Raw genomic sequence first — 68,724 nt, forward strand, 5'->3', positions numbered from 1 at the left:
TAAACCCGATTCTATTTTAATTGGTCTGTTCTGCTCTGTCGCTACAATCACACTGCAAGGTTGTTGTTTTTTTAAAGTAATTTTTTTTGCCTGTGTGTGTTATCTTACGCATGTTTGCTGCCTCCTGTGTGTGTGTTTAATTATATGTATTTTAATGTTGTAAACCACGTTGTACTCTGTACAGCACCATGTACATTGATGGCGCTATATAAATAAATAACAATGGAGGACTTTTGCCCTGAAAGGCGTCCTAGTGATACCTTAAATAAATAACCATAGAATATAATTTGTAATTATAGCCAAAACTCTCCGGGCGGTTCACAATATTTATTTTTTCCCAGCTGTTAAAAATTCATTAAATACAAACTGCAAATCTATTTACATACAAAAACATACAGCTCACACTCAGGCGACAAAAATCTGAAATAATTGATTATTTTTTTTAAAAAAAAAACCCACAAAACACCCAACCAATTGATTCAATTTATCAATTTCAATGATTAATTGAATTCAATGCTATTATTATGGGCTACAAAGCAAAGTGCAATGGGGGGGTGGAAACTGCCCCCCCCCCTTAAAAATTCCCAGCTGGAAACGTGGTTGCAACATGCACGCCCACTTCCGGGTTGATTAAAAAGGGGAGGGGGGGAAAAACACCCCTCGCGCAGGCGCAAACGTTGCCCAAACACCCTCCCCTCCCTTTCCCGCCTATAAACCATAGAGTCGCGCTGAGAAACAGAGAGAGAGAGAAGCTGGCCGGCTCGGACGCATGCGGCTGGAGTTCGCGGCGAAGCCCCGCCCCCTCCTCCCCCCCGCCCTCGCCGGCTCCGCCCTATAAAAGGCAGCCCGTTGACGTCAGCGTCCTCTTCCGCCCGCTCGGCCCCTGCCAACGAGACAGGGCTGCCGGAGCCGCCGCCATTGTTGCCGGCCTTTTTTCTTTAACCCCCCCTTGCCCCTGCGGAGAATCCGACGCCATCCGCCAACATGGTGAGCTCGCCGGGGTTCGGGTGGGCCCAGTGGGGAGCCGGGGGCCCGGAGCTACGCAAGGGGCTGGATATGGCCGGGGCTAGGCCGCGGGAGGGACGCCAGGCCGGGGTTGGAAGCCAGGCCTCGGTCGGAGCCCGCGAGAGGAGGGAGGGATGGCGGGTGGGTGGAAGAGCCCCTGGCAGGCAGAGACGGGGCCACCTGGCCTGCTTCTTCCCCAACCTGGCGCCCACCAGGTGCCTTGGTCTCTACTTCTGGCCAGCGTGGTCGGGGATGATGGAGGTTGTAGTCCAGGCCCTCTAGAAGGCGGCAGGTGGCCTTCTCCAGCCTCCCCCCCAATTCAGGAGATGATGGTGAAAGATGTGGCCAGCGTGGTGGGGGATGATGGAGGTTGTAGTCCAGGCCCTCTAGCAGGCATTATTATTATTATTATTATTATTATTATTATTTATTTATATAGCACCATCAATGTACATGGTGCCTTCTCCAGCCTCCCCCACAATTCGGGGGGTGATGGTCAAAGATGTGGCCAGCGTGGTGGGGGATGATGGAGGTTGTAGTCCAGGCTCTCTGGAGGGCGCCAGGCGGCCTTCTCCAGCCTCCCCCCCCCCAATTCAGGAGATGATGGCCAAAGGTGTGGCCAGAGTGGTGGGGGATGATAGAGGTTGTAGTCCAGGCCCTCTGGAAGGTAGCAGGTGGTCTTCTCCAGCCTCCACCCCCTCCCAATTCGGGGGGGGGTGATGGTCAAAACCTAGTCAGGTACGTGGGACTCCAGGTGTGGCCAGGATGATGGCGGTTGTAGTCCAAGACCCCATAGGGCCTGGACTCCTAAGGGCCTCTGTGCTGAACGTACACGGCCTTCTCCAACCGCAGGAAATGCGTTGTGTCTGGCGCAGTTTGGGCCTGAGTGGGGGGGGGGCTTGAAAGAGGGCAGGGGGTTGACGCAGAGCGGGTGCTGCCACCCCACCCGCCCTGGTTTTTGGACTCTGTTATTTAAATATAATAATAATATATTTAGGGGCGAGAGGCTGTGTTGTGGCTATTTCTCTCCTCTCCCTGATCAATTCCCCCACTTACGAAACAAATAAATAATGTAATTGCACAGCAAAGCGGAGAAATAACAAAGAAAGCTTGATCAGACCCTCTTCTGCCTCCCCTGAAATTATTTTACTGCCCTGCCTTGCAAAAGGGGGCAAGCAGAAGCCGGGGGGGGGGGCTTCCCTTTCTCCCACCTCCCTTATAAATATCTGCGTGAATTAATATAGGACTGCTACTTCCTGGTTGCTGGATTCTGTGATTTTCCTTTCCTTCCTTGCCCCCCCCCCTTGGTCAGTGAGTTTATGCATCCATGAAAGAAGTGACGGTTTGGGAGGGATGTGTGTGTGTGTGTGAGGGGGCAGATTCAGCCCCCGGTGGGTTTGGAAAAGCCTTGGCTATCCCGGCCGTGAATTCGGCTTCCCTCTGGATCTACACCTTAAGTTCTCTGTAGGGTCTCGGCCTGGAGCGCCCCAGGATTCCCCCCCCCCCAGTGTTGAAAGAGAAAATATCTTGCTGCGAAGGACGCTCAACATGTCTGCCCCGGGGAGAATGGGGTGTGAAATGATGTGGCAAAAGGGTTAGCGGTGGTGCGGAGGACGCCGGGACAACTCCAGGCTGTTCTCCCGGCCAAAGGGAGGTACTGCAACGTGCGGGAATCGTGGTTCCCCCCCCCCCCCGCGTTAAAAACGTTATGTAACCCTGCAGTTTTCAGGGAGGGGCGCCCAGGACCTCGGAAGCGGGCGCCTCCCCACCCCTGGCAAAACAGGGGATCCTGTATTCGGATGGACGGGTCAAAATGACAGCGCTTGTCTCAAGACGCTGTTTTTTGTTTTTAAAAAGGCTGTTCCAGAAGCCCACGGCTTCTTAAAATAAAGCTCTCCTGGCATCTTGGAGACGAGATCTCTCATTTTGTGATCTATTACGGACGCTTTCCGGTTTTCCCAGACTTTCAAGCGGTCCGTGGCGTTTCGAAACATGGTCTCGGGTCCTGCGGGGGCCATTTTAGAACTGCCTTAGGGCTTCCTTGTAATGGAAAAACACCTGGTTTGCAGTACTGGGAGATGAGGGAAGAAGGTTACCCTAATCCTCTGACTAATTTGGAAGTGCGGCGTTTTTAAAAAAAACCCCAAAGCCTCCAAAATGCGTCAGGAGTGGGCCGTTCGCCACTTGCCTGCCTGCCTTTTTTTTTTAAAAGCTGCGGAGACGTTTCCGTGGTTGACTCACGATGTCCACGTGCCCAGTTGCGTTGGCTTCGAGGTGTCAATGCCGGCGGCTAGAGGAATAATGCCCTTGACTGGCTGAGGGTAGAAATCGTGGACGCTGTTTTCTGCCACGTCCGGCTATTTGTCTCCTTGGCCTTGTACTGTGCTGTGAATGGCTTCCCCAAGACGTTTTTGGCAGAACGGGGGATCCCGTGCAAAACTCCGCAACTCTTCCTTAAAAAGATTTCTCTGTCCTCTTAAACTTTTGTATATACTTTAGGGTGTTTTTTTTTACTACAACCCCTGGACACCCCCTCCCCATGTGGAGTGAATTATCTCCTGCAGCTGTAGACAAAAAGTAGGTCTTCCAGACCTTTAAGGACTTCTGCTCCCAACATTCCTACTCCATCGGCCATAGAATCATAGAATAGCAGAGTTGGAAGGGGCCTACAAGGCCATCGAGTCCAACCCCCTGCTCAATGCAGGAATCCACCCTACAGCTTCCCTGACAGATGGCTGTCCAGCTGCCTCTTGAAGGCCTCTAGTGTGGGAGAGCCCACAACCTCCCTAGGGAACTGATTCCATTGTCATACTGCTCTAACAGTCAGGAAGTTTTTCCTGATGTCCAGCTGGAATCTGGCTTCCTTTAACTTGAGCCCGTTATTCCGTATCCTGCACTCTGGGAGGATCGAGAAGAGATCCTGGCCCTCCTCTGTGTGGCAACCTTTTAAGTATTTCATAGAATCATAGAATAGCAGAGTTGGAAGGGGCCTACAAGGCCATCAAGTCCAACCCTCTGCTCAATGCATGAATCCACCCTAAAGCATCCCTGACAGATGATTGTCCAGTGTGGGAGAGCCCACCACCTCCCTAGGTAACTGATTCATTGTCGTACTGCTCTAACAGTCAGGAAATTTTTCCTGATGTCCAGCTGGAATCTGGCTTCCTTTAACTTGAGCCCGTTAAATGCTGGCAGGGGCTACTGGGAGTCGTAGTCCAAAACATCTGGAGGTTTAACTTCTGCCCACCCCGTTCTACATCTCCCTACGGGCCATGGGATGTCACTATAGATCGTGGCGTCTTAACACAGAATTCCCAAAAGTGGTTTTGGATGTTTGTGTGAATTACGTGGAGCTCTTATTCTGTTAAGCGGGATTCCTAATAAATAAACCTGTCGTAGAGCTCTACAAAGGCCTGGTCAGTGGCAGCCAATAATACTCCCATTTTACAGGTGAGAAGAGCGCAGCGTTTTGGGTGTAGTCAGAAGCTGTCTGAGAGTATCTGTTCATAAGGGTGGATTAAGCCTTCTGGCTTCGAAGGCGGATCAGGCCCCAATAGTCATATGAACCAGCAGATGCAGTTCCAGTGTCGTGGAGGCAGCCATAACTTGGGGACCTGAAGTGTCTCCCCTCTCTCTTTAGGTTTATGCTTTCTCCTCCCTCCTGCTCTTTGAAAAACAGCTGGACACATTGATCAGGAATTGGAAATGCAGGGGTTTAAAATGGTTTTGGAGGCAAGCGAGGTTGAGCGATAACCTCCGTCTGCCCGCTTCACCATCAAACCTTGTTCTCCACCCCCTTAAGGAAACAGTACTGGAATTGAAAGAGTGTTTCAGCCCAAACCAACTGACTTTTCTTCTTCTGTCCCTGTCCAGGTGAACTTCACCGTAGACCAGATCCGGGCCATCATGGACAAGAAGGCCAACATCCGGAACATGTCCGTCATCGCCCACGTGGATCATGGGAAATCCACCCTGACGGACTCTCTGGTGTGCAAAGCTGGGATCATCGCCTCGGCCCGTGCCGGGGAGACCCGCTTCACAGACACGAGGAAAGACGAGCAGGAGAGATGCATCACCATCAAGTCCACGTAAGTCCTCCCCTTCTCTTCCGCTGAGGGAGGGGCCAGGCCGGGCACAACGGGGGCCGCGCAGGTGGGTATGTGAGTCACGCGGGCAATCGAGAGGCGCGAAGTCTCGGCTGGGTTGGGCCCCAAGGGCCTGCAGTCTGCTCACGAGTAGTACTAGGACGTTGACCCCTTAGTGCCGAAGGAGGGCTTCTGATGTGATGCTGGGCAGGGCGGTGTGTGTAGGATCTGTTTCTCCGCGCGCTTCTCCGCCCAGAGAACTTCGGCTATGGGGCGGTATATAAATGTAATACATGTACATTGATGGTGCTATATAAATAAATAAATAAATAAATATAATAATAATAATAATAATAATAATAATAATAATAATAATAATAATAAATCAAACCAATCAAGTCTGTCTGGGATCACAGACCTCTCTCCAGTGAGCCTTGTTCTTCCCTGCACTAGTCTGAAGCTCTTGAGACGACAGTGGGGAGTGCAGGGTGGCCGTCAAGGCAGAATTCAGCAATTCTAACCCCCCCCCAAAAAAACCAGTGGGGTTGGCTGATATGCACCCATTTGCTTACAGCTCCGCCGTCACCCCTTAAATGAGCACACGGCTGCAATACACCGTAGTGCAGGGTTAAGTAGTCCGGTACGCTCAAATGTTTTGGACTACAGTTCCCCCTCCCAGCCAGTAATTGGGGATGGTGGGAGTTTTTTTTTTTGCCCTTCTATCCTGCCCCTTAGCCAAAAAGGCTCTCAAGGCGGCTTCCAAAAATATTAAGACCGTCCCTTTGCCCACAGGGCTTACAAGCTGAAAAACACGACACAAAAGGAAAGCGGGTTGGGAGGGAGGAGGAAGAACAAATTCAGGCGCTAGATTCTTGGTTGCAGAGTTCAGCAGCTGCTTCCTCTCCCTCTCCCTTTTATAGCCTCATACAGATCAAGGTTCCTTTCCTTCTAATGGCCTCAGCTGCGACAGTTGGTAGCAGGAGGGAGGGGGCTCTCAGCTGGAGCCAGGCATGATGGGAGTTGTACTCCAGAACCTCTAGAGGGCATTCCTGCTGGGCTCAGTGGTTCTTGGTTGATCGTTTCTCTCAAGCACGGGCATGATTGTGGTTTAATCGTATTGTTTTTTAGAAGTCACCTGTAAGCTCCCGTTAATGTACCAAGCCAAATACGTGAATTGCAGAAACGTTGAGTGTAGCCTTAGCACCAGTGCAGGATGGTGGTGGTGGTAGAAAAATGTCTGCACTAAGACTTTGGGCTGCCCCGGGATTCTCCTTGGTGACAACGCCACACTGGGCCTCTTTGTCTCGAAGCAGCCCGGTCGTGTGTGTGTGTGTGGGGGGGGGGGGCTGAGTAGGCAAGCATCCGGGCTTTATGCCGCCTCCCTCCCTCATTCCAGGGCCATTTCTCTGTTCTACGAGCTTTCCGAGAATGATTTGGCGTTCATCAAGCAAAGCAAAGACGGTTGCGGCTTCCTGATCAACCTGATTGACTCCCCGGGCCACGTGGACTTCTCTTCGGAGGTCACGGCCGCCCTGCGTGTCACCGACGGTGCCTTGGTGGTCGTGGACTGCGTTTCTGGTGAGGCGCCCTCCTTGTCTTGGGATCCGTGTCCCGAGGGCGGGCTGGAGAGGGAAGCGCCGTGGCGTCCTTGGGCTCTCGCCGCGGCCCTGCCCGCCCCCTTCTTTCCTCCTTATCCCCGATGATTCCCACCCCACCGGTGCCAAGCTGAGCCCTGGTTCTCCTCTTGCTTCCTCAGGGGTCTGCGTCCAGACGGAGACCGTTCTGCGCCAGGCCATCGCTGAGAGGATCAAGCCCGTGCTGATGATGAACAAGATGGACCGGGCTCTGCTGGAGCTCCAGCTCCAGCCGGAGGAGCTGTACCAGACCTTCCAGCGCATCGTGGAGAACGTCAACGTCATCATCTCCACCTACGGGGAAGGCGAGGGCGGCCCCATGGGCAACATCATGGTAAGTGAGGCTGGGCTGCCGGCGGAATAGCAGGAATCGCTTCGAATCGATCAGCAAAACAAGATTTCCTATTTTTAAGAGAACAAAAGACACGACACACAAGGAAAAAAGATGGGGAGGGAAGAGGAAAAAATGAGCTAGGTTTTCAGCTGGGCTGGTGGAACGTCCCTGCTTCACCCTCCCATCATCTCCTGCAAGCTGTCTGTTCGGTGCAGCGGGATTGTTGCCTTTGCCTGCTCCTGTCTGTCTCTCCTCCTTTCCCACAGGGCAGTTGATGTCAGTCAGCCCTGTGAGGTGGGGGGGATTCAGTCTCCATTGAGGCAGGAGTCCATATAGGGAAAGCCGTCCTGCATGCTCAGGGAAGCCCGAGATACGTCTTGGCTTGTATCAAATCCCAGTGCTTCCTTTTTAGAAGCCCAGATCCTCTCTGGAACACGCTCTAAGCTGTTTCCTATATCAGAATATGGGTGTGAGCAGAGTATAAGGCTTTTGAGCATCCGTTCTGCAACCCCAAGACCCACCGACCGGAGCTGAAACTTAGAATCGTAGAGTTGGAAGGAGCCTCTGAGGTCATCAAGTCCAACCCCCCTGTTCAATGCAGGAATCCACCTTCAAGCACCCCTGACAGATGGCTGTCCAGCTGCCTCTAGTGTGGGAGAGCCCACCACCTTTCTAGGCCATTGGTTCCATTGTCGTACTGCTCTAACAGTCAAGAATGTCTTTGGAGCGTACTAGAACGGAGTAGCGCCCCAATCCTGTAACTTCCACATAGAACAAATGTTTCAGGGGTATTTTACGCCTGTGTGTACCGTGTTCCTTCATGGTTTCCCTCTTTGGGAAAGGTTGCGGAGAGGTGCCACGGCAAACCCTCCAGCCTGGCCGAAGCTCAGGAGTCCCGGATTCTCGCGCCCGGGGCCTTGACGCGTTGCCTTCTCCTTTTCCTTCCCAGATCGATCCAGTCCTGGGGACCGTGGGCTTTGGTTCCGGCCTGCACGGCTGGGCTTTCACCCTGAAGCAGTTTGCCGAGATGTACGTGGCCAAGTTCGCAGCGAAAGGCGAAGGGCAGCTGAACTCCGCCGAGCGCGCCAAGAAGGTGGAGGACATGATGAAGAAGCTGTGGGGAGACCGGTGAGTGGGTCGGGCAGGATCCGGCGCGCGCATCTTGAGGTCCGCGTCGGAGGGGGCTCTGGACGGGGAGAGAGAACAAAGTCTGAGCATTGACGTGTTTCCGAAGGCATTGAGTGGCGTCTTGTATGGAGGCATGGGACCCTATCTCGGACTTCTCCATCCTGCCCCTGTCCAGATTGTTTAAATGTCATCTCCCATCATCCCCAAGTGGCACGGCCGACTCTCGAGAGTCCTGGTAGCTGTAGTCCAAACTTTCTGGAGGGCAGCAGTTTGGAGACAGCCTCTCTCTCTCTCTCTGTGTCTTTCATATTTCCATGAACTGAAAATGTAAACGCAATGCGAGCAGGTTTCCCACATTGGGCACAAAATGACCGTAGGCCAGAAGTTTTGGGTATAGCTGACAATAAGCCCAGGCTCACTGCCTCCCCCCACGCCCACCCACCCCTTCGCTTTCGTCGGTGCGCTTTTCAATCCTTAGGGGTTGAGCAAGCAGGACAGGCAGCAAATTCTGCCGATGCTCTCTGGCCAGGCTGCCTGCCGAACTCCACCTTCGAGGCGTTGCGCTCTCGCGTGAAACGGTCCCGCCGTACCGATAAGGGGGGAGTGTTTGAGTTTGGGGTGGGGGAAGGGGGCACGGCGCTCTAGGGAAAGCCAGGAGGGCTGGATTGGGACCCCACCCTGGAGGGCTGTGAATGGCCCACTGAAGCTCCGTTTCTTTCAGGTGGGAGAGCGAGGCTACGTCTCCTCTGTGTGTGTGTGTGTGTGTGTTGGGAATTTGTTTCTTAAAACCGGCCCAGGCAGCGTGAGTGGGTCCCTAATCCTAACGCGCCTTCTCTTTCCTCAGATATTTCGACCCGGCGACCGGCAAATTCAGCAAGTCAGCCAACGGCCCCGAGGGGAAAAAGCTGCCGCGGACTTTCTGCCAGCTGATCCTGGACCCCATCTTCAAGGTGTGGGGCGCTTCGCCGTCTGCTTTTCCTCGAAAGAGCTTGCCCGGGGGTGGGTGGGTGGGTGGAGTGGGGGCTTTTTCCTCTTTTCCTGCTGCAATTGAACTGTGCGTGATGAAGGACCAAAATTTCTTCACTTTGACCTGACACTGCCATGCTTGAAGAGATTTTGAAAAATCTGACACACGGCATTAACCGATCGCACCAATGTGGGCCCCCTCCAGAGGGGTGGGAACCACAACTCCCATAATTCCCCTGGGGAATTATGGGAGTTGTGGTTCCCACCCCTCTGGAGGGGGCCCACATTGGGGAAGGCTGTAATAAAATGGTGCCAAACTTCTGGCCTTTTTTAACAGAAACCGCTGAAGGTCCACCTCTCAAAGCATTTATTTATTACATTATATACTGCCCCATAGCCAAAGCTCCCTGGGTGGGTTAAAGTTAAAAACAGTGAGCATTAAAAACAAATCTACAAAAATTTAAAACCACCAGAAACAACCATGTCCATTTAAAACAAAGTAACGCTGACGAGGGACTATTGCTGGCTGGCTGGTTATTACAGCTGATACTCCCTTGTGGCAATTGAACCATGCTCTCTTTTCGACACCCCCCCCCCCCCCAAGATGCGGCTCACGCCCTGCAGAACACGAAAAGGCCCCAATGGGCCGACGGAAGAGCCGTTTTCATTCTCCCCCCTCAACGCCCCGCTAGGAAAACAGACCAGGCTGCCTTCTGGAGCCTCCTTGCTGAACCTCTCTGGCGAAGGTTTAACCTGCTTCCGTTGCACGTTCTTGTTTTGTCTCTCTTCCCCCCCCCCCCCAAAAAAGGTGTTTGATGCAATCATGAATTTCAAGAAGGACGAAACCGCCAAACTGATCGAGAAACTGGACATCAAGCTGGACAACGAAGACAAAGACAAGGAAGGGAAACCTTTGCTGAAGGTGAGCCTGGAAGGGGCAGGAATTACTCAACCTAAAACAGTGGTTCCCAATTAGCGAAGTACTGTAGACCCCTTGTTTTTCAAATGCCAAGCCATGCTCCTTTTGAAAAAAATTGTTCTCTCTATGGTAGTTACCTGTACGAAGCAAATTTTTTTAGGAAATAAGGGGTAGCCCCTAATAAGCAAAAGATTTTAGGGATGCTAAAAAACAGACCGCGCAAAAAATGAGAATTTCACCCAGATGTCTTGAAATCTTCGGGTTATGTAAAACCGACATTTCTTTCGGGCGCATGTGAATTCCAGGAAGATGGGTGAAACGTTTTCGATTTTATGAATGTTGGAATGACAAAACCCCCCCCCCCCAATACTTTATCATGGTGGGATGTGTTTTTTTTCCGGTCGGGCCTTAACTAGAGAGGCTGCTACACAACTGTGGTTTTATCGTGGGATTTTCCCGTCTGAAAACCTGACTGCCTTTCGATCCCCCCCAACTTCCTCTAGGCTGTGATGAGACGCTGGCTCCCTGCCGGGGAAGCCCTGCTCCAGATGATAACCATCCACCTGCCGTCCCCCGTCACGGCTCAGAAATACCGCTGTGAGCTGCTGTACGAAGGCCCCCCTGACGACGAGGCCGCCATGGGTAGGTAGCCACTCCAGGGGAGGGGGATGCGAGCGCAGCGTCCTCGGTGCCCCAGTGTCCTGGGACCCCCCACCTAATCTCTCTTCTCCCCCCTGCCAATCCCAGGAATCAAGAACTGCGACCCGAAGGGCCCCCTGATGATGTACATCTCCAAGATGGTGCCCACCACCGACAAGGGCCGCTTCTACGCCTTCGGCCGGGTCTTCTCTGGCATCGTCTCCACCGGCTTGAAATGCAGGATCATGGGGCCGAACTACACGCCCGGCAAGAAAGAGGATCTCTACCTGAAGCCGATCCAGAGGTCCGTCTCCCGCAACGGCTGGGTTTCCATTTCCCCTTGCCCTTTTCTTCCCAACCTGTTGGGAAAGGCTCCTGCAGTGAAGCGTGGGAGCACAGCCATTTCCTTGCCCCAGAGCCCTTGTTTGAAACACAATGCTAAAAACATAACGCCGTTTACAAATGGCCTTAACGCACCCTTAACAACTCCAATCTTCCTGTGGACGCTTTGAGAGCCGTGCGAGCTCTGATATCCAGCATGGCTCTTGTTAGCTTCTAATTTCAATCCGTGCCTTTTGTACTTGATGTCCTGGTGGGAGATTCAGGACAGTTAAAAGGAAGGACTTCTTCACGCAGTGCATAGTTAAACTATGGAACTCTCTGCCACAGGATGTAGTGATGGCCTCCAACTTGGATGGCTTTAAAACGGGGGGTTGGATCAATTCCTGGAGGCGAAGGCTATCCGTGGCTACTAGCCCTGATGGTTGAGTGCTATCTCCAGTATCTGAGGCAGTAAACCTGTGTGCCCCAGTTGCTGGGGAACATGGGTGGGAGGGTGCTGTTGCACCACATCCTGCTTATGCGTCCTTGATCCAACAGCTCGTTGGTCACTGAACAGAATGCTGGACTAGATGGACCCTTGGTCTGATCCAGCGTGGCTCTCCTTTCGGTCTTCCGACGCTCAGGTTGCCTTACAAAAAAGCTCCTTTAAAAAATAAACGCACCAGCCACCGAGTCGTCAAACCAAAGTGTCGCAAATAAGACTCCTCGTCTTCGGAGAGCGCTCCGCCTAACGCTTGCAGCAGGCGTGCCCGAAGCCAAGATGCACACGGCTCTCCTGCAGCAGGGAGTTCCGCAGTTCTGCTGCGTTTCTGAGAGTGAGAGAGAGAGAGGCGAAGCTGGGAAGGGTGCTGGCAGAGTTCCCTCTGGGAACTGTGGGTGCCGAGGGAACATCCCCCCCTCCCCAGATCGGAGGGTGTGAGGAGGACGAAACCCTGGCTGGGGCTGGAAAACGGTGGGAGCAAACGAGCAGTCTAGAAGAGCCTTTTAGTTCATTTTGCCGGACGCTTTCGTTAGGAAGAGGCGTTGGCGGTAGTTCCTTCGTGGGTCTGCTGCGGTGGCCCGTGTCCAGAACAAACTTGCTAGTCATCTACGGTATCACAGGAGTGTCTGTGCTCAAGAAAATAGCTTTTTTTTAATCCTCACAGTCTCTTTTGTGGCTTGGGGGGGTCATGGGTTGAATGCTCTAAGGATGCCTGTCGTGCCCAGCCTCGCTCACGCCTCCCCTGTCCGCGATTCCCCTTTCCCCAGGACCATCCTCATGATGGGCCGGTACGTGGAGCCCATCGAGGACGTGCCTTGCGGCAACATCGTGGGGCTGGTGGGCGTGGACCAGTACCTAGTCAAGACCGGCACCATCACCACCTTCGAGCACGCCCACAACATGCGCGTCATGAAGTTCAGCGTCAGCCCCGTGGTGCGCGTGGCCGTGGAGGCCAAGAACCCGGCGGACCTGCCCAAGCTGGTGGAGGGGCTGAAGCGGCTGGCCAAGTCCGACCCCATGGTGCAGGTGAGCTGGCGCCCCCTGCGGGCTTGGAGGCCGAAGGGCGGAGGTGGGGGCCTGCATCTGAAACGCCAACGCTTCTTGCGGGCCGCCTTCCAACGGGTGCAGCGGGGCAGACGAGCCAGGGCCCAAGTTTTTGAGATCATAGAATCATAGAATAGCAGAGTTGGAAGGGGTCTACAAGGCCATCAAGCCCAACCCCCTGCTCAATGCAGGAATCCACCCTAAAGCATCCCTGACAGGTGGTTGTCCAGAATGCCTCTAGTGTGGGAGAGCCCACCACCTCCCTAGGTCACTGGTTCCTTTGTCGTACTGCTCTAACACTCAGGAAGTTTTTCCTGATGTCCAGCTGGAATCCGGCTTCCTTTAACTTGAGCCCGATGTCACCATGGAGGGCCTCCTGAGCTGGGGCAGGATGGGAGGCAATTTGGAGTCCCATTTTAAGGGGGGGTGGAAAGGGGGGGTCCCCAACTTTCTCAGGTTGGTGGGCACATTTGGGATTTGGCGAGGGGGTCTTCGGTCGCCCGTTCACGAGACGGCCTCCCAAGTTGGTCATCTGCAGAACAAGGAATTTGCCCCAGGGCAAGGCAGAGGTGGGGGTTCTGAGCTCTTAAAACAGAAAAGCCGCACTTTTGAGGGCGCTGGCTGGTGGAACTTTGCTTTGTGGTGCGTGCCAGCCTCCCCGCTTAACCCCCCCCCAATAAAAATCGTAAGGAATGAATAAAACGTTCGGAAAGGGCAGGGCTGGGGGGTAGGGTGTCTGCGGGCGCCACGTTGGCGACCCGAGCAGCCTTGACAGCCGTTTCCCCCTGCTCCGTTCCGACGCCTTCCCTTCTTTCAGTGCATCATCGAGGAGTCCGGGGAGCACATCATTGCAGGCGCCGGGGAGCTGCATCTGGAAATCTGCCTGAAAGATCTGGAAGAAGACCACGCCTGCATTCCCATTAAGGTAACGTCCTCCTCTGCTGCTCCTGGCTTCAGACCCCCCCCTTGCTGGTTTGGCCTTCTGCTTGAGCGCTGCCGTGGCCTTGAGGCTGGCGTCAAGATGGAAACGAAGCTGCTAGACCTCAGCGTGGCAGCTGGCCTGGAGTAACGCTCAGGAGCAGACTGAAAAGTCACGCCCAGCGGCAGGATTGAGCTGGGCTGCTCTCTGGGAAGCCGCTCTTCGCTGCTCAACATGGGCTTTGCTGTCCACGGCCAGGCGGCGCAAATTGGCCCGAGGGGCCTCCCTGCTCCGCGTCATCTGGCCTCCCATCAGCCCCTGCTGCTTCCTGGTTCTGCCCCTCTGGTCCGCAGGATGGTGGCGGCTGTCCTGGCTGCCGACACGATAGACTTCACCCTGTTCACTTTGCTCGCAGGACGCTGGAATTAGAAAACAGGGCGCTGGTGTGGATAAATAGGTTCAACCAAGCTCCCTGTGAGCCTGAAACATCTTCCCTCGGAGGGCGGGAGGCCCGGCTGCTTGATTTCTGCCCGGGGCCTTGTTCCGGCCTTCCTTGAAGATGACCTCTGTTGTGGGCAGGCGACGCTGCAGCGGAGCTGGCGCGTTTGCTTCCGTCGCGTGCAAAGCAGCAAAGAGCAATCCCCAGAATAAAACGAAGATTTCCCCAAGCTGTTGCTTTCGAGACGCGTTGGGACTGCCGCTCCCAGAATCCCGGGAGCGGCCGTCGAATGCTTCTGCAGGATGCAAGGTGGAGAAGGCTGGCATAGAATTCAGGACAGATCAAAGGGAGGCCTTCTTCACACAGGGCAGAGTTGAACTCTGGAACTCACTGCCGCAAGATGTAGTGATGGCCACCCGTTTGGACGGCTTTAAAAGGGGGTTGGAGAAATTCCTGGAGGAGGAGGAGGAGGAGGAGGCCATCAATGGCTACTAGCCCTGATGGTTGTGTGCTCCTTCCAGTATCCGAGACAGTAAGCCAGATGCTGGGGAACATGGGTGGGAGGGTGCTGTTGCACCATGTCCTACTCTAGTTGACGGCTGCTGGCCACTGTGTGAACAGAGTTCTGGGCTAGATGGAGCCTTGGTCTGATCCTGCATCAGGGCTCTTTGGATGTTCTTATAGAGCTTTTTGCGGGGGGACGGGGGACACACACGTTGTAGACGTATAGCTGGCCACACGGCATCCATTTGTGGTCGCTAATCCTCCGGCCATCTTCCCTCCCCGCTGGCAGAAATCCGACCCGGTGGTGTCCTACCGCGAGACGGTGAGCGAGGAGTCCGGGGTGCTGTGCCTTTCCAAGTCTCCCAACAAGCACAACCGCCTCTACATGAAGGCCCGGCCCTTCCCCGACGGGCTGGCCGAAGACATCGACAAAGGCGACGTCTCGTCCCGGCAAGAGCTGAAGACGAGGGCCCGCTACCTGGCCGAGAAGTACGAGTGGGACGTGGCCGAGGCCCGCAAGATCTGGTGCTTCGGCCCCGACGGCACCGGCCCCAACATCCTGACCGACATCACCAAGGGGGTGCAGTACCTCAACGAGATCAAGGACAGCGTGGTGGCCGGCTTCCAGTGGGCCACGAAGGAGGTGAGTCCGGCTCGAGAGAGGGCCTTCTCTGTGGTGGCTCCCCCGCCCGTGGGACGATCTCTACCTTTTCAGCGCCAGGTCAAGACTTCTCTCTTCTCCCAGGCATTTAGCGCTATGGGTCTGGGTTTTCTTTTTAGGCTCCTAGTGTTTGAAGTTGTTAAAGCGGTTTTGAATGTGTGTGTGTGTGTGTATATTGTATGCTTTTGTGGTTTTTAATTTTTGCATGTTGTGTTTTAAGTGTTTTTATCTTCTGTGAGCTGCCCAGAGAGCTTCAGCTATGGGGCGGTGTACAATGCTAATGCTAATAATAATAATAATAATAATAATAATAGTGCGACAGAGCAAGCTGAGTCATGGGGCATTGGGGTAGGGAGTTGCAGAGACTGCCCCTTCCCCCAGCAAGCCACAGTGGGGCAGGCCCCAACACCCTGGTTGTGGAGCTGCTGAAGAGATCCACTATTTATTTATTTATTTATTTATTACATTTCTATACCGCCCAATAGCCGGAGCTCTCTGGGCGGTTCACAAAAATTAAAACCATTCAAAATATAAAACAAACAGTATAAAACCATAATATAAAATGCAATGTAAAAGCTCAACCAGATAAAAACAGCAGCAATGCAAAATTGCAAATTTAAAACACCATGTTATTTAAAATTTATAGATTGTTAAAATGTTGGGAGAATAAAAAATTGTGTTCTATTACACCCAAAACGGCCGCATCGGCGCAGGTTCCAACCGCCTTCAGCACCTGGTTGCGATAAGTTTCTCTGGAGGGGAAAACACCGGCAGTCATTAAAATAAATCGCCTTCGTTGGGGATCTGTCCTCACAATTGATCAAAACGGCTGAAGAACCAACGTTGAATTTGTACTGTGTGCTGATAGTGTTGGGTTGTGTAGCATTTTCTTTCTTTTTCTCCTCCAAAACACACACACACACGTAATCTAATATTCCTTGCATGTATGGTTTCTATCTTGTGTCAATATTTAATTTTTCCTATTTGCAGCAAAAAAGAGAAAGAGAGATTCGCTACTATCCTGCCCAATTCAAGCTCAATTAGCAGGGCACACATTTATTTATTTATTTATTTATTTATTTATTACATTTCTATACCGCCCAATAGCCGGAGCTCTCCGGGCGGTTCACAAAAATTAAAAACATTCAAAGTATAAAACCATAATATAAAATGCAATATAAAAGCTCAACCCGATAAAAACAGCAGCAGTGCAAAATTACAAATTTAAAATGTATTTATAGACTGCTAAAATGCTGGGAGAATAAAAAGGTCTTCACCTGGCGTCTAAAAGCATATAATGTAGGTGCCAAGCCAACCTCCTTAGGGAGCTCATTCCACAGCCGGGGTGCCACAGCAGAGAAGGCCCTGCTCCTGGTAGCCACCTGCCTCACGTCCTTGGGCAGGGGCTCGCGGAGAAGGAGCCCTGAGGATGAGTAATCTAATATTCCTTGCATGTATGGTTTCTATCTTGTGTCAATATTTAAGTTTTTCTATTTGCAACGAAAAAGGGAAAGAGAGATTCGCTACTATCCTGCCCAATTCAAGCTCAGTAGAGCAAGGCACACATTTTTTGTATTATAATGATTTATTTATATGCCGCCCCATAGCCAAAGCTCTCTGGGCGGTTTACAGAGGTTAGAAACCGTGAGCAAGGGAGAAAGCCCCGGGGTTGGAGAAGACCTGATCCTGAATCCTCAGTGAGGAGCCGGTGTATAGATGCTTCTGAGCCGGACAGATGAACATGAGGCAGCTTCTTCTTTAAATCGGCCCTTTCCATGGGAGCATGAGGACTAGAAGCTTCCCTTTTAGTGGAAGGGGACCGTGCTTCAGTTCTGCGTGCGGAAGGTCCCTGGCATCTCCGAACAGGGCTGTGGGGAAAACTCCCCCGCCCATCAGCTCAGGCAACTCAGCTAGCTGAATTGCAGCGCTCTGTAAAAATCAACGTGTCCCGTCTTGGGCAGTGGCGTGAGGCCTGTTCGTTTATTTCGTTGCTCGGTTCGTTTGGGCGGGCCACTCCAGCCGGTTCTGGCCTACAACTCCCATCAGCCACAGCCTGGAGCCGCGGGATCGCGAGAATCGCAGGCCAAAACGACTGCTGGGCCGCTCGGTGCTGTATCGAAGGTTCTCCTGTCTCCGGATCAGTGAGGTGGGTCCAGGACGCGCCGGGCTGCTCTTCAGCTCCTCTTTGTTTCCCCGCAGGGCGCACTCTGTGAGGAGAACCTGCGCGGCGTCCGCTTCGACGTGCACGACGTGACGCTCCACGCCGACGCCATCCACCGCGGGGGCGGCCAGATCATCCCCACCGCCCGGAGGTGCCTCTACGCCTGCATGCTGACGGCACAGCCCCGCCTCATGGAGCCTATCTACCTTGTGGAGATCCAGGTGCGTGGGCCACCGGGCCAGACCGGGTTTCGAGGGGGAGCCCCGTCCATCCGTCTGTCTGTCCCCCCCTCCCCTCCCAGCCCTGTTTAACACACCGGCTCTCTTTCTTCCAGTGCCCAGAGCAGGTTGTGGGCGGCATCTACGGCGTCCTGAACCGCAAGCGGGGCCACGTCTTCGAGGAGTCCCAGGTGGCCGGCACCCCCATGTTCGTGGTCAAGGCTTACCTCCCCGTCAACGAGTCTTTTGGTAAGCGTGGGCTCTCAGCCCGGTTGCCCTGCGTTGCTCGGAAGGCGAACGGAAAGGCATTTCCTGCTTCCGGTCAGTTTCGCTGGAGGTGCGGCGTGACGGCTCCTCGTTTCTCAAACGGAGGGTTATTCGTTTTAAGGGCACAGCATAAAAGGAAAAGGCGTGGGGAGGGAGGAGGGGGGGGGGAAGAAAAGCAAACTGGCACTTGAGACTTGGTTGCAAAGCTTTTGTTGTTGATTCGTTCAGTCGCTTCCGACTCTTTGTGACTTCATGGACCAGCCCACGCCAGAGCTTTCTGTCGGCTGTCGCCACCCCTAGCTCCCCCAAGGTCAAGTCTGTCACCTCCAGAATATCATCCATCCATCTTGCCCTCTTCCTTTTGCCTTCCACTTCCCCTAGCATCAGCCTCTTCTCCAGGGTCTCCTGTCTTCTCATTATGTGGCCAAAGTACTTCAGTTTTGCCTTTAATACCATTCCCTCAAGTGAGCCGTCTGGCTTTATTTCCTGGAGTATGGACTGGTTTGATCTTCTTGCAGTCCACGGCACTCTCAGCATTTTCCTCCAACACCCCAGTTCAAAAGCATCTCTCTTCCTTCGCTCAGCCTTCCTTATGGTCCAGCTCTTGCAGCCTTAGGTTACTACGGGGAATACCATTGCTTTAACGATGCGGACCTTTGTGGTCAGTGTGGTGTCTCTGCTCTTAACTATTTTATCAAATAGCTAGCGGAGGCCGCTGGGTCAGCCAAAGGGAGCAGAATGAGTGACTCCGTTGTGTGTGTGTGTGTGTGTGTGTGTGTGTGTGTTTGTGACTCAGACTAATTTGGGCGCGCCCTTGCCTTGTCTGACTGCGGAGTCCATAACAGGTCTTGTTTGCTTTTCTCTAATGCAAGGTCTTTCTTCTCGCTCTCTCTCCGCAGGTTTCACAGCTGACTTGAGGTCCAACACAGGAGGCCAGGCGTTCCCCCAGTGCGTGTTCGACCACTGGCAAATCCTTCCCGGAGACCCCTTCGACACCACCTCCCGCCCGTGCCAAGTGGTTGCTGAGACCCGCAAGCGCAAAGGGCTGAAAGAAGGCATCCCGGCGCTAGATAACTTCCTGGACAAATTGTAAAAAACATAAATAAAATTAAGCCAAAATTACCACTTGCAACCACCAGACTTAAAAGAATAAATTTTAAACAACCGCTGTTGTGGGACTCCAGATTTAACTAGCGTAACATCACGGGTGCCCCGAGAAGGCAGCGCGGCCTCCTCCTCGCCGCTAACCTTAAGTCACGAAACGAGAGAGTTTTAAAAAGAGCTGCTCCAGCCTTAAAAGGGTTTCTTGCGTTCACGTACGACCCAGAGGGCCTCTCGCCCGGCGCCGTCGTAACTTTTCACGAAATAACACCTCCCTTTGACGCAACGCAAACGTTGCTCCCCTCCGTATTTATTCGAGGCTCGAGAGAGGCCAGGCAGGAAGGAATCGGGGGTTTCCCTCCCTCGATGCGACCGGGGGACGGGGGAGAGCAACTTTCGGGAAAGCGTGTCTGTGTGAAATTCATTCCGTTCTCAAGAACGTCGGGTTGGGCACAGGAGGGACGATTTGGGGGGCGGGGGGGGGGGCGGGGGGCGCTTGTCCCGGGAATGGGAAGGAAGATAAACGCGAGGTTTTTCTAGCTGAGTAAAAGCTAGAAGGCCTGGCGCTGTTCTGCTCCTGGGTATCATTGTGCAAAACAATGTATTAGTACCGCTGGAATAATAAATTTAATAAGATGATTGATCAGGTTTCCTGTTTGTGTTGAATGTCTGTAGAGCCGTGGGGGGGGGGGGCGCTGAAGCAAGAGGGGGGGGGACATCCGTAGGCTTGCTTTATTTTCGAAATAGCCAGATGTGCACTTTTGAGCGTAAAACCTTCCCCCCCACACACCCAGGTTTCAAAGTACAAAAGAATGATGCATATGCATCGTAGCTGAGGAAATGACTTCTGTTTTTTGTAGCGCACGCTTTTTTAAAAAAGGAGATAGAATTGCGACCTGCTGTGGATTATGGTTGTGCTTTTTGTGGACTGCCAGTGGCTGAAAGTTTAATTTTTTTTGGTCAAAAAAAGGCGGGTTTGTGTGGGTGGGTGGGCATCATTCGCTTCATACGCACCGAAGAAGCTGGCATTGAATTAAGCATTTGAGACCAACCGCTTATCCTGCATTGAGCAGGGGGTTGGACTTGATGGCCTTAGAGGCCCCTTCCAACTCTTACGATTCCGTGATTCCCCGTGCTGTAACATTAGGACCAGTTTCAATTTCTTTGAGCCGTTGGTCTCCCTTTTTCCTGCGGGTATGGTTAGCAATTTTAAGATGCAACAAACTCTTGTTGGTTCCTCTGACGCAGCCTTCCTTCACCTGGGGCGCTCCAGATGTGTTGGACTGCATCTCCCAGAATGCCCCAGCCAGCTGGCTGGGGCATTCTGGGAGTTGTAGTCCAACACATCTGGAGCGCCCCAGGTGGAGGAAGGCTGCTCTGATGCCTGCTGGAAAGGCATTCTTCCCCAAACAATTACACTCCAGGTAACTCTAGGAACGGTGGCTCTTTGCAGGGAGGGTGTGGGATTAGAAACTTTGCCGTCACCACCAGCTTTACTTCTCGGGAACTTTTGAGCAGGGAGGGTTGTGAAACCAGGGTGGGAACTTCGAAACTGCCTTGCTTTTAAAACACTCAGCCAGGCCAAAGCTAGTTTTGGAGTTAGTTAAAACTCAACATAAGCTGTTGAATGCCTGGGAGAAAAGGAAGGATCGATAAATAGAATTGTAGACTTGGAAAATCTTAACCAGGCGCGAAAAGAACAACGTTGGCACCAGGTGGGCCTCGGCAGGGAGATTGTTCCATAATTGGGCCACCGCAGAAAAGGCCCTCTCGTTGCCGCCCTCAGAGTAGGCACCCGGAGGAGGACGTAGTGTATGGGTAGGTTCATGTTGGGCGAGGCGTTCCGTCAGGTATTGTGGTCCCAAACCGTGGAAGGCTTTATAGGTTAAAAAAACCAGCACCTAAACACGTTCTAAGCATTTGAACTTTTTAGAATAAAATAAGACTTGCACAAAAACTGCAGGAAAGAGCTTCCTCGAGAATTGGGTTTCCCCCGTGGGCCCACAGTTCTATACATTTGCTTTACAACAACTCTGCCAGGTAGGTCATAGAATCATAGAATAGCAGAGTTGGAAGGTGCCTACAAGGCCATCTAGTCCAACCCCCTGCTTAATGCAGGAATCCCTGACAGATGGTTGTCCAGCTGCCTCTTGAAGGCCTCTAGTGTAAACCGCCCAGAGAGCTTCAGCTATGGGCGGGATAGAAATGTAATAATAATAATAATAATAATAATAATTTATTTATTTATTACCTGCCTCTCTCCCTTTGGATCGAGGCGGGGAACAACATTAGTACAGAATCAATACATCTTTAAAATTCTTGATTTTACATTGATCTGGATAGGCCTGCCGGAAAAGGCTAGTCTTCAAAGCGGCCTTAAAATCACACACAGAGTAGTAATTCATAATAACTTGGGACCAGGGTACCTGAGAGAGCACCTTCTCCCTTACCAACCTGCCCGGTCACTGAGGTCATCCGAGGGCCTGCTCCTGGTGGGTCCACCTAGATCCATCCTCCGATTGGAATCCACCAGGGGAAGAGCCTTCAGCGTGGTGGCCCCCCTCCTGTGGAACTCCCTGCCTCTGGAGGTCAGGCAGGCTCCAACCTTGTACTCCTTTCTGCGCCTCCTGAAAACATATTTATTCCAAGAAGCCTTTCTTTAACATGCAGCCTTGGATTTCTGTTTTTGCTTCTTTTAAATTTTGTTCTAACTTTTATTCTGTTTTTATTTTCATTTTACCTTTATTATTATTTATTTATTTATTTATTTATATAGCACCATCAATGTACATGGTGCTGTACAGAATAAAACAGTAAATAGCAAGACCCTGCCGCATAGGCTTACATTCTAATAAAATCATAATAAAACAATAAGGAGGGGAAGAGAACACTGCTCCGAAATTTTTCAATGGGGAGCGGTATATAAATATTCTAAATAAAGAAATAATAAATAATAATAAATTTGCTTTCCCTCCTCCTCCTCCTCCCTCCCAATCCCCTTTCCTTTTGTGTCATTTTTTTTTTGAGATTGTAAGCCCTGTGGGGCTGGGACTTTCTTAAGAAACATTTAATAATAATAATAATAATAATAATAATAATAATAATAATAATAATAATAATAATAATAATAATAATAATTTTGTAAGCCGCCTTGAGAGCCTTTTTGACTAAAGGGGTCTCAAGGCGGGATAAAAGTGCTATAAAAATAAAATAAATAATTTTTAATAGGTGTTTGTGTGTGTGTCTGTGTGTGTGTGTGTGTGAGTGTGCGCTGCCCAAAATGCTCCGCCGATCGGGCGGTATAGAAACAGAAGAAACGAAAAACAAACGAAACTGCCGCCCACCGCTGGAGACAGGATGCTGGGCTGGAGGACGGAGGGCGGAGGCGCTGACGTCACGCGTCCGGCCCGGGAGAAGGGATGGAACGTTGCGGCGGTGACGTCGCCGCCGCGCCTTAGCCAATGGGAGGCGGGCTGGGCCGCCCTTGGGGAAGACGCGCACAGAGGGAGAGGAGCGAAGTGTTGGAATGCGGGCAGCTCTCGTGGACGCGCGCGCGCCCCTCCCAGGCGCGCTCCCGCCCCCCTGAGGTGGGCGAGGGGGGGGGAAGAGGAGGGGGTCGCTTTGAGAGGGGTGGGGGCTGTTTTCTTCTTAAAAAGGGGGTGGGGGTTCTGGAGGGAAAGGGGGGGCGGACCTTTAAAGTTCCACCCCCTTTTTGGAAGGGGAATATGGGGGGGGGATTGTGAAAGGGGAAATGTGGGGTGGGGGTGTCAGAAGTTTGTTGGGGGGGGTTGGGGAGTGTCTGTGGGGCTGTAAGATGAGATGGGGGTCCAGGTTGTGGGGTGGTGAGCAGTGGGGTGTATAGTGAGGGGGGGTCTGCAGTATGAGAATGTATATAGGGAGTGGGGGGGGATTTAGGTGGGGGGGAGTTTGAAAACATGGGGCGGTTCCTGTGGGTTTTGGAGGGGATCTGTGATGGGTGCCTGGGAGGTGGAGAATTTGGGGGGGGGTTGGGGAGGTGGGGTTGGGTGGGGCAGAGATGGGGGAGGCCATGGCAAAATTTGGGGGGTCCTGTGTGGGTCTGGCGAGAATATTGGGGGGCTGTGAAAGGCCAGGCAGGAGCATGGAGAACCCAGGGTGGGTCTTGGGGGGCTGGGAGGGAATTTGGGGCCGGGGGGGTACGGTTTGGAGGGCAAGCGGTCGGCTCTTTGTGGGGAAATTGATTTGATTGATTTGATTTTGATTTGTTACATTTATCTACCGCCCCATAGCCGAAGCGCTCTGGGCGGCTTAATTGGGGGCATAAGAAGAAATATTTGGGGGTGCTGTGAGGTTGCGGGGGACTTGAGAGGGAAAAGGTTAGGGGTTTGTGTGTGTGGGGGACTTGGAAAGTATGAGAGAGGTTTTGTGGGGGGCTGGGAGTGGATATATGGGTCTGTGGGAAGAGGGAGGGGGAGAGCTGGCAGCGGCTGTTTTGGGGTGTGTCGGAGTGAGTTTGGGGGTGGCCGTGAAGGAGGGGCTGGGTTGAAGGGGGAGATTAGGAGGTGACTGAAGGGTGGGGGAAGTGAGGTTTGGGGCTGGAAGGCGAGGCGAGGCATCCTAGGAGGCACCTGTGGGGCTGGAGAGGGACAGGGCGGGCCTGGGAGGTATGTGGGAGAATAGGGGTGGGGGGTGACCCGTGGGGAGGCCGTTGGGATCGCAGGTGAAAAGATGGGAGCCCAAGTGAAGGAAGCCGTAGGTTCTATGGAGTAGAATTTGGAGGCGGATATGTGGGGCGTTGTAAAGAGGTGAGGGGAAGAGGCTGTACACTGAGGTAGGCGTGTGAAGATGTGGGGGGGGGATTTAGAGTTGGGAGAAGAGAGCTGGGGGTCTGCGCAAAGGCCTTGTGGGGTTATGGATTGGGGGACGGTTATTGGAAGGCATTTGGGGGGGGATATATGTCTCTGGGGATGCAAGAGTGGCAGAAAAGTCCATTGGAAGTGTGTGTTTCTTTTTATTTTTAACTGTATTGATAATATTTGTATTCATTGGTTAAGCTTGGGTTGGTCTCCACCCAGGCCCAATTTGGAGCTATGGGATTGAATTGGGATGTGTGTGTGTGTGTCTAAAGAAGTGGTTTTTTGGTGGTGGTGGTGAGATCACTTTGGGGGTGTGCAATGATTTCCCCCGTTCTGTATTCTAGCAACACTGGACCGTTCTCTGTATCACCTGCTCTTCTGCGGCGTTGAACCCAGCCTTTAGCTTTGGCTACTGGTATTCCTGGTGCCAGGAAATTGAGGAGGGGGGTCCCACCCGACTTCGTTCCTTGTGGAAGCCATGTCCACTTTCCGCCAGGAAAATGTGGAAGACCACTATGAGATGGAAGAGGAACTGGGCAGGTAGGCAGGCCTCGTGCTTTTTGCGGCTTTCTTTCTGTGCATTGTCTTGGGGGTGGGGGGGGGTGGGGGGTTAGCCAGTTTTTCTTCAAAACATCTTCTGTGACTGCTAGCTATCAACCCCCCCCCCCGAAATTTCCAGTATCTTGTATGCGTACGGTGAACGTATAGGTGTATTTATGTGTTCTTGTTCGTATACATTGAAAATTAGCTCTTGACTAAAGCTGCGGTGGCGTCACGGAATGTCCATAAACATTCCAACCGCTCAGGGGGAATTCCGTTTGCAACGGAACGTTCATAAACAGCATACGGATTCTGTAATGCAGCCTTCCTCAACCTGGGGCGCTCCAGATGTGTTGGACTACAACTCCCAGAATGCCCTGGGAGATGCAGTCCAACACATCTGGAGCACCTCCAGGTTGAGGAAGGCTGCTGTAATGGAATGGAAAGTTCAGGTTAGTTGAAGAATCCTTCTTGGAGAGACTTGAGACCCCAGGAGCTATGCGCGTTAAAGACTTCAGGAGGCAGTGAGCGCATGAGCATTGAAGCCTAAAAAGTTGTTGCAGATCTGGGGCAAAATTTCAGGAATTGGTTTGAATGAAGAGCTTTGATAGATTCATTTATGCATTCCTCTGTGATTCTCAGGCAAACAAATTGCCTCTGATGTCACACTAAAATTTCACAAGAGAGGGTGGCCTCACATCTCGCGTTGTCGCATTTTTGATGTATGTCTCAGTGGCTAAAACTGTTTCGGGCACATTTCCTGTCTGAACCATTCCGGCCCATCAGCAGAAGCCAGACCGTCCCCTCCTCTGAGCATGCGAAGAGAGTTAGTGTGTAGCAAGGCAAAACGGAGTTCATTTCTGCCCTGCGCTCTGGACTCGCCGTCTGTCGCCATTTTGGTTTTGTGGGGGAGGTAGAGGCCCTGATCCTAAGCCTGTTGACTTGGAGGCAAGACCCACCGAATTCCGTGGGGGAGTAACTTTGCTGGGGCCATCTGAAAGCTAGTTGGAGTAAGGAGTCTGAGAACTACAGCCCTACTCTGTAAAGTGAGCTGATTTTAGACTGAGCTGAAAGGATCCCTCTCCAGGATTCTCTTGTGTGTCCTTGAGGAAGTGGTTTTTCTGAGAATTTATAAATTGCAGTCGAAATCCTGAGGCTGTGGGGAGACCAGGAAACAGACCCCACGCGTCTCAGGCTTTGCAGCACGTTCAAGAGTAAAGGATCTTTTCCAGCCTAACATTCCTGCCTTAAGGCCATAGCTAGGCCTAAGGTTTATCCCAGGATTGTCCTGGGGTCAAACCTGTTCCTCTAAGTGCCACACAGGGCATCCAGCGCTCAGGCAGGGACGAACCCGGGATGATCCTGGGATAAACCTTACGTCTAGCTACGGCCCCAATAAGCCAGTTTTTGTTAAACTTGGGTTGAGCACTGGGCTCATGTGCTAACCTGCTCCCTTTGCATGTCAGCTTTGGAACTTCAGTCCTCATCTGTTTAAACCAGAGTTCCACGCTACGTCTGAACTGGGGAACTCCCGATGTAATGTCAGTTTACTAACTGGGCTCTTAAAACCAGGATCACACTGGGCTCTAAGATCTCAGTGGGTAAGCTGTCATTAAACCGCTTGTCAATGTAATGAGGAATTCTGATTTAAACAGACCAGGACTGAAGCGCTACAAGCGGCACATGAAGGGAGAAGGCGAGAGGAACTCTGGTTTAATGTCAGTTTACTAATCGGGGTCTTAAGCCATGGTTTGTTCCTAGGTCTTAAGCCATGGGTTGTTCCTAGGTCTTAAGCCATGGGTTGTTCCTAGGTCTTAAGCCATGGGTTGTTCCTAGGTCTTAAACCATGGTTTGTTCCTAGGTCTTAAGCCATGGTTTGTTCCTAGGTCTTAAGCCATGGTTTGTTCCTAGGTCTTAAGCCATGGTTTGTTCCTAGGTCTTAAGCCATGGGTTGTTCCTAGGTCTTAAACCATGGTTTGTTCCTAGGTCTTAAGCCATGGTTTGTTCCTAGGTCTTAAGCCATGGTTTGTTCCTAGGTCTTAAGCCATGGTTTGTTCCTAGGTCTTAAGCCATGGGTTGTTCCTAGGTCTTAAGCCATGGGTTGTTCCTAGGTCTTAAGCCATGGGTTGTTCCTAGGTCTTAAACCATGGTTTGTTCCTAGGTCTTAAGCCATGGTTTGTTCCTAGGTCTTAAGCCATGGTTTGTTCCTAGGTCTTAAGCCATGGTTTGTTCCTAGGTCTTAAGCCATGGTTTGTTCCTAGGTCTTAAGCCATGGGTTGTTCCTAGGTCTTAAACCATGGTTTGTTCCTAGGTCTTAAGCCATGGTTTGTTCCTAGGTCTTAAGCCATGGTTTGTTCCTAGGTCTTAAGCCATGGGTTGTTCCTAGGTCTTAAGCCATGGGTTGTTCCTAGGTCTTAAACCATGGGTTGTTCCTAGGTCTTAAACCATGGGTTGTTCCTAGGTCTTAAGCCATGGGTTGTTCCTAGGTCTTAAACCATGGTTTGTTCCTAGGTCTTAAGCCATGGTTTGTTCCTAGGTCTTAAGCCATGGTTTGTTCCTAGGTCTTAAACCATGGTTTGTTGCTAGTTAGCAAACCAGAGTTCCTTCTTTTTGGACGTCGCGGGGGACTGTGGTTTAAACAGAACAAGGCTGAAGCTGGTGTGCAAAGGAAGGAAGCCAAACGTAGTTAATAATAACAACAATAATCACTTTTGCCCTGACTTAATAAATGACGGCTTATTGAGCCAGGAATCTTCTGCCCAAAACTAGGCCATTATGTAGTCGGTGCATTTGTGCACAGAAGGGTAGCTTTAGGCCAAGGTGTCTTCCCTTGCATTCCCAGCCCCCCCCCCAACTTTCTTCGTGAGATCTATCCTCCGCTCCCCCAACTCCACCCCCTAGGCAGCGCTGTCGCCATCCAACCCTTAATTTTTTTTTTTGCTGATGGCCGGCAGAACTAAAACATGTCGGGTGGCTTCTGTTCGTCTCTCTCGCCCGTTCTGTCGCTCCAGCCTTATATGGAAAGCCAGCGGCATGATCTCACTTTGGAAAAATGTAAATAAGCACTGCTCTTAAATGTCCCAAAGCCTGCGGCTTTATTAAAAAAAAAAAGATGTTGGAGAGTTTGCAGGCTGCGTGCAATTCTCTCTCTCTCTCTCTTTCTCTCTGTGTGTGTTGAGTTCTTCGCTCTCCTCCCTCTCTAATGGCTACTGTGGATTTCCCCGGCATTTTCGTGGTCACACAGCAACCAGGAAGTGCTTTTTCTCCGGCATGGAGGCTGGGCGCGTCAGGAATGTGGAAGCTCAGTGTCGCCGCCCTGAAGAAGGAGGCATCGAGAGGCTGTAGGGTTGGCCTGTGTCGATCGGGCCGGATCTGAGTGCGGATCCTTACGGGGGACGTCTCAAACGGTGGCCCCATCAGTGCGGAATATCTTCCGTTTCCCTAAGCCCGATCCATTCAGCCTGGCTTTGTCGATTGTTGAAATGTTGTTTTATTGCTATCCTGGGGTCGTGATCAGCCCCACCAGTCCTCCTTTCTCTTAAAGCCTCCTACCTTTAATTTCCCCACCCCTCCTCTACCCCTCATCAACATCTTCATCATCGAATCATAGCATAGCAGAGTTGGAAGGGGCCTACAAGGCCATGCAGTCCAACCCCCTGCTCAATGCAGGAATCCACCCTAAAGCATCCCTGACAGATGGTTGTCCAGCTGCCTCTTGAAGGCCTCTAGTGTGGGAGAGCCCACAACCTCCCTCGGTCACTGGTTCCATTGTCGTACTGCTCTAACAGTCAAGACGTTTTTCCTGATGTCCAGCCGGAATCTGGCTTCCTGTAACTTCAGCGCGTTATTCTGTGTCCTGCGCTCTGGGATGATTGAGAATTTATTTATTTATTTATTTATTTATTACATTTCTGTACCGCCCAATAGCCGGAGCTCTCCGGGCGGTTCACAAAAATTAAAAACATTCAAAGTATAAAACAACAGTATAAAACCATAATATAAAATACAATATAAAAGCTCAACCAGATAAAAACAGCAGCAATGCAAAATTACAAATTTAAAACACCAAGTTAAAATTTATTTGTAGACTGTTAAAATGCTGGGAGAATAAAAAGGTCTTCACCCGGCGTCTAAAAGCATATAATGTAGGTGCCAAGCGAACCTCCTTAGGGAGCTCATTCCACAGCCGGGAATTGATCCTGGCCCTCCTCTGTGTGACAACCAGTCTCTCTTCATAGGGCTTTGTTTCCAGACCCCTGATCATCCTGAAAGAACTGGGCCTGTTTAGCCTGGAGAAGAGAAGATGGAGGGGAGACATGATAGCACTCTTCAAGGACTTGAAAGGTTGTCACACAGAGGAGGGCCAGGATCTCTTCTCGATCCTCCCGGAGTGCAGGACACGGAATAACGGGCTCAAGTTACAAGAAGCCAGATTCCATCTGGACATCAGGAAAAACGTCCTGACTGTTAGAGCAGTACGACAATGGAATCAGTTACCTAGGGAGGTGGTGGGCTCTCCCACACTTGAGGCCTTCAAGAGGCAGCTGGACAACCACCTGTCAGGGATGCTTTAGGGTGGATTCCTGCATTGAGCAGGGGGTGGACTAGATGGCCTTGTAGGACCCTTCCAATGCTGCTATTTTATGGTTCTATGAAAGGCTGCCTTGTTTTTTAGCTTTGTATAATTCTTGTTGGAAAGGAAGGAAAGGAACCTCTCGTGCAAGCACGGAGTCATTACTGACTCTAGGAGGGACGCCAGCTTTCATTGACGTTTTCTTGGCAGGCCTTATAGCGGGGTGGTTTGCCGTTGCCTTCCCTGGCCGTTATTACCCTTCCCCCCCACCTCTAAAAAAACCCAACATCCCTGGGGTGGGCTGATAAATAAACGGCGGTTCAATCTCTCTCAATCTCTCTCTCGCACTCAGCGGCCAGTTTGCGATCGTGCGGAAATGCCGAGAAAAGAAGAGCGGCCTGGAATACGCGGCCAAGTTCATCAAGAAGCGCCGGCTGTCCTCCAGCCGCCGGGGCGTGAGCCGCGAGGAGATTGAGCGGGAGGTGAACATCCTTCGGGAGATCCAGCACCCCAACATCATCACCCTCCACGACATCTTTGAGAACAAGACGGACGTGGTGCTGATCCTGGAACTGGTCTCGGGCGGGGAGCTCTTCGACTTCCTGGCCGAGAAGGAGTCGCTGACCGAGGAGGAGGCCACCCAGTTCCTCAAGCAGATCTTGGACGGGGTCTACTACCTGCACACCAAGCGCATCGCCCACTTTGACCTCAAGGTGAGAGGCCCCCGGGGCAAGAGCGAAGCAGGAGGGCTCCTGGTCTTGCTGCTCTGGTGTCGCCCCGGGCTGCAGAAAAGGGCCACTCGGACGTGTGCCGTCTCTGATACTGGAGGGAGCACATAGCCATCAGGGCTAGTAGCCATGGATAGCCTTCTCCTCCTTGAATTTCCCAAATCCCCCTTTTAATGCCACCCAAGTTAGTGGTCATCACCTTTTTTCTCTTTCTGCCAAAGGGGGTGGCAGAAGGGGAGGCAGAGGGAAAGGGGGTGGGAGGGGGAGAGAGAGAAGGAAGGAGAGAGGAAAAGGGGTGGCAGAGAGAGAGACTGAAAGGTGTGGCGAAAGGAGAAAGAGGGGAAATGGGGGTGGCAGTTGGGGAGAGAGGAAAAGGTGGTGGCAGAGAGAGAGACTGAAAGATGTGGCGAAAGGAGAAAGAGGGGAAATGGGGTGGCAGTTGGGGAGAGAGAGGAAAAGGGGGTGGCAGAAGGAGGGAGAGAGAGGGAGGGAAAGGGTGGCAGAGAGAGAGGGAAAGATGTGGCAAAAGGAGAAAGAGGGGAAATGGGGTGGCAGAGAGAGAGACTGAAAGATGTGGCGAAAGGAGAAAGGGGAAATGGGGGTGGCAGTTGGGGAGAGAGGAAAAGGGGTGGCAGAGAGAGAGACTGAAAGATGTGGCGAAAGGAGAAAGAGAGGAAATGGGGTGGCAGTTGGGGAGAGAGAGGAAAAGGGGTGGCAGAGAGAGAGAGACTGAAAGATGTGGCGAAAGGAGAAAGAGGGGAAATGGGGTGGCAGTTGGGGAGAGAGAGGAAAAGGGGGTGGCAGAAGGAGGGAGAGAGAGAGGGAAAGGGTGGCAGAGAGAGAGGGAAAGATGTGGCAAAAGGAGAAAGAGGGGAAATGGGGTGGCAGTTGGGGAGAGAGAGGAAAAGGGGTGGCAGAGAGAGAGAGACTGAAAGATGTGGCGAAAGGAGAAAGAGGGGAAATGGGGTGGCAGTTGGGGAGAGAGGAAAAGGGGGTGGCAGAAGGAGGGAGAGAGAGGGAGGGAAAGGGTGGCAGAGAGAGAGGGAAAGATGTGGCAAAAGGAGAAAGAGGGGAAATGGGGGTGGCAGTTGGGGAGAGAGAGGAAAAGGGGTGGCAGAGAGAGAGAGACTGAAAGATGTGGCGAAAGGAGAAAGAGGGGAAATGGGGTGGCAGTTGGGGAGAGAGAGGAAAAGGGGTGGCAGAGAGAGAGAGACTGAAAGATGTGGCGAAAGGAGAAAGAGGGGAAATGGGGGTGGCAGTTGGGGAGAGAGAGGAAAAAGGGTGGCAGAGAGAGAGAGACTGAAAGATGTGGCGAAAGGAGAAAGAGGGGAAATGGGGTGGCAGTTGGGGAGAGAGAGGAAAAAGGGTGGCAGAGAGAGAGAGACTGAAAGATGTGGCGAAAGGAGAAAGAGGGGAAATGGGGTGGCAGTTGGGGAGAGAGAGGAAAAGGGGGTGGCAGAAGGAGGGAGAGAGAGAGGGAAAGGGTGGCAGAGAGAGAGGGAAAGATGTGGCAAAAGGAGAAAGAGGGGAAATGGGGGTGGCAGTTGGGGAGAGAGAGGAAAAGGGGGTGGCAGAAGGAGGGAGAGAGAGGGAAAGGGTGGCAGAGAGAGAGGGAAAGATGTGGCAAAAGGAGAAAGAGGGGAAATGGGGGTGGCAGTTGGGGAGAGAGAGGAAAAGGGGTGGCAGAGAGAGAGAGACTGAAAGATGTGGCGAAAGGAGAAAGAGGGGAAATGGGGTGGCAGTTGGGGAGAGAGAGGAAAAGGGGGTGGCAGAAGGAGGGAGAGAGAGGGAGGGAAAGGGTGGCAGAGAGAGAGGGAAAGATGTGGCAAAAGGAGAAAGAGGGGAAATGGGGGTGGCAGTTGGGGAGAGAGAGGAAAAGGGGTGGCAGAGAGAGAGACTGAAAGATGCGTCTGTACACTGTCTAAGCAAGGAAAGGAACCTCTCGTGCAAGCACTGAGTCATTACTGACTCTTGGAGGGACGCCAGCTTTCGCTGACGTTTTCTTGGCAGGCCTTATAGCGGGGTGGTTTGCCGTTGCCTTCCCCGGCCGTGATTTCCTTTCCCCCAGCTAACTGGGTACTCATTTTACCGACCTCGGGAGGATGGAAGGCTGAGTCGACCCGAGCCGGCTGCCTGAAACCAGCTTCCGCTGGGATCGAACTCAGGCCGTGGGGAGAGTTTCGGCTGCAGAAACTGCTGCTTTACCGCTCTGCGCCACATGAGGCTTTACGCTGTCTAAATAACGTCTAAATAAATGTCTAAATAAATAAATGCAGTCCTGACCGTGTGCCTCCCGTGTTCCCTCCTTCCAGCCCGAGAATATCATGCTCCTTGACAAAAACGTTCCGAGCCCCCGAATTAAGCTGATCGACTTCGGCATCGCTCACAAGATTGAAGCAGGGAACGAGTTCAAAAACATCTTCGGCACCCCGGAGTTTGTAGGTATGCAGGAGAAAGGGATTCTCGGAAAACGCGTCTGATTTGAAGAAGGTGGTGGGGTGTGTCTGAGTGTGTGTGAGAGAGACACAGACAGACAGAGGGGAAATATTAGAGATGCATAAGAAACTATAAGCCTTCTTTTGGGTCTCGGCGTGCATGGGAATTGCATTGTTTTGGACCATAAAGAACAGACCGTTACCATAGCTTCATGGAGAAAGACACTGGTATACATCTCAACTAGAAAAATTAACAAAGCAAGTTAGACACGTAAACACAGACAATTTCTGGGCCGAAAACAACAGAATGAAATTTAAGAGGGATAAATGCCAAGTTCTGCACCTAGGAAATAGAAACCAAATGCAGAGTTACAAGATGGGGGATACTTGGCTCAGCAATACTACAAATGAGAAGGATCTTGGAGTTGTTGTAGATCACAAGCTGAATAGGAGCCAACAGTGCGATATGGCTGCAAGAAAGGCAAATGCTATTTTGGGCTGCATGAATAGAAGTATAGCTTCCAAATCGCGTGAGGTCCTGGTTCCTCTCTATTCGGCCCTGGTTAGGCCTCATCTAGAGTATTGCGTCCAGTTCTGGGCTCCACAATTCAAGAAGGATGCAGACAAGCTGGAGCGTGTTCAGAGGAGGGCGACCAGGATGATCAGGGGTCTGGAAACAAAGCCCTATGAAGAGAGACTGAAAGAACTGGGCATGTTTAGCCTGGAGAAGAGAAGATTGAGGGGAGACATGAGAGCACTCTTGAAGTCCTTGAAAGGTTGTCACACAGAGGAGGGCCAGGATCTCTTCTTGATCCTCCCAGAGTGCAGGACACGGAATCAAGGGCTCAAGTTACGGGAAGTCAGATTCCGGCTGGACATCAGGAAAAACTTCCTGACTGTTAGAGCAGTACGACAATGGAACCAGTGACCTAGGGAGGTGGTGGGCTCTCCCACACTAGAGGCCTTCAAGAGGCAGCTGGACAAGCATCTGTCAGGGATGCTTTAAGGTGGATTCCTGCATTGAGCAGGGGGTTGGACTCGATGGCCTTAGAGGCCCCTTCCAACTCTACTATTCTATGATTCTATGAGACATAGAGACAACTCATAGAAAATGCAAACAGAAATAAACATGATACACTCCCCATCTTAAAGTCCTCTTAGGCTGAAAAGGATACACTTAATTTATTTGTCCGAATGCCCTTTCAGGTCCTTGATGAATTAAACTCGGTCCGCTACCAATTTGTTTAACGATCCACACCTTTACGACAGCAAACTGTTGTGAAACGGTTTTATAACGTTCGTCTTATATGTTATTGGGTATCACATGATTACCACAGCCCACCGTGGCTTATTTAAGCTATGGTGGGTTGTGACGGGGGTGGTGGGTATCTGGCCGTTTTGAATATTCAACGCCAGGCAAGGGGTTGCTATGGCTTGTTGTGTTGTCTGAACCTCGGCTGCAAGGGTTTGTGTGAGGGCTGAACAACTCTTAGATCAGCCTTCCTCAACCTGGAGCGCTCCAGATGTGTTGGACTACAACTCCCAGAATGCCCCAGCCAGTGGCTGGGGCATTCTGGGAGATGCAGTCCAACACATCTGGAGCGCCCCAGGTTGAAGAAGGCTGCCTTAGATAATCCTGCAACAGACCATGAGGTTTCTTACTGTGTTTGTTTATGTGTTTTATAAAATGGAATGAAATATAAGGAATTGCTCTTTTTTTTTTTAATGATTGGTCTCTTCCTCCTGCCCACCTCTCTCCAAAAGCTCCAGAAATCGTCAACTATGAACCTTTGGGCCTGGAGGCAGACATGTGGTGAGTGATGTTTTTCCAACCGTTTTGCCAGGCTGGGAGGAGGGCAGGCCATGAGCTTAGAATTGTCGAGTTGGAAGGGGCCTATAAGGCCGTCAAAGATTGGAGCAGGATTGGAGCGGAACAGTTTTCTCGTCAGCAACGGGTTGCTGCGTTCGCCCCAGACGGAGCCACCGGTGGGTCCAGTTCTGGGCTCCACAATTCAAGAAGGACGCAGACAAGCTGGAGGGGGTTCAGAGGAGGGCAACCAGGATGATCAGGGGTCTGGAAACAAAGCCCTAGGAAGAGAGACTGAAAGAACTGGGCATGTTTAGCCTGGAGAAGAGAAGATGGAGGGGAGACATGAGAGCACTCTTCAAATACTTGAAAGGTTGTCCCACAGAGGAGGGCCAGGATCTCTTCTCGATTCTCCCAGAGTGCAGGACATGGAATAACGGGCTCAAGTTAAAGGAAGCCAGATTCCGGCTGGACATCAGGAAAAACTTCCTGACTGTTAGAGCAGTACAACAATGGAATCAGTTCCCTAGGGAGGTTGTGGGCTCTCCTACGCTAGAGGCATTCGAGAGGCAGCTGGACAACCATCTGTCAGGGATGCTTGAGGGAGGATTCCTGCATTGAGCAGGGGGTTGGACTCGATGGCCTTGTAGGCCCCTTCAACTCTGCTATTCTATGATTCCATGATTCTATGAAAGACTGTATCAGCTCGCCCTTTCTGGGGAAGGCGACTTACAAGTCAAAGGTCTTGCAGCAGCTCAACTGGCAAAGGCCACGTCCTTCTGGGCCTGGGAGAACTGAGCCATTGAGCATGGACCGAAGACGCACCGTGATTTCTGCCTCTGTACAAAGCGCTTGCTTCTGGTTTCCAGAGCCTTTGACCATCTCCTTTTTCTGTCCCCTCTAGGAGCATCGGCGTCATCACCTATATTCTGTGAGTATTTTAAAATAAAAAAATATACGTGGGGTCTTGTGCTTTGAGTAGCAAACCAGGATGATCAGGGGTCTGGAAACAAAGCCCTATGAGGAGAGACTGAAAGAACTGGGCAGGTTTAGCCTGGAGAAGAGAAGGCTGAGGGGAGACATGAGAGCACTCTTCAAAGACTTGAAAGGTTGTCACACAGAGGAGGGCCAGGATCTCTTCTCGATCCTCCCAGAGTGCAGGACACGGAATAACAGGCTCAAGTTACAGGAAGCCAGATTCCGGCTGGACATCAGGAAAAACTTCCTGACTGTTAGAGCAGTACGACAATGGAATCAGTGACCTAGGGAGGTGGTGGGCTTTCCCACACCAGAGTCATTCAAGAGGCAGCTGGACAACCATCTGTCAGGGCTGCTTTAGGGTGGATTCCTGCACTGAGCAGGGGGTTGGACTTGATGGCCTTGTAGGCCCCTTCCAACTCTGCTATTCTATGATTCTGTGAGTGGGTGGGGTGGGGTGAGGGGGTTCACGTCAGTGGGGAGTGTCCGGGAGAATTCCTGTTGGGGTGTGCCTATTATTATTATTATTATTATTATTATTTACATTTATATGCAAGTGTTGGACTGTGAGGTACGTTGGGCTGAGAGTCTGTGACTGGCCCAAAGTCACCCAGTGGGTTTCCATGGCCGAGTGGGGACTCGAACCTGGATCTCCCGACTCCCAAGTCCAACACTTTAGCCACTACACCACACTGGCAAGGCAGGATGCAAATAAACATCATGATATGATAAAATTAGCAGGCCTCCTCGCATTAGCAAGTGGCCCCAAGGCTGATCTAGTGCGCTATCATGGGTGCAAGAGCGGCGGAGTTTAGCTGTGACGCCCTCTGTGTGTGTGCGTGTGTCTCCCCTTTTCACCCGCAGCCTAAGCGGTGCGTCTCCGTTCCTGGGTGAAACGAAACAGGAGACTTTGACTAATATCTCTGCCGTGAACTACGACTTTGACGAGGAGTACTTCAGTAACACCAGCGAACTGGCCAAGGACTTCATCCGGCGACTGCTGGTCAAGGATCCTAAGTACGAAGGCGAGGGAGGGAGCGGGGCCGTGGCGGCGAAATCCTGAGCGGATTTAACAGATCTTGAGTTGCTGGGGCGAAGCGTATTTCTTTATTTACAATATTTATATGCCTATGAATGTAAGGCCTTGCCAACAGCCACTGAACTGTCTGCCTCAGGAAACATCCGTGGATCCTAATTTTTGTCCTTCTTGAAATTCCAAAGAGACCTGTGTCACTCCCAAAGCCTGCACCCGTAAAATTAGGGGAGTAGCTAAAGGCGTTGATTCCTGAGTGATTCCTGAGCTCAAATCTTGCTTCTGCCACGAACTCAGCCAGTAGCGTTAGGCCAGCCTCTCTCCCAACCTCCGTCCACCAAACGTTATTATTTTAACACCGGTTTTGGATTTCACGCTAACAACTCCGGAACCTTTTCGGGTTGTGCATTGAAGGCAGAAGTGGTGACCGCACGAGAAGAGGCGCTTTCTCTCGTTCGCTCTCGTCCGGCTGCAGGAGTTCCTAGCTTGCACACGAACCGCGTCAATGAGGCAGGCAGTTCTGACGTTTGTCCAGTTAGTGCTAAAATAATACTAACGTTACCGAACATTTGCAAAGCATCTTCAAGTGTTCAAGACGCTTCCATACGCTTGGTCTAGTTGTAATCCTTAAAACAGCCCTGCAAGGAAGGACAGTTGAATTATCCCCCATGTTGTAGTTTGGTGGATGGAGGCTGAACTGTTTAAACTGGAAAAAAAAGTCTTACAACTTTTGTAGGATTTTTGTGTGTGTGGTCTAAATATGCATAGGATTGCCACTGAAAAGACGTAACACAAAAGGAAAAAAGGAGTGATGCAGAAGAGGAAAAACAAGCGAGCCCAGGTACCGGTTCTTAAAATTGCAAGTTGTTGCCTCTTTTTTTTAAAAAAATAATTTGCTTGGCATTTTCAAGCCTAAGGCTACTGGGTGAGTTCTTGGCAGAAGCAAGATTTGAGCTTGGGAATCCCTGATTCATAGTTCAACGCCTTTAGCTACTCCCCTAATGCTACAAGTGCAGGCTTTTGCAGTTACACAGATCCCTTTGGAATTTCAGGAAGGACAAAAATAAGACACGGATGTTTCCGGAGGCAGATATTTCAGTGCCTGTTGGTTTACGTTCATTCAAGGCCTTATACAAACCTCTTTGCCTCACCCAACGACCAGCAAAAAGCAGAATAAATTGGGCGCAGAGAAATCCTGTTTAACCTGTTTGATTCACGTTTGATGCAGTATGCAATTTTTTATGGTGCGGAATTAAACATAATAATTAAGGGTGTAGCATGCAGAGCCCCGGAGAGAGCAGAAAACGAAAGATTGCTCCCTTTTAGAATTGTAAAAAGAAAGAAATTCTCTGAAATAAACCATAAAAAAAAATCTTTTGGCAAAATTAAGAGACCGAATTTTGGAGCTCGCTTGGCCCAGAGTTGAGGGAACCTTGATAGAAGTTTGTGTATTTTTCTTCCGTCTGCCTCCTGAGATGGTTGTAGCTGGAAGACATTTTGCCTCGAAATAGTCACAAAGAGAGGTCACAGGGGTATGATTCAACTGACGCTGTTCAGCTGGAGGCCTCTTGAAATGAATAAGAGATGCACAAGACGTCGTTTCCGTGGGACTCGTGCAAGAACGCATCCTGGTGAATCATGGCCATGGCCTGTAGTCTCTGCTCTGCACTGTGTTGTGCTCAGTCCTGGGCCCAGTGCGCTTCAACATTTTTATGAATGATTTGGACGAGGAGGTGCAGGGAACGCTGATCGAACTTGCAGGTGACACAAAATTGGGTGGGATAGCTAATACCCTGGAAGACAGAAACAAACTTCAAAGTGATCTTGATAGGCTGGAGTGCTGGGCTGAGAACAACAGGATGAAATTTAATAGGGATAAATGCCAAGTTCTACATTTAGAAAATAGAAACCAAATGCACAGTTACAAGATGGGGGACACTTGGCTCAACAATACTACAAACGAGAAGGATCTTGGAATTGTTGTAGATTGCAAGCTGAACATGAGCCAACAGTGCGATGTGGCTGCAAGAAAGGCAAATGCTATTTTGGGCTGCATTAATAGAAGTATAGCTTCCAAATCACGCGAGGTGCTGGTTCTTCTCTATTCGGCCCTGGTTAGGCCTCATCTAGAGTATTGCGTCCAGTTCTGGGCTCCACAATTCAAGAAGGACGCACACAAGCTGGAGCGTGTTCAGAGGAGGGCAACCAGGATGATCAGGGGTCTGGAAACAAAGCCCTAAGAAGAGAGACTGAAAGAACTGGGCAGGTTTAGCCTGGAGAAGAGAAGATGGAGGGGAGACGTGATAGCACTCTTCAAATACTTGAAAGGTTGTCCCACAGAGGAGGGCCAGGATCTCTTCTCGATCCTCCCAGAGTGCAGGACACAGAATAATGGGCTCAAGTTAAAGGAAGCCAGATTCCGGCTGGACATCAGGAAAAACTTCCTAACTGTTAGAGCAGTACGACAATGGAACCAGTTACCTAGGGGGGTTGTGGGCTCTCCCACACTAGAGGCTTTCAGGAGGCAGCTGGACAAGCATCTGTCAGGGATGCTTTGAGGTGGATTCCTGCATTGAGCAGGGCGTTGGACTTGATGGCCTTAGAGGACCCTTCCAACTCTGCTATTCTATGATTCTATGAGAATCATAATAATAATAATAAAACCCATAATAACTGCTCCTTTATATTCTTGTAGGAAACGAATGACGATTGAGCAAAGCCTTGAGCATCCGTGGATCAAGGTAAACCTGAAGGTTTTTTTTAAAGAAAATAAATTTTATTTCAGTTTAATTCAGCCAAAAAGACTCCCAGAGTAGAGAGTCGTGTGTAACCTAACGAAGCCCCAGTCCGTAGGGCTAACATCTAAGGGCGCGATCCTATGCATGTTTAAACTGGGGAGAGAAAAGTCTTAATAACTTTTGTAGGATTTTTTTTTGTCTAAATATGCATAGGTTTGCAACCAACATTAACACCAAAGGAAAAAGGAACGGTGCAGAAGAGGAAAAACAAGCGAGCCCAGGCACCGGTTCTTCACATTACAAGTTGTTCCCTTCTTTTAAAAAAAATTGCTTGGTATTTTCAAGCTTTAGTGATGGCCATCAATTTGGATGGCTTTAAAAGAGATTAGATAAATTCCTGGAGGAGGAGGCTATATGTGCTGCCTCCAGTATCCGAAGCTGTGTGCACCAGTTGCTGGGGAACATGGGTGGGAGGGTGCTGTTGCACCGTGTCCTGCTTTGTCGGTCCCTGGCCAACAGCCGGTCGTCCACTGTGGGAACAGAACACTGGACTAGATCGACCCTTGGTCTGATCCATCAGGGCTCTTCTGATGTTCTTACGGCTCCTTTGCCTGACCACTTGTGAGTGTGATTTGGAGTCTCAAGTGGAACAACGTTTCAAAACCACTGACCTAAGAAATATTGGAAAGAGAGAGAGCCCTGATCAGAAGTCACCTTAAACCCTGGCTTTAACTACAGTAAATAAAGCAAAAAGTCTTATTCGCCGTGGTTAAAGCCGCTGTGGTTTATTTATTTATATTTATTTATTTATTACGTTTATATACCGCCCCACAGCCGAAGCTCTCTGGTGAAGCCAGAAAGGCGGGCTGTGTTCAGAAGTCACCTTAAACCCTGGCTTTAGCTACGGTGAATAGAGCCAAAAGACTTATTCGCCGTGGTTAAAGCCGCTGTGGTTTATTTATTTATATTTATTTATTTATTACATTTATACACCGCCCCACAGCCGAAGCTCTCTGGTGAAGCCAGAAAGGCGGGCTGTGTTCAGAAGTCACCTTAAACCCTGGCTTTAGCTACGGTGAATAGAGCCAAAAGACTTATTCGCCGTGGTTAAAGCCGCTGTGGTTTATTTATTTATATTTATTTATTTATTACATTTATATACCGCCCCACAGCCGAAGCTCTCTGGTTAAGCCAGAAAGCCGGGCTGTGTTCAGAAGTCACCTTAAACCATGGCCTTAACTACGGTGAATAGAGCCAAAAGACTTATTCGCCGTGGTTAAAGCCGCTGTGGTTTATTTATTTATATTTATTTATTTATTACATTTATACACCGCCCCACAGCCGAAGCTCTCTGGTGAAGCCAGAAAGGCGGGCTGTGTTCAGAAGTCACCTTAAACCCTGGCTTTAGCTACGGTGAATAGAGCCAAAAGCCTTCTTCGCCGTGGTTAATGCCGTGGTGGTGAAGCCAGAAAGCCGGGCTGTGTTCAGAAGTCACCTTAAACCCTGGCTTTAGCTACGGTGAATAGAGCCAAAAGCCTTCTTCGCCGTGGTTAATGCCGTGGTGGTGAAGCCAGAAAGCCGGGCTGTGTTCAGAAGTCACCTTAAACCCTGGCTTTAGCTACGGTGAATAGAGCCAAAAGCCTTCTTCGCCGTGGTTAATGCCGTGGTGGTGAAGCCAGAAAGCCGGGCTGTGTTCAGAAGTCACCTTAAACCCTGGCTTTAGCTACGGTGAATAGAGCCAAAAGCCTTCTTCGCCGTGGTTAATGCCGTGGTGGTGAAGCCAGAAAGCCGGGCTGTGTTCAGAAGTCACCTTAAACCATGGCCTTAACTACGGTGAATAGAGCCAAAAGACTTATTCGCCGTGGTTAAAGCCGCTGTGGTTTATTTATTTATATTTATTTATTTATTACATTTATACACCGCCCCACAGCCGAAGCTCTCTGGTGAAGCCAGAAAGGCGGGCTGTGTTCAGAAGTCACCTTAAACCCTGGCTTTAACTACGGTGAATAGAGCCAAAAGCCTTCTTCGCCGTGGTTAATGCCGTGGTGGTGAAGCCAGAAAGCCGGGCTGTGTTCAGAAGTCACCTTAAACCCTGGCTTTAACTACGGTGAATAGAGCCAAAAGCCTTCTTCGCCGTGGTTCAAGCCGTGGTTTAAAGCGTCTTCCAAACACGCCCCAGCTTTGTGGCTTCACCACCATGGTTCAAGGTGTCTTCTGAACGGGCCCAGCGAGAGACGACCACGTCAGCCTTTTTTCTGAGGTTCTGCCCCCCCCCCTTTTCATCGCCTCGCAGGTGATCAAACGCCGGAACGTGCGCAACGAGGACAGCGGCAAGAAGCCGGAGCGCCGCCGCCTGAAGACGACGCGGCTCAAGGAGTACACCATCAAATCGCACTCCAGCATGCCGCCGAACAACACCTACATCAACTTCGAGCGCTTCTCCAAGGTCATGGAGGAGGTGGCGGTGGCCGAGGAGGGCCTGCGGGAGCTGCAGCGGAGCAAAAGGTCCTTCCAGGAGGACATTGAGGCCTTGCGCTCCATCTACGAGGAGAAGGAGCTCTGGTACAAGGAGGAGAACGAGGCCATCAGCCAGGACCTCCGGCAGATCCGGCAGGAGATGCAGAAGACCGAGGCCCTCAAGCGGCTGACCCAAGAGGAGGCCCGGAGCGCCTCGCTGGCCACCAACGGCCTCAAGCGGCGTTACCGGAAGCTGGAGAACCGCTACGAGGCGCTAGCCAAACAGCTGGCCACCGAGATGAAGTTCGTGCAGGAGCTGGTGCGCTCCGTCGAGCTGGAGAAGTCGCAGAGCGGGGACGGGGAGTGCGGGATCCGCTAACGCCGCCCTTTCGGGGCCCGGGTTCCGGTTCTGCCCCGCCCTCCCAGCATTCCACGGCGCTCCCTATTTAATCCCGGCTTCCAAGACTCCGTATCCCATCGCGCAGCGCTGCCGCGGAGGGCGACGCCGCTGCATGCTCGGCGCCTGGCGTCTTTCCCCGCCCGAAAAGTGCTTATTTAAATACGTTTCTTGTTCCCTGCCTGGCTGAACGGTCCTGCCCTGGCCGACGCGCGCCCTTCCTGGGGGGGGGACCCCTCTGCCGCGTCTCGCCGGAGGGGATTCCGGCTGCGGACAGGGAAGCCGGAAGTCTTGTGTCCGGCCTCCGCCGTGCTTCTGCGAGGGGCGGGCGGGCGGCGTCGGAAATGGGGGTGCAAAGGGGATTGGTGAGAGTTTCAGGGCAGGGCCACTGTGTGTGTTGTGCGTGTGTGTCCGTCTGTCCCGCCGCCTATCTCTGGCCAACCCCCCCCCAGGGCGCTTCGCCGGTTCTCCTTCGCTAGGAACCTTCCTGGGGTCTCTGGGACCGAGGGGGCGCTTACACACCCCACGTGTGAGGCGTTCTGGGCCCTGCAGGAGGTTTCGCTTCCCTTAACTCTGGGTTGTGGGTAGTGAAAGATCAGAGAGAGGTAAGAAAAGTAGAGGCCCCCCCCCCCTCTCTCTCTCTCTTGTGGTTAGGATGTGCGCGGGTATAAAGGAACCACACTTCCATGGGTTCCAAGCTGGGGTATTTTTTCCTTTTAGTGATGTGTCTGTGCTGCTTCATTCCGAACTCTTCGTCACGTGGTACGCGTTCGTTGTTGTTTCTTCTTCCTCCTCCTCCTCCTCTTCCTTCATAGAATCAAAGAATAGCAGAGTTGGAAGGGGCCTACAAGGCCATCAAGTCCAACCCCCTGCTCAGTGCAGGAATCCACCCTTCCTCCTCCTCCTTCTTCCTCTTCCTCCTTCCTCCTCTTCCTCCTCCTCTCCCTCGTCCGCCTTCCTCTTTCTCCTCTTTCTTCTTCCTCTTCTTCTCCTCCTTCTTCCTCCCTCCTCCTCCTCCTCCTCTCCCTCCTCCTCCTTCTTCCTCTTCTCCTCCTCCTCCTTCTTCCTCTGTCTCCTCCTCCTCCTTCCTCTCTCTCCTCCTCCTCTTCCTCCTCTTCTCCCTCCTCCTCCTTCCTCTTCTTCCTCCTCCTCTCCCTCCTCCTCCTTCTTCCTCTGTCTCCTCCTCCTCCTTCCTCTCTCTCCTCCTCCTCTTCCTCCTCTTCTCCCTCCTCCTCCTTCCTCTTCTTCCTCCTCCTCTTTCTTCTTCCTCCTCCTCCTTCTTCCTCTTCTCCTCCTTCTTCCTCCTCTTCTCCTTCCTCCTCCTCCCCCTCCTCTTCTTTTTCTTCTTCTCCCCCCGCTCCTCCTCCTCCTCCTTCCTCCTCCTCCTCTTCTCCTTCTTCCTCCTCCTCTTCTTCTGGTCAAGGGAACCAGAAGAACCCTGATGAGGAGTAAACTTTAACAACAACACCCCCGCCCGCCCCCGGATTCTTCATCTGAGTTAATCTCTAGCGGTTGAGGAGGACTCAGATGTCAACTTTTCTGCCTTCCTCCATCAGTTGTAGCTCCGCTGCTTTTGAATGCTCTGAATCCCGAACCGACGGGCGCGTAGGAACATGTGAGCATTGCGTCATTGGGCTCTCGGGTCCAACGCTGCTGTTTGTCCAGATGCTGATAGAATCCAAGGTGCCCCCCCCCCACCCGCTGCCTTTTGCAGGGAGCCTGTACACAGATAAAGGGAATGGTGGCCCTCCTTAACCTTTCAAGGCTCTTTGCCTCTTAGCCCACGTTACAAGTGTGGAATTTCAGCACACGCAGCCCTTAAGAAACAAGCTTTAGATTTCTTTAAAACAAGCAGGACTTCCGACAGAAACGTTGCGGTTTTCATCCCCCCCCCCCCACTCATAGAATCATAGAATAGTAGAGTTGGAAGGGGCCTCTAAGGCCATCGAGTCCAACCCCCTGCTCAATGCAGGAATCCACCCCAAAGCATCCCTGACAGAGGGTTGTCCAGCTGCTTCTTGAAGGCCTTCAGGGTGGGAGAGCCCACCACCTCCCTAGGTCATGGGTGCCATTGTCGCTGGTTCCATTGCCATTGCTATGTTTGTCTTTACCAACGCACTACGGCCTGCAAGCGGGCCGTGCTCCAGGCTGGACGGAGCAACGCCGCAAGAAACGGGTTTAGATCTTTTGACCGTGGTGGACTGGAGGGCAGTGCTGTGGCGGCATTAGGTGAGACGTGAACCTTTTGCCAGTTTTGGCTCCGGTTCCCAGAATCCACTCTGCCGAAGAATCTGCCGTACCTTTCGCATCACCTCTGTGTAAGGCCATTTCTAAACTCCTATGCCTGGCTTCAGAGCTTAAAAGGGGGGCATTCATTTTCTAAACTTTGATAAATATAATTTCTGAACTGCTGCCAAACTCAAATCCAAGTATCTGGAGCCAGGACCAAAGTCAGGTTCACTGCATGCTCAGGGCGTCTGACTTCAAACTTGCACATTTTCTATCCTCTATTTCAAACGCTGTCCAGTTCCAGTTTAAAAGACTGGGAACCCATAACAGCCTCAAAGTCGCCCTTGCAAAGTTAGCACTTGGAAAACAGACAGGCCGCCTGCTCCAGCCCTCTCCGCTGTAGAGCGCTCTGTTGTATTTCTTTATAAATTATAGACACTATTTCTAAATTTGCATCCCTGCGTATAAATTGGCAGATGGAAATGTCCGGCAAATTGCCGCAGAAGAGTTCTGTTGCATCCGAGGGAACCCTTGCGCCCTTAACGCTCGGCCGTGCCTGCCTAAATGGGCCCCGTCTGTCATGCCCAGGCTAAACGGGTGTTTTGGCTTTGGAGTGACTTTCCTTTTTGTGGCAGCCGTAAAGCCATAAACCAGCCTTCCTCAACCTGGGGCACTCCAGATGTGTTGGGCTGCATCTCCCTGGCTGGGGCATTCTGGGAGTTGTAGTCCAACACATCTGGAGCGCCCCAGGTTGAGGAAGGCCGCAGGGGAACGCTCGAAATAGGATGCTGTTCAGTTGTGCAGAGCAATTCTTGGCTGCAAAAATAATAAAACATTTTTATACTGTCTTCAGTGCTTTGCCTCTCTTTCACACACACACACACACACGTTGGGGGAAAGGCAGTTTAAGGAAAGGAAAGGAACCTGTCGTGCAAAGCACTTGAGTCATTGCTGACTCCTAGAGGGACGCCTGCTTTCGCTGACGTTTTCTTGGCAGGCCTTATAGCGGGGTGGTTCGCCGTTGCCTTCCCCGGCCGTGATTACCTTTCCCCCAGCTAACTGGGTACTCATTTTACCGACCTCGGGAGGATGGAAGGCTGAGTCGACCCGAGCCGGCTGCCTGAACCCAGCTTCCGCTGGGATCGAACTCAGGCCGTGGAGGGAGTTTCAGCTGCAGAAACTGCTGCTTAGCTGAAATATGTTTATTAATCAATGGCGCTTCTTGAGTGGGTACGGATGTGCCGAATATGACTGTGGGAAGATAATTGATCTTGTTCTTGGGTGTGAAGGACTTGAGCCTTGCTCGTTTCAGACATCCTAGAATGCTTCGGTGTCTCACTGTAGGACGGTGAGTCACATCACACATGAGACCAAATCACAGATTTCTGGTGTTCGTTGGCTCTGCTGTGGTGGATTGGGCATAGGGAAACTGAGGTTCAAATCCGTGTTTGGGCTGGAATTATAGATTTGGAAGGAGCCTCTAAGGCCATCAAGTCTGACCCCCTGCTCAGTGCAGGAATCCACCTTAAAGCATCAATGACAGACGTAGGTTGGGCTGAGACCTCAGGAGGGCCAGCAGGAAGCTTGTACATGCACTAGCGAAAATGCCAGTTGTGTAGGCGACAGCTTAAGCCACCTGGACGCAGAGGAGATTATTAAAATGTTTACACTTGCGTGTGGAAAACAGAACTGTGCCACATACGTCCGTCACCACCATCTTGCCCCACTCCCCCGTCACATCGCTTGTGGCCATGATTTCATGTCCTCGCAAACTTTCAGCCCTGTTTGCCTTTCGTACCCGCGTGAGAAGTTCTCTCTGTACTCTGAGGAGTGATTTTGTTTGATCGCTCAAACGGGGGGGCTGACGGAAGAGAGGCCTCCTTTGTGTACGGAAGGTCGTGGTCTGGGGCCTAGCGTTTGGTTTTGGGCCAATACTGTCGGATAGGGTTGTACAAGGGCTTTAAGCACAACCTTTTCACCTTTAAATGCCCCCTTGCCTTGCCGATGCCTACAAAAAGTAGTAGCCAGTAAAAATTCTTACAAGTCCATGTCCATCGCATTTATACTTAAAACGGGCTGGCTGGCTTTTGCAGCAGCGTTGGTGATGATGACGTTTATATACCGCCTCATAGCCGAAGCACGCTATTATTATGATTATGGAGTCATAGAATCATAGAGTTGGAAGGGGTCTCTAAGGCCATCTAGTCCAACCCCCTGCTCAGTGCAGGAATCCACCCTAAAGCATCCCTGACAGATGGCTGTCCAGCTGCCTCTTGAAGGCCTCTAGTGTGGGAGAGCCCACAACCTCCCAAGGTAACTGATTCCACCGTCGCACTGCTCTAACAGTCAGGAAGTTTTTCCTGGTGTCCAGCTGGAATCTGGCTACCTTTAACTTGAGCCCATGATTCCGTCTCCTGCACTCTGGGAGGATCGAGAAGAGATCCTGGCCCTCCTCTGTGGGACAACCTTTCAAGTCTTTGAAGAGTGCTCTCATGTCTCCCCTCAGTCTTCTCTTCTCCAGGCTAAACATGCCCAGTTCTTTCAGTCTCTCTTCCTAGGGCTTTGTTTCCAGACCCCTGATCATCCTGGTTGCCCTCCTCTGAACCCCCTCCAGCTTGTCCACATCCTTCTTGAAGTGTGGTGCCCTGAACTGGATGCAATACTCTAAATATCACTATCAATCCTTCCAAAATGGCAGCCTTGGGGCACCTGCTGAGATTTAACTTTGAGCCTTTTCTTGGGGAATGAGCTGAACCCTGTAGAATGAAGATGAAATCATTTTTATTTTGCAAAAATCGGGACAAGACAGAGATGGAGTGTTAAGAGGAACAGTTGAAGCTTACAGGTAAGATCAACTGTAAGTCCTACTTAGAGTAGACCCGTTGAGATGACCGTGATTTACATTAGTCTTTTATTTCAATGGGTCTTCTCTAAATAGGACTTACACTTGATTTTACTGGATGGCTCCCTTGGAGAAGACGCGAAGGAAGAGCCGTCCCTAACTTCGTGCCCTCAAGGTGTGTGGAATTGCAACACCCATCATCCCCGGCTGGTATGGTTCTGCTGGCCAGGAATGCTGGGTGCTGCATTCCAACACATGCAGCGTGCACCAGGTTGGGGGGAAGGCGGCTCTACTATTACGCAAACGAAGCACCATGCAAAGGAGCCGACAAAATGACACAGTCTCTGTCCGAACGAGCTTACAGTGTGAAGTTCAACAGTGGGGGAGGCGAGAGGCCAGGTTAACAAGGGATGAATGAATGTGAGAAGGCGTGAGACGAGCAGAAGGCCTTTCTACGTAGGGGAGTAGGTGGACAGTTGGCTTCTGATGTTACCTTCCTGGCGGTGGACAGCAACGCTTGTCCCGCATTGACACCACCTCCTCAATCCTTCTGTGTTGCCGTTGCCACAGAGGTCACACGAAGACCCAGTTTTCGGATCGTGCGGCTGACGGGATCTGACGGACGAGAGCAAGCCAGTATTCTGGGGGAGAGCTGCAACCCTTGCAGCTTTTGCCGATTCTATCTCCCGCAGAATTTTCACATCTGGTCGCCTTCTGAACCCAGGGACAGTTCCTGCACAATGCTGTTACACCAGGCGTTGGCACAAGCGGCCATTTCTGCCACGTGGTCCTAACATGGGCCTGAGGAAGGGTGTGTGTGGATCCCTGCCTTCAAAACAGACTCCTTTTAGCATGTGGCAGCGATATTTCTGAAGGCTCGCTAAAAAGCGTACGAGGGCAAAGGATCCGGGGCTCCGTTTGTTTGCTGTTTTTATCAAGGTCGAGGGGTACAACGGGGGTATCGAATCCGGGAGATGGATGGGTAGCGAGGATATCGGTTTTCTAACCCAGAGTCTGAACAAAAAAGGCACAAATAGCTAAGAAAGCTCTGTCCAAATGTAGAGGTTTTGGGGTAAACATGGCTGTCGAGAGATCAAAGCTTGGATGAAGAGGACGGGAAGGACTTTTGCTCCTCTGGTTGTGGGTTTTAGAAGCTTTTTTTGGAAGTGGGGAGGTAGAGGAAAGAAAAGAAAAGAAAATACAAGTCATAATTTAGTTATACCAAGTGGAAACGTGTGTGTGTAATGCCTGCTGTGTCCCCTCCCTCCTCGCTTCACACACTCTCCTCCAGAACTACTTCACATGGAGTACTGATCTACACACACAAGCGTGTCATCCATGTACCATACACCGCAGTCGCACACCGACGGTTGACGATTCGTCCTTCTCTGCTTCATCCCTTCCTACCCGCTTTCCACTCTGGAGAAGATGGAACCGTCATAAAGATTCCGTAACTTCTCAGCCACGCCCACCGGGGGCAGCCATTTTGTGAGAGTGCCCGCAACACTCCCCCGAAGTTCCAAATGTGCCTGCTGACCACGAAAAGGTTGGGATGCGATCCTTGACAAAGTTGATGCAGAGAATTTGCTTTCGTGCAAGATGGCTACAGAAAAGGAAGACTCGTTCACGGAGGAGAGCTAAACATACCACCCCTCACTCTCCCTCCTTCGTACCGTGTGATCCTGCAGTTCCGAGTGTCGACGTAGGAACCGGTGTACCTGACGTCGCACCTGACAATGTTGTTTGTGAAGTCCAACTCTGCCACCAGGAAGTCCGGGTTGACCATCACCTTAAGAGTAGGAAGAAACAACACTGTCACGTGCCGCTCGCTGTTTCCTGTCCTGCCTGACCTTTTATTTCCTGAGATAAGGTAGTGGTCTGACATGATCTCTGTAACTGGCTTCAATTGGGCATATCATAGAATCATAGAGTTGGAAGGGGCCTCTAAGGCCATCGAGTCCAACCCCCTGCTCAATGCAGGAATCCACCTCAAAGCATACCCGACAGATGGTTGTCCAGCTGCCTCTTGAAGGCCTCTAGGGTGGGAGAGCCCACCACCTCCCTAGGTCACTGGTTCCATTGTCGTACTGCTCTAACAGTCACGAAGTTTTTCCTGACGTCCAGCTGGAATCTGGCTTCCTTTATCTTGAGCCCGTTATTCCGTGTCCTGCACTCTGGGAGGATGGAGAAGAGATCCTGGCCCTCCTCTGTGGGACAACCTTTTAAGTATTTGAAGAGTGCTATCATGTCTCCCCTCAATCTTCTCTTCTCCAGGCTAAACATGCCCAATTCTTTCAGTCTCCTATCAAGGCACCTTCTTTCCATCAAGGGCAGGTTTAACCATTCTGCGAAGTACAGAATGGGGCTAAAGCTGAATTGGGGAATCCCATACTATGATGTAATTTTACCAGTAAGGAAATAAAAGCATTGATTTGCTCTGACCAAGTCCTTAAAAAAACCGTGGGTGAAATAATTCTGAAATTCACAACATGATATCCCAGGGGTCCCCAACATGGAACCTGTGAATGGGTCTCCAACTGGTTCCTGCAAACACCTGAAAATATCCGTCCCCCATTTCTTAAATGTACATACATGGACTGGTATTTCCGCGTTCCATTTCCGCATTGCAGTATGGGCGGGGCCAGGGAAGAAAGAGGCGGGGCAAAAAACGCCATCCTGTTTTGCCTTAACGCTTTTACTGCCAGTAACGAAGTCGTCCCGGAGGCATTTCAAGCTTTTGCGACGGAGAGAAAAAAGCCATGCAAAAGCAGGAGGTGGGGTGGGCCAGAGGAAGTGGGCGTGGCCATTGGGCGGATTTTCACTCGGGGCTGAAGTTTCCCACTCTCGACGTGTAGGTGCAATCGCAAACAAGGCCATGCAAATCAAGACATGGTATGCCAATGTCTGAACCAGGCTGGAGGAATGACAGCATCTTAAAAGGAAGGGACGGGGTGTAGGGTGACCCTATGAAAAGGAGGACAGGGCTCCTGTATCTTTAACAGTTGCATAAAAAAGGGAATTTCAGCAGGTGTCATTTGTATGCAGGAAGCACCTGGTGAAATTCCCTCTTCATCACAACATTTAAAGCTGCCCTCCTTTGTATCTGGTCACTCTAGTATAGCTCCTGCAGCTTTAACTGTTGTGATGAAGAGAGAATTTCACCAGGTGCTGCATGCATACAAAGGACACCTGTTGAAATTCCCTTTGCAATGCAACTGTTAAAGATACAGGAGCCCTGTCCTCCTTTCCATAGGGTCACCCTAACGGGCTGGAAATTGATTCCACACCCACCCACCTTCCTTTTCCGGCGGCTTAGAATGTGGCTGTCCCCTGTACCTTGAGGATATAATTCCCGGGAGGGACATCCGTAATGTCAATCCATTGGCAGTCGATATTGGCGTGGTACGTGTCGTAACAGCCGGGCCCAAGACCCTAGAGGGCGAACGAGATTGCATCGCCTTGAGTAGGTCGTTCAAACAGGGAAAAAAGAGCCATCTCGCACGGCATGCGTGCAGCACCCTCCCCCACCGGAGTTGCCAACTGATCACAAAACACAACGTCCTGTGCTCCTCCTGTGCATTGAACGGCAGCCAGACCTGAAGAGGGAGGTTTCCTGGTGCAGGACGCCGGGCACGATCACCGGCTAATATCCATGCATCGAAGTGCTGTTAAAGGCACAGGAGCAGGGGCTGATTAAGAAGTTGGCAACCCGGACCTTCCACCACCCCGCACCTGGGTGTGAGCCGTGCAGGCGTATCGCCTCCGGACCCCCGCGTCGCAGGACGTGTCCTCTAGACAGAAGCTGGCTTTGTGCCCCTCGGCCACTTTCTTGTGGGACACGGCGTCCAAAAGGTCATAGTTGCTGAAGGCGTCCATGCTGTGGAAATGCCTGAAATAGGATTATTATATTATTGTTACTAGTGTGAAGCTCATGTACTCGGCATGGGCATGTTTTAGCCCTCAGTGTCCTCTCTGCAGAGGGGCTGATGAATAATGCAAACGTGCCTCATGCATAGCGAATCTCTCCTCCGAAATTTGCATGCGGCTGGGCCCCTCCCCTCCCTCCCTCCCTCCCTTACGGGCTCTGATTGGCTACCCCTGTCCCCTACTCCCCCTCCCTGCTGGTGGTGACAGCCCAGCTGCGCGGCTGCGCCCGGGTCCCGCCTTCACGCCACATTCATTGGCTGAGCAGGGCTGTCCGTCACACCGCTGGAGGAGGGGCGCGGAGGAAATTAATTGCTATTAAAAGTCGCGCTCCGAACGTCTTCGGGCTTGCAAAATTTTCTGCGTACCTGCACTGCTTGAGCTTCCGTTTAAAACAAACACGAGCAAAATTGGTGTGGTATATCTTGAATAATAAGCTTTACATTACTGTATTCTTATTATTATAATAGCATCATGACCATCTCTCTTTTCTTTCTTATGGCGTTTTTTCTGGACGGACTTGACGGGCTTTGCCCATCCATCTTTGACTGATTCAGGAACTTCCTGACTATTGAACACGTTCTCAGAATCTAGAATCACCCCCTTTCTCTACGGGCCAAAGCCCTACCACGATCTCAGTGGCCCTCTTCAAGCTGCGAAAGATAAAGCGAGAGGCTAGTCCTCATTGTTCCGGGCTGATTTGAACGGGAACAGAGGAAGCTGTCTGATATGAGTCAGGCGATTGACATAGCTAACGCCGTATTGTCCACGCTCAGTAGGGTCTCCAGGGTTTCACCCAGGGGGTTCTTTCGCTTCAAGCTGCTAAAACTAAAGCAGGATTCTAGTCCTCATCGTTCAGGCAGGGTTTTTTTTTCCAGAGCCCTTCCTGGAGATTCCAGGGATCGAATCCAGGACCTTTAGGCTCTTTTATGGACCTACAGAGCCTCCGAAAAGTAAGAAAGAGACCTCCTTGCTCACGCAGGCTTGTTGGTAACTCGAACCCAGAAGTCAAGATCATGTCCTGAGACTAACCAGGTAGAGGAGTCCGGTTCAGAAGGAGGCGCTCGGATTACTTACTGGTGGCAGCTGTGCCACTCCCACGCGTGCTGCGGCTTCACCGGGAGGAAGTCGGCCGTCCCTTGGTTCTTGACTCGTTGGGGGAAACGAAGAAGAACCCGGTAGCCAATTTTGCTCACCCCTGGTCTGTAGGCAGATCTACGGGAAAGAGCAGAAAGGGGTTTCCTGACCTGGCCTTCCAGAAATCATGCACTGCCGAGTGCGTCATTAAAAGGCAGGAAACACTTTCAGCTACAACTGATGAAATTTAATAGGGATAAATGCCAAGTTCTACATTTAGGAAATAGAAACCCAAGGCACAGTTACAAGATGGGGGATGCTTGGCTCAGCAATACTACAAACGAGAAGGAGCTTGGAATTGTTGTAGATCGCAAGCTGAATAGGAGCCAACAGTGCGATAGGGCTGCAAGAAAGGCAAATGCTATTTTGGGCTGCATTAATAGAAGTAGAGCTTCCAAATCACGTGAGGTCCTGGTTCCTCTCTATTCGGCCCTGGTTAGGCCTCATCTAGAGTATTGCGTCCAGTTCTGGGCTCCACAATTCAAGAAGGACGCAGACAAGCTGGAGCGTGTTCAGAGGAGGGCAACCAGGATGATCAGGGGTCTGGAAACAAAGCCCTATGAAGAGAGACTGAAAGAACTGGGCATGTTTAGCCTGGAGAAGAGAAGATGGAGGGGAGACATGATAGCACTCTTCAAATACTTAAAAGGTTGTCACATAGAGGAGGGCCAGGATCTCTTCTCAATCCTCCCAGAGTGCAGGACACAGAATAACGGGCTCAAGTTAAAGGAAGCCAGATTCCGGCTAGACATCAGGAAAAACTTCCTGACTGTTAGAGCAGTGCGACGGTGGAATCAGTGACCAAGGGAGGTTGTGGGCTCTCCCACACTAGAGGCCTTCAAGAGGCAGCTGGACAACCATCTGTCAGGGATGCTTTAGGGTGGATTCCTGCATTGAGCAGGGGGTTGGACTCGATGGCCTTGTAGGCCCCTTCCAACTCTGCTATTCTATGATTCTATGGTTCTATGTCCCCCTCCCCTCAAAAAGCTTCTCTGACATGGAATTGGGCCCCAGGGCGAAAAAGGCCCCTGGCCGCTGCGTTTCTACCCACAGGCGGGACGTCCCCCCATCGTCTTCCTCCAGGCCTCTCCCGCACTTTGCAACCTTTAACACACTTTCCCCCCGCTAACGAGGAAAGCCTGGTATTATTTAGAAACGGCGGGGTGAGAGTCTCGTGTAATTGCGCAATCCCGGTATACCACAGCGCCATCTAGCCGCTGCATAATGAAACACATCGAAAGAAAAACTGTCGTGGGGGGGAAAGCATGTGTAAAAGGACCGTTTTTCATCCCACAAAGAGTCCGGAAGCGGAAGCCTCACATGGAAATGCCTTCTGACCCCAAGGAAAGGACGATCGGAGCTTTGCGCGTAGGATCCCAACCTTCCCCCAGACTTGGGGGAACTCCGCACACCCGGCCGGGGGATTTCTTTTGCTCATTTGACAAAAGATGGGAGCTTGAAAAAAGCGGAGTTGGAATTCTTGGGGGTGGCAGAGAGGAATAAAGAGCCCGTTCATGGAAGAGCAAACGGAGGAGGCCATGACCCTTCTGTATAACCCTATCCTGGGAAGACAGACGGCTTTGTTTGGGTGTTTACAAGAAACACAGTCCTTTCAAACCACCCCGTCCGGCATTTTGCATTTTTCCAAGCTAGAATCAATTAGCAACAGCGAAGTTTGCTGTTCTGGACAGCCTTGGGGCAGGGCCAAAGCAAGCAGGGGGCATGGGACGCACCCCGCCCCACTCAAAAAATTCCACGGCGAAAGCCTCCATATTGGAACGCCAGTTCTGTCCTTCCTTGATCCTGGTTGGGGATTCGTTGGCAGACGTGTCTTTTCATCCAGGGAAGTCTACGCTCCTCACAAACATCCGTCAGCGGACCGTCGGCCTCTGCTTGCTAACATGAACGCAAGGGTCAATACCAGAATCGAGGCGGACTCAGCACGGGGATGGAGTGGAAACTTACAACCTCCTGCACTCCTGGGATAATAAAGGGCACTAGCCAGTGGTATTCCTGCACGGAGTATAGAACCATAAAATAGTAGAGTTGGGAGGGTCTATGAGGGCATCTAGTCCAACCCCCTGCTCAATGCAGGAATCTACTTTAAAGCATACCTGATAGACAGCTGTCCAGCTGCCTCTTGATGGCCTCTAGTGTGGGAGAGCCCACCACCTCCCTAGGTAACTGGTTCCATTGTCGTGCCGCTCTAACAGTCAGGAAGTTTTTCCTGATGTCCAGCTGGAATCTGGCTTCCTGTAACTTGAGCCCGTTATTCCGTGTCCTGCACTCTGGGAGGATCGAGAAGAGATCCTGGCCCACCTCTGTGTGACAACCTTTCAAGTATTTGAAGAGTGCTATCCTGTCTTCGCTCAATCTTCTCTTCTCCAGGCTAAACATGCCCAGTTCTTTCAGTCTCTCTTCATAGGGCTTTGTTTCCAGACCCCTGATCAACCTGGTTGCCCTCTTCTGAACACGCTCCAGCTTGTCTGCGTCCTTCTTGAATTGTGGAGCCCAGAACTGGACGCAATACTCTAGATGAGGCCCAACCACGGCCGAATAGAGAGGAACCAGGACCTCACGCGATTTGGAAGCTATACTTCTATTAATGCAGCCCAAAATAGCATTTCCCTTTCTTGCAGCCATATCGCACAATGAGAGGACAGCATTCATCACGCGTTTCTGACAGCTGCAACTCTTTCTATATAAAAAAAGCGAGAGCAAAGAACCACTCCTGCCCATCTGGATTGGGACCCTGCAGGGAGGGAGGCGTTCAAGGCGCCATATCACACTGACTTCCCCCCCTGCGTGCACCTGAACGATGAGTAAAGCAAACGTCCGACTTTGCGCGGCCTACCTCGCAAGGCAGTTTTCTTCGGCTGCACATTCCAAGGCATACAGCTGGACCCGCTGGATGTAGGTGGAGGCTTGGATGAAATACGGATCCGGGATTAAGTCCGGCAGGCCTGGGAGGAAGAAGGGAGTGGGGGGGAGAAACAGGAGCGTGAGACAGACGGGGAAAGTTTCACATGCAGAACTAGACACTCAAAATTACGCTCTGTAGAGTCTTGGTAATTTTGCCCTCCCTCTTCAGATCCTCCTGGATTTTGCCCAGATTTTGGGGATGGAAAATTGGCTTATTCGCACCTTGAGGCACCCGTGCAAGCAGGAGGCTGAGGGGAGACCTGATAGAGGTGTACAAAACTATGCCTGGTACGGAGAATGCAGACAGGGAGACATTTTTCTCCCTCTCTCAAAATACTAGAACCCATTGGGGTGATCCCATGAAGCTGATGGGTGGGACATCCAGGTAAAATAAAAGGAAGGACTTCTTTATATAACACAGTTAAACTGTGGAACTCGCTACCACAAGATGTAGTGATGGCCACCCATTTGGATGGCTTTAAAGGGGGGTTGGATAAATTCCTGGAGGGAAAGGCTGTCTAGGGCTACTAGCCCTGATGGTTGTGTGCTGTCTCCAGTATTCGAGGCGGTAAGCCTGTGTGCACCAGTTGCTGGGGAACATGGGTAGGAGGGTGCTGTTGCACCGTGTCCTGCTTCGTTGGTCCTTGGCCGACGGCTGGTTGGCCACTGTGAGAACAGAGTGCTGGACTAGATGGACCCTTGGTCTGATCCAGCATCAGGGCTCTTTTTATGTTCTTATCTCCGTAGATTGAACCCCCATGGACAGCGGGATGCTAGCGCCTAGAAGTTTTGCTTTTTACCTCCTCCCTCCTGATCACCTTTCCTCTTGTGCTGTGTCTTTTTGGTTATAAGCTATTCATCTTTGCAAGCTGCTCTTGAGCCCGTTATTTTTCCTGATGTCCAGCTGGAATCTTGCTTCCTGTAACTTGAGCCCGTTATTCCATGTCCTGCACTCTGGGAGGATCGAGAAGAGATCCTGGCCCTCCTCTGTGGGACAACCTTTCAAGTATTCGAAGAGTGCTCTCATGTCTCCCCTCAATCTTCTCTTCTCCAGGCTAAATACGCCCAGGTCTTTCAGTCTCTCTTCATAGGTCTCTGTTCATCCTGGTTGCCCTCCTCTGAACATGCTCCAGCTTGTCTGCTTCCCTCTCAAATTGTGGAGCCCAGAACTGGACGCAGTACTCTAGATGAGGCCTAACCAGGGCCGAACAGAGAGGAACCAGGACCTCATGTGATTTGGAAGCTCTACTTCTATTAACGCAGCCCAAAATAGCATTTGCCTTTCTTGCAGCCCTGTCACGCTGTTGGCTCCTATTCAGCTTGTGATCTACAACAATTCCAAGATCCTTCTCGTTTGTAGTATCGCTGAGCCAAGTATCCCCCATCTTGTAACTGTGCATTTGGTTTCTATTTCCTAGATGTAGAACTTGGCATTTATCCTTATTAAATTTCATCCTGTTGTTCTCAGCCCAGCGCTCCAGCCTATCAAGATCACTTTAGAGTTTGCTTCTGTCTTCCAGGGTATTAGCTATCCCACACAATTTTGTGTCATCTGCAAATTGGATCAGCGTTCCCTGCACCTCCTGTCCAAGTCATTAATAAAAATGTTGAAGAGCCCTGGGCCCAGGACTGAGCCCTGCGGTGCCCCATTCATTACCTCCCCCAGTCTACATCCACATGTACACCCACTCCAAAGTTTTTTTTTTTGGTAGTTTTAATTTTAGCTCTTCTCAAAGTTCTTTTTTATTGTTGCAAATTTTGATGGTTTTAAACTGTTGCACCCGGCACGGATGGCTTTATTTTTAAAAGCAGATTGGGCGGTATATAATTGTGAATAATAACAACATCAATAAGGTAAATCAATCCATAAACTCCTGCCTCCAGCCTCCCAACACTCTTCCACAGAAAGAGTCCCATAATCTGAGTTGCCCTGAATTGCCCAGGAAATTATTCTTTTACCTGAGCGCTCAAATCCTGCTATACGGGGCTGCAAGTAAAGGGTGCCTCTGAGCACGAACAGAAAGACCTCTCCCCTCACACATAGCCAGGTTTGAAAAAGAAGGACTTTGCCAAAGCAAACATATCATAGGATAAGAACGGAGGGAAATAACGGGTTAATAACGAGACAGCTTCGGCTATCGGGCGGTATAAAAATGCAATAAATAAATAAACAAATAAAGAACAGGAAACAGAGAGTATGAAGAAATGCACAATTCTAGCAATGAAGATGTAAACTTATTCATACCTGATCCAGATTTAGGGGTGAGAAATGAGGTAGCCAAGTTTGCAAAAAGATGCCAATTTATTTAGGATGGTTAAAAGGAAAAAGAGATTACAAAGAGTTCTCTCCAAACCGGGGCGTTGAAACGGCAAACGCAGTTCAGTGTGAGAGAGCGTTAAGCAATGTATGTTTGGGGTGTGTGTGTGGAATCCCGACGCCACATATACACGCTGATGGGATTTGAGCTGGTGGCGGCGGACCGAGAAACAGATCTCAGTGAAAACGCGGTCACAGGTGCGGCTGCTGCGAAAAAGGCAAATTCATAGAATCATAGAATAGCAGAGTTGGAAGGGGCCTACAAGGCCATCTAGTCCAACCCCCTGCTCAGTGCAGGAATCCACCCTAAAGCATCCCTGACAGATGGTTGTCCAGCTGCCTCTTGTGCATAATTCGAACACAGATTGAAAAAAACGACGCCTTGACCGTACTTGGAAGACTGTGCTCAGTTGTCTTGGAGGAGATTGTAGAGTTGGGAAAAGGGCAAAAGGACAGCGCAAACTATGGAACTCGCCGCCACAAGATGTAGTGACCGCCGCCAAATTTGGACGGCTTTGAAAAGGGGGTTTGGGCAAATCCATTGAGAAGGCCCCCAGGAGTTACGAGCCCGGATGGCTCTGCATTACCTGAGTTTCCCCATTAAGTGGGTTTCACCGGACTGCCCCCCACCCCCTGCTCCCAGATCTGGCACCCTGCAACTCACCATGATGAAAGTAGCTGGTCCCGTAGCCTGGCCTCCTGTCGCTGGCGCCGGGCCCGGAGCGGGACCCGGCATTGGGGTAGATGTTGTAGAAGACGCTGTTCCCACTGCGGGAGGGGTTCCGGGGGTCGTCCCCCGCTGAACCCCCGTAGTCCCGGGGGCCCCTTGACGGCTGAAGGGGTACGGGCGCCCCCTCGATCTCGTTGACCCCCGGATCCGTCCAGCCTCCGCCCCCCCAGGCCGAGGCGCCGCTTCCTTGGGTGACCCCCCACCCTCTGGGAAAGGGGGGCTGGGACCCGGAGGCGTTGCGCCCCCCGTTCCCTCGAGGGGCGCTCCCGGCCCCGCTCGGGAGGAGGGGGGCGGCTTGGGGGTTCCTTGGGCTAGGGGACCCCCCCACCTCGACCCGGGGAGGGACCCCGGCGCCCGAGCCGTCCTCTTCGCCCCCAGGGGGCGCCCTCGCCTGGACGGCGCGGCTGCTGGGGGATCCCGGGGGCCACCGCGGAGGAGCCGCCGCCGTCGCCGCGGCGGCGCTGAGATAGAGGCTCTGCCCGGCGCGGCCGCCCCCTCCGGGCGGCTGGAAGCGGGCGGCGCTGTTGAGCAGGCTGAAGAAGCGGCCGCCGCTCTGCCAGCGGAGCCGCTGCCGCCAGGCGGGCTCCGCCGCCGAGCCGTCGGGGCGCGTCAGCAGCAGCAGCGGCGGCAGCAGCAGCAGCAGCACCGGGGGCCGGGACCGGCGGCGCTGCGGGGCCATGGCGAGCCGGGCTCCAATGCGCGGCGGCGGGCGGCGGCGGCGGGGTGCCCTCCGGGGCCGCGGGGGGCGGGGGACGGGGGCGGGGGACGGGACGGCGCCGCCCCGGAGAGGAGGAGGAGAGGGATCCCCCCCCACACGGTCCTCCCCAGCCCCCGGAGCGCAGCAGGCCACCGCGGGATCCAAGGCTGGGGCTCTCCCGACCCCTCCCTCCGGGGGGGGGCGCGCGCCTCTTTCTTTCTTTCTTCTCCATCCTTCCCCCTCTGCCTCAGTTTCCCTCCAGGCGCCTGCCTTCTCTCTCTCCCCCTAATGGGGAAAAAGGTTCTGCCTCAGTTTCCCTCCAGGTGCCCTTCGTTCCTTCCTTCCTTCCTTCCTTCCTTCCCCCTCTGCCTCAGTTTCCCTCCAGGTGCCTGCCTTCTCTCTCTCTCCCCCTCCCTTTTCTGCCTCAGTTTCCCTCCAGGTGCCCTCCCTCCCTTCCTTCCTCCCTCCCTTCCTTCTGTCCTTCTCCATCCTTCCCCCTCTGCCTCAGTTTCCCTCCAGGTGCCTGCCTTCTCTTTCCTGTCCCTCTGTTTCAATTTCTTCCAGGTGTATGTTCTCTCTCTCCCCCCTTCCTTTCTTTTCTGCCTCAGTTTCCCTCCAGGTGCCCGCCCTCCCTCCCTCCCTCCCTCCCTCCCTTCCTTCCTTCCTTCCTTCTGTCCTTCTCCATCCTTCCCCCTCTGCCTCAGTTTCCCTCCAGGTGCCTGCCTTCTCTTTCCTGTCCCTCTGTTTCAATTTCTTCCAGTTATATGTTCTCTCTCCCCCCCCTTCCTTTCTTTTCTGCCTCAGTTTCCCTCCAGGTGCCCTTCCTTCCTTCCTTCCTTCCACTGCCATCCTTCCCCCCTCTGCCTCAGTTTCCCCCCAGGCACTTGCCTTTACATTCTCTGCCAGGGCTTCATCCCAAGTCCTGACCAGGAGTCCAGAAGTATTCCAGGTCAAGTCCTTCCTCCCGGCACGAATAGAGCTAGCAGACTGAGATCGCCCTTGGCAGATCCGGCATCTTCTCACAGGCGATCACCTTCCTTGAAAGGTCCCTGACTCCCGGACCCCCCTCCCCTCGGGGCCACAGCATGAGCCTTTAAAGAGAGAGAGAGAGAGAGAGAGAGAGATTTGGATAAGGAAGAAGCACAGCTATGATTGTTCATTGATTATTGTTGAATAGATTTGTATACCACGGACCATATTTTAAAATATCTCTCAGCAGTGTGGAAAACTCCACCTCTTGAATTTCTGCCTGTCAGGGAAATGTTGATGTCAAAGGGAGGGGACGGGGAGAGAAGCCGGGCGCTTTACGCCTTGCCATTGGGTCTAACCCAAGCTTTCCTTCTCGTGGAAACGTATAGAGTTGGGTCCATATTCTGCAAGGGCTCAGTTTGCGGGAGGTCCCTCTGCCCGATTTCGGGGGGTCCCAGCTCCTCTTCCGCCGTTCAAACGAGGCGACCCGAATGGGGTGACTCTCTCCGGACTCTCTGTGTAGCGTTTTTTCAGAGGGGTCGGAGGGGCTGCGGTCAGAAATGGGGCGGGGAAATTGACATCCGCAGGTGATCCGGCATAAACCTGGATCCATCCTCTCTGTGCTCTTCCCATTTTGTGAGCAGTCTAAGCAAGGTCTTCATGGTCCTGCCCCTTCATGGTACACACCTCAGAACCTCAGAAGAGCCCTGCTGGATCTGGCCCAGGGTCCAGCATTCGGTTCACACAGTGGCCAACCAGCTGCCCATGGCAAACCCATATGCAGGACATGGGTGCAATAGCACCCTCCCACCCATGTTCCCCAGCAACTGGTGTACACAAGTATACGGCCTCTGATACCAGACGTAGCCATCAGGACTACTAGTCACTGATTGCCATATCTTCCATCAATTTATCTGACCCCCTTTTAAAGCCATCCAAATGGGTGGCCATCACTACATCTTGTGGCAGTGAGTTCCATAGTTTAACTCTGGGCTGTGTGAAGAAGGCCTTGCTTTTAACGGTCCTGAATCTCTCACCAGTCAGCTTCATGGGAGGACCCCACAGGGTTCCAGTATGATGAGAGAGAGAGAGAGAGAGAGGTCTCCCTGTCCACATTCTTCATACCAGGCTTCATTTTGTACACCTTGACTTTCCCTCCAGTGTGTCTGCATTTTTATTTTATTTTTTCATAACGAGGAAAATCTGTTAATGTTTTCTGGCGTGCCACAGAACTGCAGAGATTGGATCCCTTCCTTCGGAACCATGTGGCATTTCTGTTGGGTCGCGGTTGTGATGTTGACTGTGACATTTCTGAATAGACATCTCTGTGTAGCGCAATTTCGTCCCCCTCTGCGCCATTTCGTTTCTGGGTGGCGGAGTGCGAGCACGGCTCTTCCCCCCTCCCCGGGGTTTTTAGTTATTATTTTCACGACGCAGTCCTTGCCCACTTCTGGAGCTACCTCCTTCCGAAAATGCACATTTGCAAACTTCCATCATAACTATCTCGCGCAATTCCTCCTCATTTTTTAAAAAATAAAAATATGTGCACAGGTGAATTGACTCATCTGTTGAGTCATCTGTGCAGATGCCCACAGAGGGAGACAGACGTGGGAGAACGGAAATCATAGAATCATAGAATAGCAGAGTTGGAAGGGGCCTACAAGGCCATCGAGTCCAACCCCCTGCTCAGTGCAGGAATCCACCCTAAAGCATCCCTGACAGATGGTTGTCCAGCTGCCTCTCGAAGGCCTCTAGTGTGGGAGAGCCCACCACCTCCCTAGGTCACTGATTCCATACTGCTCTAACAGTCAGGAAGTTTTTCCTGATGTCCAGCTGGAATCTGTCTTGTTACTGTCAGTGATACAGGTGAAATCATCACGTACGGAGCCCTTTAAGTTGGGTTCTGAAGCCAATCCTGGAGGGCACGGCAAACCGTCGGCCTTCAAAGAAGGTCATGGCCTTCTGAGCGAGCCGCTTGTAAATTTCCTTTTGGCTTCGGCACCTGGCTGGAAAAATATTTGCAAGGAAGTGGCGTGGATTGCTGCTGTTTCGGCTCGCTAAATAAAGACCCCTGTCAATATTTGGCCGCTTGCGTGGGGAGTCCCCCCTCCCCCAAGGAAAAAGCGGGTCGCTTGTTTGCCCGTGTCCTCATTGACTTCTCCCAAACAGGGGTGGAATGTGTCATGTACAAAATGCCCTGGACCCCTGTTTTTGTTAGCCGTGCTAATATTTGGTGTCACCGGAGGAATTTCATCTGTTGCTGGGGGACGGCATGAAAAGAGTCGCGTGGTGTCTGGAAGAAAACGCTCCTCTACCGCAGAGGTGAGTGAGTTAACAAACTAGCTAAAAGTGGGCTAGATGGAACAACTATTAGGTGGATTCACAGTTGGCTACAGAATCGGACTCAAAGAGTACTTATCAGTGGAACCTTCTCAAACTGGGGAGAGGCAACGAGTGGGGTGCCGCAGGGCTCAGTCCTGGGCCCAGTGCGCTTCAACATTTTTATTAATGATTTGGACGAGGAGGTGCAGGGAACGCTGATCCAATTTGCAGATGACACAAAATTGGGTGGGATAGCTAATACCCTGGAAGACAGAAACAAACTTCAAAGTGATCTTGATAGGCTGGAGTGCTGGGCTGAAAACAACAGGATGAAATTTAATAGGGATAGATGCCAAGTTCTATATTTAGGAAATAGAAACCAAATGCACAGTTACAAGATGGGGGATACTTGGCTCAACAATACTACAAACGAGAAGGATCTTGGAATTGTTGTAGATCGCAAGTTGAATATGAGGCAACTGCGATATGGCTGCAAGAAAGGCAAATGCTATTTTGGGGTTGCATTAATAGAAGTATAGCTTCCAAATCACGTGAGGTCCTGGTTCCTCTCTATTCGGCCCTGGTTAGGCCTCCTCTAGAGTATTGCGTCCAGTTCTGGGCTCCACAATTCAAGAAGGACGCAGACAAGCTGGAGCGTGTTCAGAGGAGGGCAACCAGGGTGATCAGGGGTCTGGAAACAAAGCCCTATGAAGAGAGACTGAAAGAACTGGGCAGGTTTAGCCTGGAGAAGAGAAGGTGGAGGGGAGACATGATAGCACTCTTCAAATACTTAAAAGGTTGTCACACAGAGGAGGGCCAGGATCTCTTCTCGATCCTCCCAGAGTGTAAGAATGTAAGCCTATGTGGCAGGGTCTTTCTATTTACTGTTTTACGCTGTACAGCACCATGTAAATTGATGGTGCTATATAAATAATAATAATAATAATAATAATAATAATAATAATAATAATAATAATAATAAGTGCAGGACACAGAATAATGGGTTCAAGTGACAGGAAGGCAGATTCCAGCTGGACATCAGGAAAAACTTCCTGACTGTTAGAGCAGTACGACAATGGAACCAGTGACCTAGGGAGGTGGTGGGCTCTCCCACACTGGAGGCCTTCAAGAGGCAGCTGGACAACCATCTATCAGGGATGCTTTAGGGTGGATTCCTGCATTGAGCAGGGGGTTGGACTGGATGGCCTTGTAGACCCCTTCCAACTCTGCTATTCTATGATTCTAGATTGACAATAGAAAAGACACGGCACAAAAGAAATGTGGTTGGGAAGGAGGAGGAAAAAAACAGAGCTCAGGTGCCCATTCTTAGTTTTGAAGTTTGTCTAGATAGACAACTGAAAAGACATGGCACAAAAGGAAATGAGATTGGGAGGGAGGAGGAAAAAAAGAAGAATTAAAGCTCAGGCTCCCGTTCTTAGTTTTGAAGTCTAGACATTCTTCCTGGTATGGAATGATGAAAACCAGCACCCTGCAGCTGTCCCTTCTCTGGCTGATGTATGGGACTTGGTTGGTCTCCCCCTTACCAGGTTGTTCTTCCTGGAAGGCAGGGTCTGCAGACCCAGGGAAACTAGGCGTTCTTTCTGCAGGGATGAGAAGAATCCCTCTCTCTCTCTCTCTTTTAGGTGAGAGAGGGGAAATGGGACAAGTGGATTGCTCACACCTTGCCCACCTGTCTAGCAAAACCGCAGCCTCCCAGAAAAAGCACAAATGGCAACTGTTCTGCAGGAGATCAGGCACAAAGGGAAGCCCTCTGGCTGTCCTGTCTTGTTTACCCAGGGGCTATTTCTCACTTCAAGGTGCCCAGCGGGGTTGTCTCCTGCACAGTGGAGCGTTTCACACCGGCATTTTTTATGGCTTTGAGGCATCGTCCCTGTAATGAGCTGGGTCAGACAGGAGAGGCTTTTTGAGGCCGGCCTGCTGTGGGATTCCTGAAATAATCAAAAAAGCCACCAGCCGGCCCGTCTATAAAGGCTAAGAAAAGCCACATCTGCCCTCCTCAAGTGAGACTCTGCAGCATCACCTCCAATGAATTCCTCTATGCAAGGAGTCCCGATGTTTTTTAAAAATGAACCAAAGTCTTCTGTAAAATGTAGGACTTTTTTTTGCTGCCTCGTATGCAACTATTCAAGAACGTGGGTGTGAAGGTTTGAGGCCTACAGAGGCAAGGTAATAAACTCAGGCCTGGAGTTTTTCTCTTGGGAAGGGGTATCCCGGAGAGGAGTACTTTTCATTTCTCTAGTTAAGGATAATTCCATGGTTAAGTTTAATTCCCCCAGTTAAGTTTCATTTCTTCAAAGTGGGAACAGTACTTTCTGTTTTGGGAGAAGAGCGTATAAAAGAGTGAGAGAGAAAGCCAGACAGACGAAGAGCCAGAGAAAGACTAGAGCATAAGGAAGGAGCAGAAAGATGCAGCTTGAAGAAGTCTAGGTGCAGCCTAGGGTAAAAGACCTTGCGTTTTTGCAACTTTTATTTCCTTTTAATGCTTTTTGTATCACTCAGCTCTATTTACTAAATACCTTTATTGTAATTTGGTTGTTTTTAATTTATTAGTAAACAGTTGTGTTAAGCATTTTATTGAATACTCCCACAATTACGAGTTCAGGTTTCTCGTCATCGATAAAGTGTACCCTTGCAAATACAATCATGATGACCTTCTTTTAAGGAAGGAAGCCGAATGGATTTTCAGGTTGGGCACTGCGTAGCCAATTGGTTTGATCATGAGTTTGGAACTGGCATCCTTTTTGGGAAAGTGATTTTATATATGGTCTCTTGTTGCAATAAAACAATCTCGTGCAATTCCTCCTCATTTTTTTAATAATAAAAATATGTGCACAGGTGAATTGACTCATCTGTGCAGATGCCCACAGAGGGAGACAGGCGTGGGAGAAAGGAAATCATAGAATCATAGAATAGCAGAGTTGGAAGGGGCCTACAAGGCCATCGAGTCCAACCCCTGCTCAATGCAGGAATCCACCCTAAAGCATCCCTGACAGATGGTTGTCCAGCTGCCTCTTGAAGGCCTCTAGTGTGGGAGAGCCCCCCCCCCCAGGTAACTGATTCCTGCATTGAGCAGGGGGTTGGACTCGATGGCCTTGTAGGTCCCTTCCAACTCTGCTATTCTATGATTCTATGGCTAAATCCGTCAGCCTGCACACCGTCTTGTTTCAATTGGCTTTTCCTGTTTTAAAAGTTCATATTGGTTTTCACATCTAAATGGTTTAATTTGTTTTAGACTTGTGTATTTATTGATTCATTTTATGCATATTTATTTATTTATTTATTACATTTTTATACCGCCCAATAGCCGAAGCTCTCTGGGCGGTTCACAAAAATTAAAACCATCATAAAACAACCAACAAGTTAAAAACACAAATACAAAATACAATATAAAAAGCACAACCAGGATAAAACCACGCAGCAAAATTGATATAAGGTTAAAATACAGAGTTAAAACAGTACAATTTAAATTTAAGTTAAAATTAAGTGTTAAAATACTGAGTGAATAAAAAGGTCTTCAGCTGGCGACGAAAGGAATACAGTGTAGGCGCCAGGCGGACCTCTCTGGGGAGCTCATTCCACAACCGGGGTGCCACAGCGGAGAAAGCCCTCCTCCTAGTAGCCACCTGCCTCACTTCCTTTGGCAGGGGCTCACGGAGAAGGACCCCTGTGGATGATCTTAAGGTCCGGGCAGGTCCATATGGGAGGAGGCGTTCCTTCAAATAACCTGGCCCCAAACCGTTTAGGGCTTTAAATGTCAATACCAGCACTTTGAATCGGGCCCGGACCTGGACTGGCAGCCAATGAAGTTGTAAAAGGACTGGCGTAATGTGATCTCGCCGGCCAGTCCCTGTTAGTAAATGGGCTGCCCTGTTTTGTACCAGCTGAAGCTTCCGTACCGTTTTCCCACGTATAATGCATTGCAGTAATCCAAACGAGAGGTTATCAGAGCATGGATCACTGTAGCTAGGCTATCTCAGTCCAGATAAGGGCGTAGTTGATATATCAGCCTAAGCTGATAAAAGGTGCTCTTTGCCACTGAGTTCACCTGTGCCTCAAGTGACAGTTCTGGATCCAAGAGCACCCCCAAACTACGGACCCGATCCTTTAGGGAGAGTGCAACCCTGTCCAGGACAGGGCAAACATCACCTCGCCGGACAAATGAACCACCCGCTAACAGTACCTCCGTCTTGTCTGGATTGAGTCTCAGTTTGTTAGCCCTCATCCAGTCCCTTACCGTGCCCGTGCATATGATTTTATCTGTATGGCTCCCTGAGATCCTTGTGTTGTAGGGCAGGATATAAATGCTTCAGTAAAATAAATAAATTGGCACAAGAGAATCAGGAGGGTCACGCTCCCCCTGTTTCTCTCCCAGCGAACGTTATCCCACGAGGCGATCCAAGCAGTTTCTGTTCCAGAACCAGGCCTGATTGAAATGGCTTTGAAGGGGGTTGACCTAAGCCGGCTTGATCCAAGATTGTGCAACATGAACCTATGATATGGACCACATTGAGTTAAGAAGAAACGGCTTTTAGGAACTGGTACTCCTGATGTAACACAACGGCTATGCATGACCACGTCAGCATGACAAGGGGTGGAAGAAACCCAACAACCCAGGGACGCACAGCCCTGATTCTGATAAACCGGCTTAGATTTCCATGTCACTGAGTTCAATTTCAGGGGTGCAAAAGGGAGCAGAAGACCATGTATTTCCCTTGAAGATCTTCCTTGAAGTTCTTACTCCTAAGCCTTAGGAGAAGGATTTCAAGCTTTTAAGAATGGGGGGGGGGGGGGAATAAAATAAAAAAATAGAAAAATAAATAAAATGAAATCAAGGGAATGGTTAAGAGGAATGAACACAAGAGAGGATATGGAAGAGGTTCTTAAGGATAAAAAATTAACTTGGTTAAATTATAGGCAATTAGAACAGTGGACTAAAAAGTGGGTAAGAGATAATGGAGATTGTAGAGAATTAACGAAGTTTGAGGAATTAATAGTTAAGAAAGAAAATGAAAGGGAGAAAAGAACAGTGTTAAAAGGGTTGATGAGTGAAATATATAGAATATTGGTGGAGAAAGGGAGGGTGGATAATTCAGGTAAAATGGTTTGGGAGACAGATTTGAAGGTACAAATAGGACAACAGGGTTGGGAGGGATTATGGAAACAAAGAGCGTTGAGAAATATGTCAGTAAGAATAAAAGAGAATTATTTTAAAATTGTATGGAGGTGGTACCTAACCCCGGTTAGATTGAATAAGATAAACAATCAGCAATCAGAAAATTGTTGGAGAGGTTGTGGGGTTAAAGGAACGTACACCACACTGCCTCTCCATAACTGGACCATCCTTTTTTTTTTTACAAAAATAATTACTACTTCTATCCATCTTGAGCTTCTTTAAAATATGTCTACTCAGAAGTAAAACCCATTGAATTCAATGAGACTTACTCCTAGGTAAGTGGACCAAAGGACTGGAGCCTAAAGCAGCGTCCTCCCCAGTCTGGTGCCCTCCAGATGTGTTGTACTACAACGCCCATCATCCCACAGAGCCCGCTACACTGATGGAATTCGTAGCCCAGCACATTTCAAAAGTTGGGGAAAGAGGCGCTAAAGAGTTAACTGTCGTAGTAAGGGCAGCTTTGCCTGTTGTAAAGATGGCCGCCTCGGCATCACAGGGAAGCGAAGCGGCTGCGCGAGCAGCAAATGAGCGCGATTTGACCGCTCCGACTCGCCGTAGCGCCATCGTCCCCCCTCATAGTTTTTGCTCCCAAGATGGCGGCGCCCAGGTTCGTCAGCGGCCGGAGGCTTCGGGACGCGTTGGCGGCGGCCGCCTTCTTCCTCCACCTCCTTCCTCCGGCGGTCGGGTCGGAGGGAGGCCCCAGCACGGCCGAGTTCGACGTGAGGCCCGGCGGGATGGTCCACTCGTTCTCCAGGAGCCTGGTGAGGACGCGGACGGGAGAGGTGGCGCCCGCTGATTGGCGGAGCTCGACGAGGGCGGCGCTCTGATTGGCTGGAGCGGCGGCAGGGCTAGAATTCTCGCTTCCTGATTGGGCGGGGGGCGGGTGCTGCAGGCTTGAGCAGCCGAAGGGGTGGGACGGCGTGGCCCTGCCGGGCTTCCGTAGAAAGTGGCCAAGTGGGGAAAAGTTTGGTTCAGTTCTACTTCGGGGCTAATGCGTGAAAGACCCTGCTGAGACTCACTCTTTCTCTCCTCCCCTACATGCATGCATTTATATTATTATTATTATTATTATTATTATTATTATTATTATTAATTTATTTATATAGCACCATCAATGTACATTTATTTATTTATTTAAGGATTTTTATGCCGCCATTCAGCCAAAAAAGGCTCTCACGGCGGCTTACAAAAGTATTTCTTGACAGTCCCTGCCCACAGGCTTACAATCTAAAAGACATGACACAAAAGGAAAGGGGATTGGGAGGGAGGAGGAGGATACATGGTGCTGTACAGAGTAAAACAGTAAATAGCAAAACCCTGCCGCATAGGCTTACATTCTAATAAAATCATAATAAAACAATAAGGAGGGGAAGAGAATGCACCAAACAGGCACTGGGTAGGGTAAAACTAACAGTATAAAGTCAGAGCAAAATCAAGTTTTAAAAGCTTTAGGAAAAAGAAAAGTTTTTAGCTGAGCTTTAAAAGTTGTGATTGAGCTTGTAGATCCCACCTTTTATATCCCACCTTTCCCCCCTGCAAGGAACCCAAGGTGGCGTACATATTCCTCCTCCTCCTCCTCTCCATGTTATTAGGGTGACCCTATGAAAAAGAGGACCGGGCTCCTGTATTTTTAACAGTTGTATTGAAAAGGGAATTTCAGCAGGTGTCATTTGTATATATGGGGAACCTGGTGAAATTCCCTCTTCATCACAGCAGTTAAAGCTGCCCTCTTTTAAATCTGATCACTCTAGTATAGCTCCTGCAGCTTTAACTGTTGTGATGCAGAGGGAATTTCACCAGGTTCCCCATCTATACAAATGACACCTGCTGAAATTCCCTTTTCTATGCAACTGTTAAAGATACAGGAGCCCTGCCCTCCTTTTCATAGGGTCACACTAATTTAATGCCCTGTAACTAAGAACGTGGTAGAAAGAGAATGTGCAGAGTTCTAAAGCCTGTATTTTTGGGTCTTTTTCTTCTTTTATTTTCAGGGCGACTACGCCTGCACTTTTACCTACGCTGCTCAGGGCGGGACGAATGAGGTGAGCGACTCCATTTCTGGGATCGGTTTAG

General features: G+C 51.0%; 4 protein-coding genes across 4 annotated transcripts in view; 3 read left to right on the plus strand and 1 right to left on the minus strand.

Annotated features, from left to right (window-relative positions):
• The first annotated feature begins 859 nt into the window (after positions 1 to 859).
• On the plus strand, positions 860 to 18,912 carry EEF2 (eukaryotic translation elongation factor 2). The gene is made up of 15 exons (XM_063147058.1): positions 860 to 987; positions 4,879 to 5,093; positions 6,487 to 6,668; positions 6,847 to 7,058; positions 8,008 to 8,186; positions 9,031 to 9,136; positions 9,961 to 10,074; positions 10,575 to 10,713; positions 10,819 to 11,014; positions 12,301 to 12,559; positions 13,395 to 13,502; positions 14,729 to 15,082; positions 17,300 to 17,482; positions 17,596 to 17,728; positions 18,646 to 18,912. Exons 1-15 carry the CDS (start codon positions 985 to 987, stop codon positions 18,837 to 18,839), a joined length of 2,577 nt encoding a protein of 858 aa, XP_063003128.1. The 5' UTR covers positions 860 to 984; the 3' UTR covers positions 18,840 to 18,912.
• A 3,442-nt stretch (positions 18,913 to 22,354) lies between these two features.
• DAPK3 (death associated protein kinase 3) lies at positions 22,355 to 42,158 on the plus strand. The gene is made up of 9 exons (XM_063147269.1): positions 22,355 to 22,434; positions 24,027 to 24,222; positions 29,148 to 29,508; positions 31,836 to 31,965; positions 33,723 to 33,771; positions 34,670 to 34,696; positions 35,608 to 35,760; positions 38,472 to 38,517; positions 40,808 to 42,158. Exons 2-9 carry the CDS (start codon positions 24,161 to 24,163, stop codon positions 41,348 to 41,350), a joined length of 1,371 nt encoding a protein of 456 aa, XP_063003339.1. The 5' UTR covers positions 22,355 to 22,434; positions 24,027 to 24,160; the 3' UTR covers positions 41,351 to 42,158.
• LOC134413152 (protein-lysine 6-oxidase-like) lies at positions 41,527 to 58,148 on the minus strand. The gene is made up of 7 exons (XM_063147282.1): positions 57,404 to 58,148; positions 54,355 to 54,463; positions 51,441 to 51,578; positions 50,172 to 50,328; positions 49,776 to 49,871; positions 48,113 to 48,228; positions 41,527 to 41,683 (listed from the first exon to the last, which is right to left on the minus strand). The coding sequence occupies exons 1-7, from the start codon at positions 58,146 to 58,148 to the stop codon at positions 41,527 to 41,529; spliced, it is 1,518 nt and encodes a 505-aa protein (XP_063003352.1).
• A 9,076-nt stretch (positions 58,149 to 67,224) lies between these two features.
• The window catches only part of MYDGF (myeloid derived growth factor), an 8,321-nt gene continuing 6,821 nt past the window's right edge, over positions 67,225 to 68,724 (plus strand). The window contains exons 1-2 of the mRNA XM_063146997.1: positions 67,225 to 67,412; positions 68,643 to 68,693. Coding sequence (XP_063003067.1) covers positions 67,245 to 67,412; positions 68,643 to 68,693 — 219 coding nt within the window. The 5' untranslated portion in view covers positions 67,225 to 67,244. The remainder of the gene's footprint in view (positions 67,413 to 68,642; positions 68,694 to 68,724) is intronic.

The sequence above is a fragment of the Elgaria multicarinata genome, chromosome 23, assembly GCF_023053635.1.
Source record: "Elgaria multicarinata webbii isolate HBS135686 ecotype San Diego chromosome 23, rElgMul1.1.pri, whole genome shotgun sequence".
Lineage (NCBI taxonomy): Eukaryota > Metazoa > Chordata > Lepidosauria > Squamata > Anguidae > Elgaria > Elgaria multicarinata.

Bases quoted from the DNA above. Each gene is read 5' to 3' on its own strand.
- EEF2 (XM_063147058.1), top strand. The intron at 9,137-9,960 runs GTGTGGGGCGCT...CCCCCAAAAAAG, and splicing joins TCCTGGACCCCATCTTCAAG to GTGTTTGATGCAATCATGAA. The intron at 10,075-10,574 runs GTGAGCCTGGAA...AACTTCCTCTAG, and splicing joins AAGGGAAACCTTTGCTGAAG to GCTGTGATGAGACGCTGGCT.
- DAPK3 (XM_063147269.1), top strand. From the start codon at position 24,161: ATGTCCACTTTCCGCCAGGAAAATGTGGAAGACCACTATGAGATGGAA. The intron at 29,509-31,835 runs GTGAGAGGCCCC...CCCTCCTTCCAG, and splicing joins TCGCCCACTTTGACCTCAAG to CCCGAGAATATCATGCTCCT. The intron at 34,697-35,607 runs GTGAGTATTTTA...TTTCACCCGCAG, and splicing joins GGCGTCATCACCTATATTCT to CCTAAGCGGTGCGTCTCCGT.
- LOC134413152 (XM_063147282.1), bottom strand. From the start codon at position 58,148: ATGGCCCCGCAGCGCCGCCGGTCCCGGCCCCCGGTGCTGCTGCTGCTG. The intron at 54,464-57,403 runs GTGAGTTGCAGG...TCTTCCTCCCAG, and splicing joins GACCAGCTACTTTCATCATG to GCCTGCCGGACTTAATCCCG. The intron at 49,872-50,171 runs GTGCGGGGTGGT...TTCGCCCTCTAG, and splicing joins CCTGCACGGCTCACACCCAG to GGTCTTGGGCCCGGCTGTTA.